At 32.3% G+C, this 72,089-nt stretch overlaps 2 protein-coding genes and 1 pseudogene across 2 annotated transcripts in view; all 3 read right to left on the bottom strand.

Annotated features, from left to right (window-relative positions):
* The window catches only part of LOC139495701 (aplysianin-A-like), a 10,622-nt gene extending 5,104 nt beyond the window's left edge, over window positions 1–5,518 (bottom strand). The window contains exons 1-4 of the mRNA XM_071284033.1: window positions 5,245–5,518; window positions 3,717–3,914; window positions 1,185–1,377; window positions 439–543 (exon numbers count right to left, since the gene is read on the bottom strand). Coding sequence (XP_071140134.1) covers window positions 439–543; window positions 1,185–1,377; window positions 3,717–3,914; window positions 5,245–5,395 — 647 coding nt within the window. The 5' untranslated portion in view covers window positions 5,396–5,518. The remainder of the gene's footprint in view (window positions 1–438; window positions 544–1,184; window positions 1,378–3,716; window positions 3,915–5,244) is intronic.
* Window positions 5,519–35,332: 29,814 nt separating this feature from the next.
* Window positions 35,333–57,351, bottom strand: LOC139495700 (L-amino-acid oxidase-like). The gene is made up of 8 exons (XM_071284032.1): window positions 57,336–57,351; window positions 51,419–51,587; window positions 48,358–48,555; window positions 47,370–47,562; window positions 44,396–44,500; window positions 42,128–42,343; window positions 40,538–40,652; window positions 35,333–36,032 (listed from the first exon to the last, which is right to left on the bottom strand). Exons 2-8 carry the CDS (start codon window positions 51,543–51,545, stop codon window positions 35,349–35,351), a joined length of 1,638 nt encoding a protein of 545 aa, XP_071140133.1. The 5' UTR covers window positions 51,546–51,587; window positions 57,336–57,351; the 3' UTR covers window positions 35,333–35,348.
* A 5,194-nt stretch (window positions 57,352–62,545) lies between these two features.
* LOC139495699 (organic cation transporter protein-like) overlaps window positions 62,546–72,089 on the bottom strand; it is a 10,472-nt pseudogene continuing 928 nt past the window's right edge.

Here is a 72,089-nt window from a genome sequence, read left to right as displayed (position 1 = left end):
CACAGGGGGTTTAAAATGGGACGAAATAAGACCAGCCTTGACGACAGAATTTGAGACATGATTATCTTTGACAAACCGTATAAGTAAGGAAAGGATAAATATTATAAATGTGAATCTTTATCTATTTTAAATTTTCAATAAATAAATGAGTACGACAGTTAGCATTTGTTGAAATAATGGTAAACTATTTAATGACTACCACTTTGAGTTTGGGATATATAATGCATTTTGTTATATATAGAAGAAAACATATTACATCCTGACTCTTTATAAATGTTGATAAACAAGTAAAGTCGGTACATCTTCTTATATACCAAGTACACAGTCATCGTCCTTTGATTTTCGCAACGAATATAGTTCCTAATGTGGACAGTGTGTAATTTGCCAATTGTTTTAAGTACTACTTCAAAATGTATTTTTCATGTTTTAAACACATACCTTTGTTTATACATGAGTACACCACTTCTATCTCTGGCGAAATACTTTTTATCAGCTTCTGGAACATTGGTTGTAAGCACATCAGTGTAATTCCTAAATACCTCCCTTATTTGAACGATAAAAATAAGAACATTACTTTCATTTGCATGAAATAAGGAGTTGATTGTAGCGAGAAACCAGTGCAATTTTCTTTTAAGTATAACCCTATGCTCGTAAATGTCTATACAAACACTATTGCATATAAATACACTCACCAGGATTAAAATTCCGCACGCTCCTACATAGCAATCACCAGTGACGCTCGAAAGGAAAACAAATGCCAAACACTCAACACCCAAAGTCTTGTCTTCTGATCTCCCCTTTAACCTTTCATTGAGATCGTACCCAAATACTTCTACATTTTCAACTTGGATTTTCCCTAGACCTTGATATCTGTTTTACTTAAGCTCTTCCTTTTTGTTCTTATATTAAGTGATCAATAATATTTTTTTTTATACTTCAATTTATGATACGATCACCTTTATCCATGCTACACTGTAGATCAAATCATACCTGTCTGGGTTATCGGCAAAATAAATATATTGTTTTGTTTTATTCAAGCTTATGATTATTACAACTAATAATAATAATTTATAGAACTTCATCTCTTCAAAACCTTTAAAATGTGTGCCTATATGTCCATAAATATTATTTTCTATCAGTTTTCCCAATCATTATCTTTATATCTATTTGCTTACTATATATACCATGTGAGTTGATCAGTCGGTTTTCTCTCGTTAGGTTGTAGTCTGTAGGGTGTTTTATAACCACCCAATTCGTCATAACGCAAGTGGACTCCCCGTACATAGACAGTCGTGTCAGGTGATGGTCCAGAACCTAACTCGAATCTTATGATCGGAAGCCCTAACTGTTGTATGGTGTCATGTAGTAATGCATGTTCTAAAAGTATAAATTAAAAGATAAGGAAAGTATAAATCAAATAGTTATAAAAAACTGAAAAGCCTGATCGCATAGTCAAAATAATATGTATATGGGAATTAATAACTGCAGAGGGCAATGTCTCAAAGAGACATTTTAAGAGACATTAATTAAACCAAAGAGACATTAATTAAACCAAAGAGACATTAATTAAACCAAAGAGACATCAATTTTAAAAACCAAAGAGACATTAATTAAACCAAAGAGACATTAATTAAACCAAAGAGACATTAATTAAACCAAAGAGACATCAATTTTAAAAACCAAAGAGACATTAATTAAACCAAAGAGACATTAATTAAACCAAAGAGACATAAATTTTAAAAACCAAAGAGACATTAATTAAACCAAAGAGACATTAATTAAACCAAAGAGACATCAATTTTAAAAACCAAAAAGACATTAATTAAACCAAAGAGACATTAATTAAACCAAAGAGACATTAATTAAATCAAAGAGACATTAATTAAACCAAAGAGACATTAATTAAACCAAAGAGACATTAATTAAACCAAAGAGACATTAATTAAATCAAAGAGACATTAATTAAACCAAAGAGACATTAATTAAACCAAAGAGACAATAATAAATTACACAGCTCAGTTCCGCTGATTCGTCTCCAACACAGCGAGAAATCCAGCTTTTAAGAGGAGCTGCAGCTGGCCCCAAGATATTAATGTAACAAGTTAAGAGAAAAGGACGCCAAACAAAATAAGAAAATGTAAATAAAAAATCTTCATAAATCAAAGCACACACAATACTAGCAAAGGTTAGAGGTGTGTCTCTTACACCTGTTTTACTTTTCACATGAGACTTCAATAGCTCATTAAAGGTTATTTACAATTTGAATAGACTCTAGATTAGTTTGATTTCAATTTGAGAACAAAATAGTATCTATGGAAGTATAAAATCAAGTCCAGTCTTTTACCGCCATTTTCTGTTTCAATCTATTATCTCCGAATGATCCTCCATTATCTATAAATACATTTAGCCTATTTTGTTCTTTTACTTATGCTCTTCCGACTTAAATAATTTTCAGCTCTAGACTTTTATTAAAAGTCACCTTAGTTCATTTCTTACATGTTTTGTGTCATGTTTTATTGTTAATTATTCATTTTTAGATGGTGATGTTCCCTTGTCACCATTTTATGGTGTTTATATATCACAACTTGTACGATTCACTCGTGTATGAAACAACATATTAGATTTTAGTGAGAGAAATTTATGTATTACTGAAAAATTATTACACCAGGGTTTTTGATATCACAAACTAGTCAAAACATTTACTAAATTTTATCATCGGTATAAGGAAATAATTCGTAAATATAACTCAACATGAAGACATCCTATACGTTCAGGTATTTCACATCCAATCTTCCTCAAAAGCTTACAAAACCTTTAAACAGACTTATTAAGAAGGGATATAGTTACGATACTGTCCATTAAAGGTCATTTAAGATTGCATATTTTGGCTTTAATATTGATTCACTTATAGGGTCTTTGCATCGGAACTAAACACATTTATTTAAAAACCAGTTGTTGGCATGACACGGGTTATGTTATTCTCATATATTTTATGATAGTATGATACTAAACCCCTAACGGGAGGGATTGTGCCTGATATTCATATGATGAAGACATAATCTTTCAATCAGTTTAATTGTTGTCTGGAGTTGGCATGTCAGTTAACTGCTAGTAGTCTGTTGTTATTAATGTATTATTGTCATTTTATTTATTTTCTTTTGTTACATCTTCTGACATCGGACTCGGACTTCTCTTGAACTGAATTTAAATGTGCGTATTGTTATGCGTTTACTTTTCTACATTGGCTAGAGGTATAGGGGGAGGGTTGAGATCTCATAAACATGTTTAACCCCGCCGCAATGTTGCGCCTGTACCAAGTCAGGAGCCTCTGGCCTTTGTTAGTCGTATGATTTTAAAATTTAGTTTCTTGTGTATAATTCGGAGTTTAGTATGACTTTCATGAACACTGTACTAGTATACATATGTTTTAAGGGGCCAGCCGAAGGACGCCTACGGGTGCAGGATTTTCTCGCTACATTGAAGACCAATTGGTGGCCTTCGACTGTTGTCTGCTCTATGGTCGGGTTGTTGTCGCTTTAACACATTCCCCATTTCCTTTCTCAATTTTACATAACATTCGATTATACTAGGTAAAAATGACAAAAAATAAGGGTACAGCATTCAACATTGTGTTATAATCTGAATCACTATAAAAACAATGCTATTTTTTTCATATAAAAACTTCTTTCTTCACAAATTAATAGTTTTTAACATACCTTCACGGTAGTATCTCATTCCACCCAACTCCACATTTACATCCGGGATATCTTGGAACTGTACTGTGAACAGCCTTCCTCCAACTCTGTCTGAGAACTCGTATATAGATATTCGTTTATTTTGATGTCTCAGTCGCCATGCAGCGTAGGTACCGGCTATTCCAGCTCCAATTATGGCTATGTCGTCACATTGGGCTACTGCAACGCATATGGTTTGTTAGTAAAACTAATACTTTATATGAAATGTGATTGAACCGTAAGGACACTATGCGAAATGTTAAAGAGGAGGATATACAATTTGTTTTTATCAAAAGGCTATTTATTTAACAGCTTGGTAAATAAAGGAAACAATGGTATACCTGTGTTCAAAAGTAAAAACAAACAAAAAAATAGTGTGAAAAAACAAATCCGGTTTAAACTTAAACCGAGAAAACAACATCAGCTATAAGAGTACAACAGAGAATCAACAGGAACACTGCAAAAGCAAAATCACAAAAATACTGAACTCCGTGGAAAATTCAATCGTAAAGTCCCTAATCAAATGACAAAATCAAATGACAAAACATATCAAACGAAAGACAGCAACTGTCATATTCTTGACTTGATACAGGCATTTTCAAATGGTACTTTGAACCTGATTTATAGAGCTAAACCTCTCACTTATATGACAGTCGCATCAAATTCCGTTATATGTACAACAATGCGTAAACAAAACAGACATAATAAACAAAAGTCAGAATATGGTTATAGCAGTAATCACTCTGTAACAATCTAAAAAAAAAAACACACAATCATTTACAAAAAGTCACAAAAGCATCGATTTATCAAATCAAAAAACACATATATTGCTTCGCGTGTCTGACGTCAGAAAATGTAAACGTCACATAGGAAAAAAATTGTCGTTCAATGTTCATTCAAAACAATTATAATTCCATGTTAGAATTAATTTTAGAAATAGACCGAGATTTAAAATTGAAGTGACCATAAAAAAACGCCAACACACATAGAAGCAAACTGTTTGATAACAACTACCATATTCCTGACTTGGTACAATGGTACGTTTTGAAATCGACTTAATTTTGCATGCCAAAAAAGATTTAAATTTTCCTTTTATAAGTCATTTATCTATTATCGTAACCTGTATTATCTGTTATCAAGGTGTTGTTGTATGACCTTTGTATTACAAAACTGGTGGACGATACCAAAATAACATACACAACTGAAATAAACAGACAGTGCCATAGCAAAAAACGATATCGTATGCATTTATTATTACAAAAAAGGGCAAAAAATACCAGAGGGTCATTCAAACGCAAAAATCATAAATTAACTGAAAACTGCATACCTAAAAAAGAAATAAAAAACAATGGTACACTAAACAAAACATAGAAAACTTAAGACTAAGCAACACGAAACATATCGAAGACTCATATGATACAAAAACGAAAGCAAATCCTGCACCACCTGTAAATATATTCAATGGAAAGAAGTTACTCGAATTTAAAAGGAATATGCATATAGTACTCACAATCAATCGATTCGTCGATAATAAGGTTTTTTCTACCCCTCACAGATTCATTCTTTAAATTACGTTTTGTGTATCCTAACGCAATTGGTTGAAATATCAGAATAATTATAACTAACTGCAAGAATACTGTTCGCAGAGACAGTGTTTTCATTGTCTCGGAGGCAATGCCGTCCTGATCATGAGCTCTGAGCAATATTATTGTTCCAATAAAAATGATGAGATGACGTAAGATTGCTAATACGAAAATGATTCACCTAAGTTTTAACAAAAACAATTACAAGTCATAGTATATGTTATGCATACTTTGATTAAAACAAATCCCATCAATAAGAAAACCACGTGCCCAAAAAAACAAATCAACAAAAGCAATACATCACTGTTACTTTGAAATTACTTCAAAAAGCTAATCTACTGTATGTCAAAACTTATTCTAGATATTATTCAATTACATTTTACAAAATATCTATAGATAGGGAAATATTTTTTTTAAAATCACAAAAATAAAAAATGGAATATCTCTTTTGGGTTTCAATTTTTATGACATGTACCCGCTGATATATAAGAAAACATACTGTCTATTGTTCACCTTGCATCGAGCAATAGTTTTCGTGGTCAACGCCATTTATAATAAAACTTCAGTTTCAGTCAGCTGCTAAATTAAAAATTAGCAGATAGAGATAACACCTGATATGATTCAAATGAAAATAATGAGTGTAGAACCCCATAACCTTATCTTACAATTATGTTTTGCAGCCACAACCGTATTGTGAGTATGTCTTCTTTTCAATTGTGTCATTTGTATGGCTTTTATGCTTGTATTGTAGTAGACGCCTACACTGTAAACCCAAAAGGCTCTGCTTTTTTTTGGGTTCGTGTCATTTTCTCAGGTTTTACTTGTATCCATGTTGCATTTTCCTTATTGGCTTAACGAGATTTGAACATCAGTAAGCAACTGTCTCTTAAATTCACGTATAAAAATGGACAAGTAAAATACAGAAAATCACTCATTACTATGGCCATGTTGCAACTATCAAAGTTTTCCATAATAAACCCTGGTAACTTAAAACAGGAAAAACAGTAACAGTTTGTTACGGCCAGTCATTTTATTTTGGTCATGTAACAGATTCACAACATACGACACAAGAAAAAATTTCCCTGTCGTCACATCTGTTGTGCACTTTTTGCACTAAATGCGATTCCCTTTTTTTTGTTGTGCCTTGATGTGTCCGTCTGTATGGATTTACAAGATCTGAACCTCTGTTAATTTCAGTAGCATACATTTATGAAAACATAAAAGGCTCCTTTATGTTCTTTGAATGACAACATAGTTCCGTAATTTTAAGGCAAACGAGAATTACAACAAGTTTTTTTCTGTCCGGTAATTAGTTCATCTTTCACTTACCGGCAAATAACTACGTTTAATATATGTGTTAGACTCAGATCGACGTCCGGCCTCTAATCGACGTCCGTTCCTCAAATCGACGTCCGTTTCTCAAATCGACGTCTAAATCTGACGTCACATTTCCAAATCGACGTCCAATATTTTTATACTCTAATCGGACGTAATGTATTGCCAAAACGACGTCCGATTGATGTTGATTGTAGTCTTCTTTAATCCATGTTCAATATCAATAAATAATACATTAATGGACTTAATTTACACTTATGCATAAACATGTTTTTGTATGGTTCTTATGACAACTAAATTTTCAAACATTATACATACTTTTCATATACTTTTGATCACTTTTCTTCAACCAGAAAACATGCATATTAATGTTTATCTTGATAAAAAGTTAATCAATTGATCCACATAATAGTGTGTCATTCCTATTCATAATAATAAATTACATGCATCTAAATGTATGGCAATTAGTAAGCAACCAAACGACAAAGAAAACCAAACGAAATCTAGGATATTCAGTCTTCAACAATAGACAAAATAAAGAAGCACAACCAATTGTTTTGAGCAAATTATAATTCGGACTCTGTATGTTTTTTTACAACAAATTTCTTGAGTTTTACACCTGATAGAAACGTAAACGCAAGACATTGGCATTATGTTTTATGTTGTGCTGTTACACCACTGTTTTAGGTTAAATGCGGTGCTCACTCACATGTTTGACTCCGACATATTCTGTATGGACCTGCAGTGCATTGGTTGTCGATGGTTTATGTCTGTCATATTTGTTTTTCGGGATTTCTGAACAGATATACTATAATGTTAAAGAGGGGTATTTGCAAAAAATACCAGTCGAGAGAATGGTAAATTTCCCGAGTTGCAAGGCGAGGGAAATTCATTCAAAAGACTTTTTTCTCTCGCAAATACCCCTCCTTAACATGATATAATCTGTTTAATTACACCGAATGTTAACGTATAAAAACGCATTGATGATCGTTTTCCCAACCTTCGGATACCGAAATCTCAATTAGTAGATATAGAAAGAATCTGCAAAGACTGGGTATTTGCACTACACACCAAGAGAGCAGAATTATTGTGAAATAAACATAACAATTACACTCTGCATATTAACTGTAAGAGTTCAGGAATTCAGTGAAGGATGATGAACAATTGTACTTGACTCTCTACTGATGTACATCCCATCGTCTAAAATTAGCTAGTGTCGGTCATGAGAACGGGTATAAATTTTAACTTATCATCATGGTTTATTAATGACATATATATTTGTTCCATTCCAACCATATAAATTTAATAAATAGAGAATTAAACCTGTTGCTAGATGATAATATTAAATCTAAAATGTGCCTCAATGTTATAAGTGTAACAAATTATAATACATGTTAAAATAAAATTATAACATGAATTAATAGTTCTTTTTTTAGATCTAATGAGGAACCCCGATTGATCTTAACTCTTTATCATCACTGCCATAGATGAACCTGAAACATATTTTTATCTTTTAACAAATGGACTCTTATAAACTTATTAACTTTAGGTTTTATCCATTTTTAAATTTTAAATCTAAACAGTGTTTTAATCTTGTGACAGTATGCTCTGTACAGTGTAAATACAAGTTTTTTTACTTTTTATCCTTTTTATTTTGTTTTACTAAAACTAAGTTACATATTTAAACCTAACAATTTTAATGCTTTATAAATAACTACGCATTTTTAAAAAATTTACCTAAAACTAGGATATTTTTAATGCGGTGACCCTGCAAATAGGGTGGACTTCCGAAGAAGCAGAAGAAGAAGAAGATCGTGACGTTATACAAGCGTCTAGTCGAATATATTTTGGCAAATACCACGGCAGAGAGGGTAAAACTGGCATATATCCTTTTCCATATACCCCGGCGCCGTTAAAAAATGAACGATATTTATAAGATAAAAGTAAATTGGTAAAAAATACACTGGCTATCAACCAATCAAAATCCAGCATTCTTAGATAAGGTGTAATTATTTTATAAAGAAGACCGTTAATTTTCTTATTTGAATTGTTTACATTATTTCTGTCGTGGCCCTTTATAGCCTATGTGGTATGGGTTTTTATCATTGTTGAAAGCCGTATAATTTATAATTGCTCACATCTTATTTGAACTCTGTGTATAGTTGCCTCTCTGAAAATCATACCAATCTCTAAAATTTAAAAATTAATATCACAACCTGTTTACATACTTAACTAGAATGTAATAATTTAAAAAAAACCACACACATTTCTTTTTAAGGGACTTATCATTATTAATCGGGGGGGGGGGGGGGGGGGGGTCTGGTCAAAATATAGGGGGATCAAGTTTTTTTTATGTATGTGGAAAAGGTGGGTTCAAATTTTATATAAATTCAAAGTGGGGAGATCAATATTTTTTGCACATGAAACTGAGAAGTTAAAATACTTCAACAGACAAAATGCCAAAAAGAATATTACAACAGTTGAATGGAAATATATTTTTACCACCATTCATACAAATTTATTAAGTAAGACATCACAAGACTTTGTGGTGATGTAGTAAGCTGTCATTTTGTGTCATTTTGTCCCATTTAGAATGCATAGGTGCTTCATCATGTTCATAACCCGGTTAATCCAGTCGTTATATTACACCCACTTCGATCACTACATTAACAAGCCTTAGTGCCAACTTATGTTATAATAAGCTAAAAGTTTGAGAGAAATTAAGTATAAATTAAAATGAAATCTACAGCGATTTATGCAAAACTTTGTCAAACAAATAAAATCACGCTGCATCATGAAAGAATATAGTTAAGAGCAATAAGTTCTCCAATAAATGGTCAAATATTCTGCATAAAACCAGTTGAATATTGATACAAAAGATGATTCTGAGATAACAAAACCACTAATTAATGCACCTTTTTGCTTTCATTATCAGATCCCTTTGGGTCCATTTATACCTCTCATTGCAAAGTTTGTACTTTTAAGGCTAATGAATCAAAATTTTGGGGTTACTATCACACATTTATAAATGAAATATGACAACAAATAAGTAATTGAATTGTTCTGAAAGCTGAAAGCATAAACTATCAATACAGGTATCAAAATTCACGTTAAACTTAAGTTTAGGCAGCAAATAAGAGAGGGACAATTTAATAGCACCTGAGATCACCCCTAGTTTTTGGTGGGGTTCGTGTTGCTTATTCTTTAGTTTTCTATGTTGTGTCATGTGTACTATTGTGTGTCTGTTTGTCTTTTTTATTTTTAGACATTGCGTTGTCAGTTTATTTTCGATTTATGAGTTTGATTGTCCCTTTGATATCTTTCGTCCCTCTTTTTTAATAGATCCTTCTTAAAAAATAATGTGCAGTTACTGTCTCAACAAGTTTCTTTAATAGCCCAATAAAGGAAATTAGAAACAAAAATAGCTCCCCAAAGCACTGGCTTGCTCTACCCATTTAATATTCATGAAAGAGTCCTATGTCAAGGCAATGTTCCTTCAAATATGGTTTTGGACTCAATTCACTGAAAATATTTCATGTTTGCAATATTTCTGTGAAATAACATGATAAGTGTATTGCATGTTAACATTTTGGCATGTTTAATACAGGGGGGGGGGGGGGTCACATTTAAAAAAAATTTTTTACAAGGGGGATCAAATCAAAACTGATAAATTTTATGGGGGGGGGGGGGGGGGTCAAGAAAATTTTCTACTTTTGATTTCAAAATGACCAGCCCCCCTCCCAGGTAAATAATGATAAGTCCCTAAATAGATTTTATTTGTCTCACATAATATGTTTAAAGGTTTAAATGTTTCAGCTACTATCGGTTCACTTCAGTTTTGTATTCTGTGTCAAAAACGGACGTTGATTAGAGAAGCTCAAAATTGGACGTCGATTAGAGAATGCCAAAAAAATGGACGTCGATTAGAAAGGCATAAAATTGGCCGTCGATTTGTAATGATATTTTATTGTGACGTCAGATTTGGACGTCGATTTGAGGAACGGACGTCGATTAGAGACCGGACGTCGATCTGAGTCTTACATATGTATCATGTCATTTGTCCATAATAGTTTTCTCCGGTTTTTTTTCTTTCTGAAAATTTCCTCTTCCAAGTCAGTTATATGGTAGTTTCTATCAAATAGTTCGTGTCTATGTATGTTGGCGTTTGTGTTTGTTGCACTTCAGTGTTTCTGTTGTTCATTTGTTTTCTTCTTATAGTTGATGTGTGTCCCTCGGGTTTCGTAGTTTGTATATGGGATTAGTTTTCTCTCGATCGATTTATGACGTTTGAACAGCGGTACAAGGTATACTATTGTTGTATTACCTACTTGACATTTTCTTACTTATACATGTATGTTTCTATTCTAAACGTGTCAAGACGTGCTTTTGTTTTTCAGCATGTTTGAATAATTTCTTACCTTAATTGTGATTGGCTTATATCTTATCATATCATTTCGAGTCTAACATGAATAGGAGGAGTTTCCATACAATCAATGCAGTCTGTAAAAGTGTTTGATTTTTTAGTTTGCTTTAAATGCTGTTGCTTTGAAAAGTTTTTCAAAACTTTTAACCTACTTTTGTTTAAAAAAAATTAGGAGTAACAAGAAGGCTTCAAATATACATGTTTTCATTGGTTAAATAACTGAATAATAGCAAACGATAAATATTACAGGGCGATGGATTACATAAATATGGTGCAGTACACTACAAAATATAATATATAACATGTCTTAAAGGGAACTTCATAAAAAAACAAGCAGTAAAAGAAAAGCATGTTAACGATTTCAGAAAACAGATATCCTTCATCAGTATGACCTAGATTTAAAATGAAAATGAATCATTAAAATCAACTCTGTTTATAAGACTATAATATCGTGAAATTTATACAACAAAACAGTTTTACCAGAACACCATAAAGACGCTAGTACAATTCTACACTTTTAAAACTTGACGTAGCTATTTACAACAGAGAGTGCAAAGATTCTTTTTCCTTTTAAAGAATACAATTGTTACTGGTTATAAATACATGTTAATTTAAACGAAAAACACAAAAAACGTTTTGTAGTTATAGATGATTGATTGGTAACAGTATTATGCAAATGCTATGTAACAGTACATATTCTATGTAGCCTTGAACTAAGATATTTATTTAAAAAAGAAAAAAATGTGTGACAAATCGTTTTGGCTTACATCTGTTCAGTGGTTCTTCCTCCGCATATACTGAGGACAGTGAGAGCAAATTATATTATTCATGTGCATTATTGTATGTTGAGATGAACTCCGAATATCTGTATAACGGTTGCGTTTAATAGCTGTTGGATTGCTGTCTTTTTACTCTTGCGTACATACAAATAAACTAATTTGAATCTTTGTCTGCAGAACAACATCTGCTAATCGTGCAGATGTGATAGACATTTCACAGATTATATGTCTCTGAATTCGGAATTTAGTCGATCATTCATTTATATGTTGTTTTAGATTTGACGTTTTATCAGATACCCGACTGCTTCAACCTGTTCTGACATAAGAGGTCAACTTCTTTTTGTTTAGCCAATGTTCTGGAGTAGTCCTCAATTCATAATTATTTTTAAAGGTATGGTTCCATTATATGTCTTGGGGTTCTCTGAATTTAGGACCATGATATATAACCTTTCGGAGTTGTTCATACTGAATTATGTTTAGATACCGGTTATAACATGACTAAAGGGGCTGTATATATAAGATGAGTTAACAGTTACATGGTTATGTTTCTTTTAGTGTGTTCTTCTAAATCAAGGTCCTGCAATGCTTGTTTCATAAATGTTCTTTGGTTTTTTTTTTTTATATATATTAGATCGTTGTTTTTCCTGTTTGGATGGTTTCACACTAGAATTTTTGGGACCCTTTTTAGCTTGTTGTTCGGTATGAACCAAGGTTCAATGTTGAAGACCCTTCTTTGACCTTTAATTGTTTCATTTTATGAATTGTGACATGGATGTCTCATTGGCACTCGTACCACGTCTGCTTATATCTATTATAGTTAAAACAAAATATGTACAATGTTTTTGTGGGAAACTGTATGATACAATATGCACTTGTATTGAATAAGAAAAGTAATCTTACAATACACATATAACTCTTCGATAGTGCAGTTTTAAACAGCTTTTAGTTCATATTTACGGGTCTGATGGGGGTTCTTTATGTATGCGTTATTTAATGTTTTGGATTATATTTATCTATCCTTTATTATTATATATCGTATATCGTAAATTTTATGACCCCATTATTCTATATTATTGTTTTTTCTTACTTTTCTTTCTTCTAATTTTCTGTACATATTTTGTAGATTTTGTCCATTAATTTCTATTCTGTGAGGCACATACAGATCCTAATATATTATTGTGTTAATTTAATTGATTGATATATGTAAATGTAAGTTAAGAAATTACATGAAGTGATTGGTAGCTAACAGATGACTGCAGTTGTATTGTATCATTGCAGTGCATTCATGTATCATATCTTCAGTCAAAGACGATTTAGATTTCTTTTTTAATTAGTATTTTTTTTGACATAAACCTCATTATAAATTGTTTAATTATGAACGTCTGTAAAATATCTGGTAAGTTGTTCGCAATATTCCCTCAATATGCATTTTCAAAATCTATAAGAGTTTCATTGTTAAAACGCCGGAATGGAAACACCTGCACGTCATTGGTTGAATTTTCATCGTTTTGGACGTTTAAAACCAATGACAATGTTTTTGTAAAAGCTTGTAAAAATATTACCTTAAATTCAGTAGATAACGAAATAGCGAATAGAAATCCGATGCTTTGGCGATACATACAATGTTCCCTCAGTCTTCCTGTTCATATCTAAAAATTCTTTTCGGGAATTCTTTTTTTTGTATAAAAGATTGGACAAATAAAGGTCTGTATTTTAATTTTTTATTACATTTAACTATTTGTTTTATTCACCTGCCCTTATGCTCTTTATATCACAGAAGCATCACGTTAGCTTTTTTTTTTTTATCTCTTGCCCTATCTTTTCTATTCTTTTTGGGGCCTTTATTCTGTATTTTGTGTCTATTATGATTCAAGATCCTCTTACTATACTAATTTTCAATTTTTATTTATAAATATAAAAAGTACAACATATTACACAATTTGGCATGTAGTTGCTCATGTTGCTAAATAATCAAAACACCTGGCATAAACGATTACTAGGTTAAAAGGAATTCACAATGAACAAAACGTATTATTTAACATGATAAAATATGAATAAGAATTATTCTTTTTGTTTTGATCGAGACAATATGTCAATTTTTATTTTAATTTTAATCTTAATTTTATGAAATAAAGTTTAAAAAATAAAAAAACAAAACCAAAGTGAAAATGCTGCAATATGTAAAGTAAGACTATATCTGTGGTATTGCAGGGAATATCTTTTAACTGTAATATTACAGTAGATGAATACGTGTACTATTTGTATAGTGTAAATATTAAGTATGATTGAAGATAAAACAATACAAAAAAAAAAGATTTGTTTTACATCGTTTACAATTAGGACAAGCAATATTTATGTTAAAATTTCTTTTTACCTATGACTTCCATCTATAAAAGTGTATAACCCGTCTTCTATACCCTACGCAACTGAATCGTGGCCTGTATCTCTTACACAGAAATAAAATGCCGGTTTAGATCATTGCCATATGCCACACAATTGTTACTAATAACATAGCAGTTATCTCGACTTTTATAGAAATTTAAAACTTTCAAGTTTATAGATTCACATTTTGAAATGACATACATATTCTATATAAAGTCATATCAGGAGAATTGACTTTATTGATATTAATATCAGAGCACACATTGAAATTGGCACAAAAATGTTGTTCCACCGCATTCTCTATAGGTATTAGTTGGTTTCTGTCTTTCACTATTTTTCATGTATTTCGGTATTTATTATATTATACATCATGCCGTTTGCTCTCACATTTAAGTTGTTTAACATTTAGTCCTACCGGTTCCCATTATAGCTGACTCTAAAGTATGGGTTGGTTTATCGATGTTTCAAATCTGCGTTATAAGCCTCAGCGGATCATACCACATCTTACTGTATTTATATTCACGGCAATCGCCATAGATCTATGTGAAGGTTTATCTTACAATATTTATCATTTTGGTATAAAATAAAGAAACACATTTCTGATTTTGTCCAGCACGGTGACCATGTCCATTTCATTAAACATTTATTTGTACAATCTTAATCATCATTAGTTTTCATTGTCCACCAAAATATAGGATTCACTGAATGAAAATACGTAACGACCACTAAATAAAAAAGGAGTAGAACAGGTGAGGACCGACTTTGGCCTCAAATTGCAGGTTCATCTGACGAAAGATTGTTACCACTTTTTAAACACTTAAGTGTGTATTTCATTTGATTCAATTAATTTATGTGAAAGATTTAAACTAATTTAGTCATTACAAATGATCCGATTCAGGCTCAAATATGAAAAATCTACCAAATATGCCGAAAAATGTCACTTTTCAGATGGTTTTGGTCAAAAATGAAAGTGGCCGCATCCGTGTTCATCCTCAACCTTTATATATGTTATGTATTATCATCAAATACAACTTTCATTTCAATATTTAGGATGAACACGAATGCGGCAACTTTCGTTTTACACGGAAACCGTCTAAAATTTAACTAAAATGCTAGAATTGTGAAAATGTCAGTAATTTAGCATGACTTAATGGTGCTAGTACCCGATATATGTGCATTGTATTGTCAAAAACAGCCCATATTTATGTAGCAGAAGCATTGTACTGTCCAATAAATAACTTAAAGTTAACTTTAACAATTTTGTAAAATTGCTATATTTTGAGGCTAAAAAGGGTCTTACTGGACCTACTCCTTTCATGGTACACTGGCCTTACAGAATATCTAAAAATAAACAAATATCATAATTAGTACACATCTAATTGATCTCTGAACTACATAACAATTCTACACTACTGTAAATGTGTCTACACTGTAGTAGTAATCAACTGCAAAAACGTGCTTCTTATCATATACTACCAGCGAAATCACGCATGCACAGTAAACGCAAATCGTTAAGTCATCTCGACTTCTTGTTATAAAAATTAAAAAAGTTTTTTCATAATATCTGGATCTACTGGTGTCTTTTTCTGAATTGGTCTAGAGAACATACGTTAAGGTGCATCAAGTATATTTCTTATATTGCTTAACTGAAATAAAGCTTTGCTACGAGAATATCTTTCACTGCTGTGGTTAAATATTCTCTAATACGAGGTTGATAAAGGCCCTACCAGTCAAGTTGTTCTAATACAAATCTATTGGTTGCAAGGATGACTTTCTTTGCAAACTTTTTAATTTTGAATTTTGACTGAACTAAAAACAGAAACTGTTCTGTATGAAAAGAACAAAATGAAATTGTTAACGTTTATAATATATTATTCAATATGTCGAGAATATAACCATGCACCAATAACTACTAGTATCTATACATAGTGCTTCGATATTGGTATAGCATAGATTTTTTTAAATGAAAAGTGGCCTGTTATAATGCATCCATAATAAAAAACTTAAACTATTAACAACTTTCATACAATTTTGATGTTCATCTAGCGCTAAAACCAGTTTTCAATTGAATATTTTTGACATAAATACGTTTACCAAGTATGTTGGTTGTTATAGTGGAGCTTTGAGACGTTGTACTTCGTCAGCAGCGACAATTAGCTAGATGTGAAAAATAGCAAAGTTTTTTTAAACCTATAAGCCGCATCCTTAATGTACTGTCCTGCTTTTTAAATATGGCCGTTATCTGATTTTTCTCACATTTTTCATATCGGTATATTTTGTAACCGACTAAACGGTGTTTGTTTTTCCCGTTATTGTAGGCTGAACAGTGACTTATATTTGCTTATATCACTTGATTTGAAATCTGGTAGATAATTGACAATCATACTAAATCTATTTTATTTTTACAAAAACACAAACAACAGTACATAAAACACACAACAGAATACGCTTTAAGAGCATACGATGCAATACAGAGTAGATAATGACGTTGCTAACGTAAAATTTTACGACGTCGAACAGTGACATATCGCGACTAATTTTCATTATTCAGCCTGATTCAACTTGAAAACCAATACATGAACCACTCTTTCTTAAAATGACATTTGGTCCGGAAACGAATGAAGATTATTTCGTGAAAAAGTCAACAATGCATTTTTCAAAAATGACAATTATTTCTAAATTAATGAACATTTGATAAATATGAGTTGTTTCTAAAAGAAAGAAAAATGATAGAGTAGTTATATATAAATAGATATTACATATATTTAACAAACAAAAAAAACAGCTTATGTTTATGTTTTAAACCAACAAATTTATATATTTATGTCAAAAGGAAAAATACGTCCACAAATCAAAATTTTGAGCAAATATCTGAAATTTCGACCTCATTTTACACGAAAAGGAGCCCATGAAGGTATATTATTTATTACAATTTTGATTTAATCAGGTTAAAAAGAGTCTATATGAAAATGTCCACTAAAATTTTATAATGAAATCAAAACTGTATCATATGCCCTTAAATTATTGTAATGATCAAAATACAGCCATGATATAAATTACCCTTGAGGTCCTGCTATAAGAGAACGTAGCTTCAAAAAATAAGTTGTTATATCTGTCACGTCTTTTTCTGATGGCCTTGAGGTCATGATTATACTTGATATAATTTATGCAATAAACTACACTATTTGATTGAAAATATACACCGATTAATGGCATTTTTGTTTTTGATACTGACTTTATCAGCCAAAAAATCAAACGAGACTGCTAGGGCAATTATTTTTTTTATCGGATATTTGTTTGTATTTCAGTCGAGAATATGAAATAAAATGAATTTGTTAGTAAAAGTACTTTTACGTGTACAAAACGGTGTGATTGATGTTCGGTTGTATGAATGAACACGCGACGGTATGGCTCTAATGCATGACGTCCTTAACTGATTTTGATATATAATCAAGTCCTGTCCATAATGTAAAAAAGGTATAAAGCAGTCAGATCAAAGAAAAAATAGTCGAGTTGCACATAAATAGAATATTAACATATTGACATATTGCCGTTTAAATCAGCGTATTTCATGCAGTACAACCTATTGTGTTTTGTGTTTTCAAATGATAAAATTAATAAAATATTTTAAAGAGATTAAACGTATTGCTTTGATAACAGGTCAAAATGTTTAAACTTGTCACGCTAGTGTTAATAATAAAACCAATGGTCAATGTCAATTTGAAACATTGTGTATTTGTTCTGTTTTGAATATATCTGAATATTTGTTATATGAAATTATAAGGTCATTATTTTGATGACACGCCCGTTTCAATTTAGAAAACTTTGTGTTGAAACGAATAAGCTCCGATTTTTTAAAAATTTATCAATAAAACACCAATACCGCTTCGAAAAAAAGTCAAAATCACAAAAATACAGAACTCGGAGGAAAATCAATTCGGAAAGTCCATAATCACATGGCAAAATCAAATAACAAAACACATCAAAATCGAATGAACAAGAACTGTCATATTCCTGACTTGGTACAGGCATTTCAAATGTAAAAAATGGTGGATTAAACCTGGTTTTATAACGCTAACCCTCTCACTTTGATGACAGTCTCATCAAATTCCGTTATATTTACATTGATGCGTTAACTAAACAGACACACTAAATAAAATAGTCAAAATATGGATACAGCAGTCATATCGTGTAACAATTTTAAAAGGAACAATTAAAGAGAACACAAAAACAAAACAACCCATGTAAAGGGAACATATGTAGATATTAAAAGATCCAAGTATGATCTCACCTTTGACCATCATGTAAAAATCTTCGATGGAATTCCTTTGGTATCGAGGAAAATCCTGTTGCCACAGTCAAAACGTCGTCATTTTCTGTAGACGGTGGTTCAGTTTGTACTACAATTGATGCACTGATTTCATTTAATATTGAAGAAAAGCTGCTAGTTTCTCTGATGTAATGTTGTGCCTCAGCACTTACATATTTATGATACAGAGACTTGAAACTGAAATAAACATTAACATCTGAGTGAATAAAGTAAAATCTCATTAAGATACTTTACTATTCTGATTAAAAGTCGCATATATATTTATAGCATTTGCAGTCCTGTTGAATGTATGTATAACCAGACGCTCTACCTTAAATTACTGCGTGATTGTCGTCTCAAAATGAAGATGATGGAAACGTGCTTGGAAACGTGCTGCCATATCTAGTAGAAAATGTAATCATACGTTCATCAATTTTGAAATCATATATCAAAACAAAACATCATGAAATTCAATAATGCCGAATAATTTTTGAACACCAATACGTACGTCTCAATAACTAAGGATTTTTTTTTATCCCAGGCATAGACTACCTTTGCCGTATTTGGCACAACGTTTTGGAATTTTGGATCCTCAATGCTCTTCAACTTTGTACTTGTTTGGCTTTATAAATATTTTGATATGAGCGTCACTGATGAGTCCTATGAAGACGAAACGCGCGTCTGGCGTACTAAATTATAATCCTGGTACCTTTGATAACTATTCAAAAGAAAAAGAAAAAAAAATACTTAAGTCCGAAGAAAATTTAAGACGTTCCGGAACGTCCCTAATTAAATGGTTAAATCAAAATCCGAACACATCAAACGAATGGATAACAACTGTCATTTCTAGACTTGGTAAAGCATTTTATTGTGTATAAAATGTCTTTCTAATTTTATATTCCAGATTTTAATGTCAGCTTTTTAGACAATATGTTGTTTCGAAATCTGTATACAAATATGATCTTTAATTGCCTTCTTTTAAAATAAATTATACGAGAGCATTCAACGTCATAATGAACACATACCTTTGTTTATACATGAGTACTTCACTTCTATCTTTGACGAAATACTTTTTATCAGCCTCTGGAATATTGGTTGTAAGCACATCGGTGTAATTCCTGAATATCTCCCTTATTTGAACAATAAAATATCAGAAAAAAATACTTCCATTTGTATGAAGTAAGGAGCTATTATTAGAAAGAAACCAGTGAAATATTCTTTTAAGTATATCCCTACGCTCGTAAATACCATGAAAACTACTATTGCATATAAATTAACTCAATACAGACAACAGGATTAATAAATTTCGCATGCATGTTTTGTCTACCAAAACATCACAATTGACTCTCGAATGAAGAAAAATCAAAATGCCAAACAAAAGACCTTGTCTGCTGATCTTTCCTTTAACCTCTCATTGAGATCATACACAAATACTCATCCATGTTCTACTTTAATTTTCTTTAAACCTTGATTTCTGTTATATTCTAGCTTTTTGTTCTTATGTAAAGAAGATCATTGTCCTTTTTTTGTACTGTAATATCTATATATTATATAATTTAAGATGATTTATGTTGATTACACCTTTAAACGCTATAGTCAAACTTAGTTTCATGTAAGAGGTTATCTCAGTTTGTTACATATTCTGACTTCGCGTAATGTGTTGCCGAAAATAGTTCTTTAATATAAATAAACAATTTAAGTGTATCAACTCATTTAATGTTGCTCGTTAAATTATATTTTAAAACAAAACACTGAAAAGCGTTATTACACAGTAAAATAATATGTTTATGACAATTAAGAACGGAAAAGATGAATGTGTCAAAGAGACAACTATGTCAAAGAGACAACTATTCATCCAAAGAATGTCAATAGCTGTAAACTTACTTTCACGGTAGTATCTCATTCCACCCAACTCTACATTGATATCCGGGATACCTGGGAACTGTACTGTGTAAAATCTTCCTCAAACCCGATTTGAGTATTCGTATACAGATATTTGTTTATGTTGATGTCTCAGTCGCCATACAGCGTACGTACCGGCTATTCCGGCACCAATTATGGCTATGTCGTAACATTTGGCCACTGCAATTATTATGTTTGTTGGTATTACTATACCGGTCAACAACAAAAAACCGGTATGCAAGCCAATGTATTTTCCATATATAATGAAATTGGATACACTGTACTGAGTTAAATGTTGTCCTATTGGTGTAAATTTTAAAGAGTGTTATTTTCTGATCAAAACCATTGATTTAAGGTTAAAACGCAAACATATTTTGCACCATAAATTCAAAAATCCATTTTAAAAGTTTTTTTTTAACTTAAACATGGTCTGCTTAAATTTTGAATGCATGTGCAGAAACTTGAATAGTTAATTCTCATCTTCGAAATTAATTGCCGCCTTTTGTCATCATTTTCCGCAAAATTGATTTGAATTGTGTTCAATAACTAATTTTTTTCTAATTTTCCAATTTGGTCAGATTCTTTTAATCATATGCATTTAGTTTTTAATGAATGTTTTACATTGGAGAATTTAACCGTTTTTGCTAATTATTAAATATCATGATATATTGTAGTTCAAACTTGTGTACGAAATTTTTATAGTTCGAAACATTTTGGATTCTTTCAATAATTGATAAATTTAATGTAAAGAAGTTACTCGAATTTTAAAGGAATACGCATGTTGTACTCACAATCAATCGATTCATCAATAATTAGGTGTTGTCTACCACTCACAGATCCCTTCTTTAAAACACGTTTTGTGTATCCTAACGAAATTGATTGAAATATCAGATTAATTATAATTAATTGCAATAATACTGTTCGCAGTGTTTTCATTATCTCGGGGTTATTATTGTAACTGTAACAATGATGAAATGACTTATGATTGCAATGAGATAATGACTCACCTTAGTTTAAACAAAAGCAATTATAAGTCAAAGTATATGTTACAAAATGTGTTCTGCATTCTTTGATTAAAACAAATTACACCAATAAGTAAACTACGTGCCCAAAAAACAAATCAAGAAAAGTCCGATAGCAATACACCACTGTTGACTTGAAAATACCTCAATAAGCTGATCAACTGAATGTCTACTCCGAGATTATTTGACGTCCAACGGCTGTTTTGCCAGACAAGCTGGGCCATGGGACGTCAGAGCTTGTCCTATATTAAACAGTGGATATTTGCCCGTCCAAAACGAATGCGCTGCTTCGTTGCTTCTAGGGGGAGGGGGAGGGGCGACTACCGGCCTTGGAATTATATAAATCAGTCATCAATCTGTTTATTTGCCCTTTATCTCTTCATTTATGTAAGTTTCACCTACCTGCCACCCTGTATATTTCCATACTTTAACATTTTTTACAGTGACCCATCGATTCCTGCGTTTTTACTTTCATTTTCAAATGGACGTCATGTTACGAGAGAGTTCGCAGCATTGTGACTGAAATTATGCAAATATTTATGCTAATTTCGGTATTCTGTATATTTCTTTCCCTCCTTTGCAAGAGATCGGTATGGAACATTTAGTAGCCAACCATGATAACAATCGGAAGCACTCAGATGTTAACCTTACTTGCATTGTTAATGAACGAGGTGGTAGATTATGTATTCATATTGACCTAGGGTGATCAACTCCCACACTGTGCCTTACTTTTTCTCGTTGATTACATGTAAATCTTTCAAAATAAAAGTTCAAATTCAAGAATCGATGGGTCACTGTGAAAACTTAAAATATGGAAAAATTAAGGGAGAAAGGTAGTTGAAACTTACATAAATGAAGATATTAAATGAAAAGTGAACAGATTGATGCCCGATTAATATAATTCTCATGCCGTCAGTCGGCCCTAGAAGCAACGAAGCATCGCATTCATTTTGGACGGTCAAATATCTACTTTTTAATATGGGACAAGCTCTGACGTCCCACAACCGCAGCTTGTCTTGCAAAACAGCTGTTGGACGTCAGAGTAATATCGGACTACTGTATGTCCAAAATTATTCTAAATATTTGATTACATGTAAAAAAAAGTATCTATAAATTAAAAAATATATTTAAATTATTAACCGAAATTAATTGAATATCTCTGTTGGCTTTTAATTTTCATGACATATACCCGCTGATATATGAGAAAAATGACTCTTTATTTGTTCACCTTGTTTTTTTACGGGGTAAAAGCAAGTTATCATCAATTGTAATATTTATATCTTATTATATCTGTATGACTTGATTGTTCTTTCAGGTATTACTAAAATTTTTTTATAATGAGTACCTAGTACTGTAGTTTTACATATTTCAACATAAAAAATAAAATAATTACAAAAAAAAAAAATATAAGGGGTCATAAAACTTCAGCTTAAGTCATTGTATTTTCTAGAAGTTTAATTCTATTAATTTAAATTTATTCAAAATTAGCAAATCAAGTTAATACATGATATGTAGATATAAAAAAGGGTGATTGTGGAACCCCTTAAAGCATTATAACCTCATGTAACAGTTATGTTTTACAACTCCACCCGTATTGTGTGATCACAACTATGTCCTTTCTTCATTTTTTGTCATTTGTATGACCGTGATGTATGTATAGCAGTAGATACATACCCTGTCCTGCATCTTTTGGAATTTTATTTCATTTCCGCAGATTTGTGTGTGTCCATGTTTGGCGTCCTTAATTGATTTACGAGATACAAACATCTCCTAATTTGATGTGTGAAACAAGTGAAGTAAAATTTAAAACACTCGATCATGATTAAAACTACAGTATCCATTGTTTGGTGTGTTTGAGGTATTGATTTAGGGTACGGACATTCAATTTATATTTCAAGGAGTTCGGTATTTGTGTTAATTCACTTTGAGGAACTATCTATCTCTTTCATTATAAACTTTGTAATAGAAAACTTTGAACAAGAGCACTTGGTTATAGTAATTTTTGTTACTGTCAATCATTTTATTTTTGTCATAAAACAAGATTCACGAGACACGACACACGAAATGTTTACTCTGTCGTTTGTATTTTTTTTTTAATTTCAATCTCTCAGTTTGAGGATACCTAAACTACATAAGTGTCCTTATAAACAACGGTATATTGCTGGGTCTTCCAAGTGCTCCACAAAAACCTCTTTTTAAATTATTTACATCTATTTTATCAGCTAACAAAGCCGAGATCAAAAGTTATAGTGAAACTGCTTATTCTAGAGGTGGCGTGAATAAGATGTGGATACTAAAAAATTTCAAAGATCTTTTAGAGTTCATACAATCTAAGACTCTTTCATCTTGCAATAGTATAAAAATATTTGTCTTTTCTACACTTTACACAAGTTTTCTCCATTTCAAACTAAAAGACAAATTGAAAGAGTTGGTATTACATTGTTTCATTAAAAAGAATGGCGAACGTAGATACAATAAATTGACAAAGGACATGGGGAATGTGTCAAAGGGACAACAACCGACCATAGAGCAAGTATCTTGTCTAGGGGAGGGATAAATCCTACTTCGTAAAGCATCACTCTGATTAAAACAAAATATTCTCTGAAATTGACATTATCAAGATGCTTGTATTTTTTATTGATAACATATTTGTTACGTTTGGAGGACGTGTTTTTCAACAGACTGTCGGAATTCCAATGGGAACCAATTGTGTCCTCTACTTGCCGACTTGTTTCTTTATCACTATATATGAGGCTGACTTCATACAGGAACTTCTTAGGAAGAAAGATAAGTTAACAATATCCTTAAAATATACGTTCCGTTATATAAATGATGTTCTGTCACTTAATAATACAAAATTTGGTGACTATATGTTAAATTCTAATATGACGTTCTTCTGTAGCTTTGTGTACAAAGCCATGTTTTCATTCGAATAGAACATGGACTTCACAATTGAAATTGAAACGTCAGATGAGTTTTGAACAACGCCAGAGATCAAAATTGACATTTTTTATGGTGTTGCTCTCTAGGAAATTAAATAAAAACATTCTAAAAGTAAGTTTAAATGTTTTTTGTTCTTTTTTTTATTGATAAACTGTTGATTTTTCTATGATTTTTTTGTTCATCAAATTAAAATGCCGACATTTCGAGCGTCTGCTATAGGTCCGCTTCGAAGTATACAAAAGTTCAAAATATTCCTATTAGAATCGAAATAATGCTATCATTCCATGCTCTATGCTCATTTTAATATGGGTAGGCATTATATTTGTAAACATTTGATACCTCGCTAACGCTCGGTATTAAGATGTTAACAAATATAATGCATACTCATGTTAAAGTGAGAATAGAACATGGCATGGACGAATTATTTCTTAACTAATTTATCCCATCGAACTAGAGATAAAGGATACTACAGATACAGTTAAGTCAGTCTCATATATTGATATACATCTAGAAATTGACAATGAGGGTTGGTTGAAAACAAAACTTTAAGACTAAAAAGATGATTTCAGCTTCCCAATTGTGAACTTTCCATTTCTATGTAGCAGCATTCCAACAGCGCCGCATACGGAGTATGTATCTCCAAATTGCTAAGATATCCATGGGATTGTGTTTCCTGTTATGATTTTCTTCATAGAGCATTGCTGATCACAAGGAAGCTATTAAACCAAGAGTTCCAAATGGTAAAGTTGAAATCATCCCTTCGTCACTTTTACGGACGCCAGAGAGTTGGTTGACCGTTATGGAATAACCGTTTCACAGATGATATCGGATATGTTCCTCATTTCTTAACTACAATACCCTTGCCTTTTCACGAATGCGACCTACCTTATTAGACTAATTACCGGATTTGTAATAACACAAGCAACACGATGGGTGCCACATGTGGAGCAAAGTCTGCCTACCCTCCATTAGCACCTGAGATAACCCCCAGTTTTTGGTTTGGTTCGTGTTGCTTAGTCTCTAGTTTTCTATGTTGTGTATTAATATGTGTCTGTTTGTCTTTTTATTTTTAGCCATGGCATTGTCAGTTTATTTTCAATCTATGAGTTTGACTGTCCTTCTGGTATCTTTCGTCCCTCTTTTTTTTAATTATCTTGATGTGTCCTTCTGTGTGGATTTACAAGATCAGAACATCGGTTTACTACTGTAGCATACATTTATGAAAGTAAGAAATGCTCCTTTACACTCTTTTAATGGCAACATTGCTCTTTCATTTTAAGGCAAACATGAATAAAAAACATTTTTTTTCTCTGTTAGGTAATTTCATCTTATCAGCCATCAACTACATTAAATATATATATATCATGTCACTTGTCCATAATAGTTTCCATCGTTTTATTTTTCTAAACATTTTGTTCTAGAGTTGTGCTCAATTCATAATTATTTTTGAAGGTAAGATTTTCATTGATGTCTTGGGGTTCTCTGAACTTGAACCATGAGATATAACCTTCCCCAGATGTTCATACTGAATTATGTTTAGATACCGGCTATAACATGGCTAGAGGGGCTGTATATGTTCCGGACCATATGAGTCTTTGGACCATACGCGTATGGTCATGACCATATGCGTATACTCATATGGTCTGACCATACGCGTATGGTCCGACCGTACGCGTATGGCCGGACCATATGAGTATATACTCGTATGGTTATAAACGGGCCGGATCATATCCGTATTTTGACAATATAGGTATTTTTTATTCAAATATGCATTACAAACGTTTCAATAGTATAATAAACTTTATCTAAAAAAAACAATGATGGTTACATGAAAATGTATTAATTTAAAGCCTACATGTACGTTAAAAAATAAATATTGGTGCCAAAGTAAGTTTTCTTCGCTTATTATTTTCTTGCAGGTAGGCTTATGGTGACATTTACTTCCACGCGGTAACATAACTTTTTTTCGTATTTGCACGCGTCATGGTTGTGTACGATCCTTTTCAGTTACACATTTTGTTTGCAAATGAAAAGATAGCCTTTGCAGTGATGCCAAGGTTTTGGGTAATTCCGATGTGTCTACGGTGTTTATGTAGCTCTAGATTTCAAATATTGTAATATGACTACAGTACACCATATTCACAGAACAACTTAAATATGTTCCTTGTCAGTAACTTCTTGTGTAACAGTTTATTGAGAAATTTTTGAAAGTCATCTTTACAAGTCGACATGTTGCTATTCACTCGTTATAACAAATCGATAATGGACATCGGTATAACATGTGTTTATTATAGTTTTGACTAGGTAGTAAAATTAACTACATGAAATTTCTTATTTTTATTCAGTTAATCTCTTTACTATAATATGATAATAAAATGACCTATATGAAAGCGTATTTTTAAGGAACGGTCATACCATATGAAGAGTTTAGAAGTATTCGAAGTAAACTGTAACAGAGTGTTAACTACCCCGACCATACTCGTATGGTCCAAATACTCATATGGTCTGGATTATATATATAATATGGGTGAAACAGTTACATGGTAGAGTTTTTATTAATGTGTTCTTCTACATTAAGATCCTGCAATACTTGTTTCATAAGTGTTTCTCGTTTTTTTTTATATAGATTAGGTCGTTAGTTTTCCTGTTTGAATGGTTTTACACTAGTAATAATTTTGGGGCCCTTTATAGCTTACTATTCGGTATGAGCTATGGCTCCCTTACCTGAACTTTGATGGTTTACTTTTATGAATTGTGACTTGAATGGAGAGTTGTCTCATTAACACTCATACCACATATTCTTATATCTATTATAGTTAAAATTTATGTACAATGTTTTTTTAAAAAAAAACTGTGTGATACAATATGCACTTGTATTCAATAAGAAAAGTAATTTGACAGTACTTATGTAACTCGGTCAGTAATGCAGCTTTAAGCAATATATAGTAAATGTTTTAGTGTCTGCATGTGTTTTGTTGTTGTTGAGTTCTTCAATGTATTTGATTATTTTTCCCTATCCTTTAAAAAATACCTCCTTATTTCAAAGACCAGTCTGTACCAATAATTTCTTATACCTATACCAAACCTATTGCAACTAAAATTTTCAATTACAAACGCGTTTTGCAGGATCTCGATATTGACGACTTCAAGTCTAAACCTCCTGATTGCACTTGTGCTAGTTCCAAATTCACATATAATCCTGCTGGCCACGTTATTACCGGTGACCTTAACATTTTTAATAACACTTCTCTACGAAATGTGTTATCGAAAGGTCCCAAATATCGTGAGCCTAAATCTATCAATTGGAAATACAACTTTAAAATTTTGATGGATTCAGTCGAGGATTATGCCAGGCAATGGGCTAAGCGCGAGAAGTAAGACGTAGACACTCTTTCCGAATGGATTAAGGCAGTGAGGTCGTTGATACAAATCAGAATTAAGAAACTGAATGGGTCCATCAATGCCCATGCTACGTCAATCTTTAAAGACCCAAATGTTGCAAAACACCTATCCGACCTCCATGACAAATATGTTGTTGTCCCCGCAGATAAAGCCCCAAATAACATCGTTTTTGTGTGTAAAAGTCACTACATCAACTGCTTGATAAACGAATTAGGTATTGACAATTCACTTGGAAACTCAACATATACCCTCACGACACTTACCAAAGAGGAAATCCTGGATAATCATAGGTCTGTTCTATGTTCCTTTGGAATTTCAACCAAAGATGAAGAACTGGATCTTCCATCACTGTATTGGATACCTAAACTACATAAGTGTCCTTACAAACAACGGTATATTGCTGGGTCTTCCAAGTGCTCCACGAAACCTCTTTCTAAATTATTAACATCTATTTTATCAGCAATCAAAGACGGGCTTCAAAGTTATAGTGAAACTGCTTATTCTAGAGGTGGCGTGAATCAGATGTGGATACTTAAAAATTCAAAAGATCTTTTAGAGTACATACAATCTAACTCTCTTTCATCTTGTAACAGTATTAAAACATTTGACTTTTCTACTCTGTACACAAGTATTCCACATTCCAAACTAAAAGACAAATTGAAAGAGTTGGTATTACTTTGCTTCATAAAAAAGAATGGCCAACGTAGATACAAGTATCTTGTCTTAAGGAGGGATAAATCCTACTTTGTAAAGAATCACTCTGATTCAAACAAAAAATTCTCTGAAACTGATATTATCAAGATGCTTGATTTCTTGATTGACAACATATTTGTTACGTTCGGAGGACGTGTTTTTCAACAGACTGTCGGCATTCCAATGGGAACAAACTGTGCCCCTCTACTCGCCGACTTGTTTCTTTATTATTATGAGGCTGACTTCATGCAGGAACTTCTTAGGAAGAAAGACAAGAAGTTAGCAATATCCTTTAACTCTACTTTCCGCTATATAGATGATGTTCTTTCACTAAACAATTCAAAATTTGGTGACTACGTGGAACGCATCTATCCAATCGAACTAGAGATAAAGGATACTACAGATACAATTAAGTCGGCTTCATATCTTCACTTACATCTAGAAATTGACAATGAGGGTCGGTTGAAAACAAAACTTTACGACAAAAGAGATGATTTCAGCTTTCCAATTGTGAACTTTCCATTTCTAAGTAGCAACATTCCAGCAGCACCTGCATACGGGGTATATATCTCCCAATTGATACGATATTCCCGTGCTTGCATTTCCTATCATGATTTTCTTGATAGAGGTTTGCTGCTCACAAGGAAGCTATTAAACCAAGAGTTCCAAATAGTGAAGTTGAAATCATCCCTTCGTAAATTTTACGGACGCCATCACGAGTTGGTTGACCGTTATGGAATAACCGTTTCACAAATGATATCGGATATGTTCCTTACGTCGTAACTACAATCCCCTTCCCTTTCATGAATATGACCTACCGAATTAGACTATTTACCGGATTTGTAATCACATAAGCAACACGACGGGTGCCACATGTGGAGCAGGATCTGCTTACCCTTCCGGAGCACCTGAGATCACCCCTAGTTTTTGGTGGGGTTCGTGTTGTTTATTCTTTGGTTTTCTATGTTGTGTCGTGTGTACTATTGTTTTTCTGTTTGTCTTTTTCATTTTTAGCCATGGAGTTGTCAGTTTGTTTTAGATTTATGAGTTTGACTGTCCCTTTGGTATCTTTCGTCCCTCTTTTAAACTGTTTACCCTCAAATATATGAATATCTTATATTTTGGACCCCATTATTCTATTTGATTTTTTCTTTCTTTTCTTTCTACTTATTTTGTGTACATATTTTTTAGATTTTGCCCATACATTTCAATTATGTGAGCCACATACACACCCTAATAGATTTTTGTTATAATTTTATTGATTGATATATGTACATGTAGGTTAAGAAATTACCACAACGTGATTGATAGCTATCTTAACCAAGATGCACTATCGTTCCAGTGCATTCATGTATCCTATCTTCAGTAAAAGGCGATTAAGGTTTCTTCTGAACTATTTTTTTTAGAACATCAACCTCATTATGAATTATTAAATTATGAACGTCTGTAAAACATCTGTTAAGATGTTCTCAATCCTTTCTCAATTGCCACTTTCAAAATCTACTAGCGTTTCATTGTTGGTTATTAAAAGCCTCGGTCAAACCTTAACGGATAGCTCAAACATGTCCGTTCATGTCCGTAAGGCGTGCGTTCTTATCCGTTAGACGTCTGTCCATATCCGTTTGATGCCCATTTAGCGTACGTTTTATCCGTCGACCTCCGTTCTGTCCGTTTGAAATTTTGAGCATGTTCAAAACTTTGAACGGACGTCCAACGGATAAAGAGTCCGTTGAGCGTCCGGTAGGTGTCCGTTTTGTACGGTACTCGTCCGTTTCGTTTCCGCTTTGTATCCGTTACTTGTCCGTTATACATTCGTTAGAGATCTGGTAGTCAATTTCACCAATGGACTTCTACCGTACGTCTAACGGAAAACGGATTTGAACGAATGTGAAACGGACTTCTACCGGACGTTTAACGGATCTGAAACTGATAAATGCCAATTGAAAATTTCGCATTATAAATGCCAATTATTGGTATGTCAGATTTCTTGAGTGTCATGAATTCTTATTATTTATAATTGATCTTAGAGTAAGGGCACAATAAGCAACTCTTATGCAGGCCATACACTACCATTTGGCGGCATTTTGAAGACAAAACCAAAACCAGTAACTCAAAAACCGTTTGAATATTTATGCGATTTTTATGTATTTTTATTATTGCCTTTGATCTTTCCGTATATCTTGTGCATCCGTTTTATCCGGTACGCTTCCGTTAGGTGTCCGTTTTACTATACTAATTTTCAATACTAATTTATAAATATAAAAAGTGCAACCTATAGCATAATTTTGCATGTAGTTGCATGTAGTTGCTCTTAAAAGGTATGCAAACGATCTATTTAAAACAAGCCTTGTTAGTAAATAAACCAAACGTCTGGTATAAACGATTACTAGGTTAAGAGGACTTAACAATAAATACAAAAGTAATTATTTGTATCCAAAACAAGATAAAACATGAATAAGAATTATTATTTTTGTTTGGATCGAAACAATCTGTCAATTCTAATTTCAATTTTAATTTTATGAAATAAAGCTAAAAAATCAAAAACAAAAACAAAGTGAAAATGCTGCAATATGTTAAGTATAATATTTCGCTGTATGGTATTGTAGGGAATATCTCTCAACTGTAGGATTATAGTAGAATACGTGTAAAGTATGTAAATATTAAGTATGATTGAATAGAGATATAAAGAAAAAGAAAAAAAAAGAAGAGTATTTTGACATCCTTTACCATGTTTACAGTTAGGACAAGCAACATGTATGTTATACTTCTTTTTACTTCTGACTTCCAACTTCAAAATTGTATGAACATTCTTTTATTCCCTACCCAAATAAATCGAAGCTTTTATCACTGTAACTAAGAATAAATGCCTGTTTGCCTGTCATTGCCACATATCACACAGTTGTAACAAATAGCATTGCAGTTATCTCGATTTTTATAGAAAATTAAAACTTTCAAGTTTACAGATTCACATTTTGAAATGACATACATATTCTATAAAAAGTCATATCAGGAGAATATACTTTCTTGATATTAATATCAGAGCACACATTGACATTAACACACATGTTTTCCCAACACATTCTCTATAGGCATGTTCCCTAGACAGAAGCATATAATTCAGTTGTATTTGTTGGTTTCCGTCTTTCATATTTTTCGTATTTTTCGGTAATTTTTATATTATATATAATACCGTTTGCTCTCACGTTTAAGTTGTTTTACATGTTGTCCTACCGGTGCCCCTAATAGCTGACTCTATTTGTACTATTTTGGTAAAGTGCCCAATTGACCATGTCGTCCTTTTTATCATTTCACTTCCTATCCCTCGATATTTGTCAAAACTGAAACACGTTGTTTTTTCTATTTGAAGTTTAATCCATCACTAGAGTAAGTTTACCTTTTATATTTGTGCTCATTCTTTATATCGTTGTGCATATTGTTGCATTATAATTTTTATGCAACTTCATATTTGATTATTGGTGTTCATTTACGCACGATATGAAAAAGTATTACCGCTGTGAATTTACAGTACTGTTTGTATTTCTTATGCATGCATTTGCCCCTTAAATTCCATTCATTATTTGTTAATGCCACATATTAGGATTTATTTTTGTGTTTTATTGATGTAGACAAGGGTCACGCTCGAATTTTCTAGAAATACAGTACCGCACAGTTTTAACGTGGGTAATTTTTTTTTATCGTGCCAGTATGAAAAGTACAGTCAATGACATATGCAACCTGTCATTTGTATTGCATATATAGATAATTGCGTGTAACCTTTTTCTGATATATTGATGTTGTTTTTCGGAGTGTAGTGTACTAGAGTTACTTGTATTGAACTTTATAACCATTTTCTGCGTGAATGTACTACTTTTTGACATTTACTGTATAAGTGTTGACTTAATAGTATGCTTATGATTGTTATTTTGTACTCTCAGTTTTTCACCTTCTCCGGGGGTCTGTATACCAATAAACAGTTGATCTCTCAACGACTTATCAGTACACTATTGTATGATTTGGTTTATAGACGTTTAACATCCGCGTTATTAGACTCAGCGGATCTTACCACATCTCACTGTATTTATATTCAGGGCAATCGCCATAGCTGAATTTGAAGGTTTATCTTATAATATTAATACTTAGGTAGTTTAAGCTTAAGTCATTTTAAAAGACATTTCTACCCCTCCCCACAAGTGACCGCACATTGTGAAGGAATACATGGATATTAATCTGACTTAGACTATATCATCTTTGTAATCAAACACACAATCAACTTATTTAGTTTGCTTTCTTTTTCAATAAAAAAGGGCGAAAGATACCAGAGGGACAGTTAAACTCATGCATCGAAAATACACTGACAACGCCATGGCTAAAAAAATACCAAAAAAAAAACAGACAAATAATAGTACACATGACAAAACATAGAAAACTAAAGACAGTAATTCTTACTGGTCATCAAATTTTGATAACTTGATTTTCTGAATAAGAAAAAAGTTATGAAGTGGATGGATGATTGATTAAAGACGGTTTAACGATAACAGTTCTGAATATGATATGATTACAGTACGTGTTGCTTAGTCCTTATTTTCTATGTTGTGTCTTATAATCTATTATTTGTCTTTTCCTTTTTTAGCCATGGCGTTGTCAGTTTATTTTCGATCTATGAGCTTGACTTTCTGTGTGGTATCGGTCGACTCTCGTTTTAAACGATTACATATATATTTCTTTTGAACATGCAGTATTCCGTTAGAAATCATTTGAATCTAATACATTGATATAGGAAGATGTGGTATGAGTGCCAATGAAACAACTCTCCATCCAAGTTACAATTTATAAAAGTAAACCAATATAGGTCAATGTTCGACCTTCAACACGGAGCTTTGGCACACACCGAACAGCAAGCTATTAAGGGCACACAAAATTATTAGACTAAGTGTAAAGCCATTCAAACGGGAAAACCAACGGTCTAATCTATATAAAAACGAAAAACGAGAAACACTCATGAACCATATAAACAGACGATAACTACTGATAATCAAAATTCTTATTCAGAACAGGTGCACACAATTACAGGGGGATTAAACATTTTAATGGTACAAAACCTTCTCACTTTTCTGAAACAATAGTATAACACCATAACATAGAAAGACACATTGTAAAAGATCATTTGGAATGGCTTAACTCAATCTAAAAACGGAGTTAATGTATTTGTGAGCCCTTCCGATGCACATCGTTTGATTTGCGAATAGAATGTTATTTATTTTTCCACTGAATTTGCACATGAATTTTATGATTTCATGACCATTTGTTAAACCTGCGAGAACGAGAATAAGTCTTTCAGCTACAAATTCAACCTACATTTCTGAAATTGTGTATTGATAAAAGAAAAACTGATACATACATGTCGGGTTTCTGCTGAATGTGAACCCGTGTATTATAACCTTGCAATATCAACAGCTTTTTATTATTCAGTTAATGTACAATTTTTCACTTTGCAATGATGTCCTTAGCTACTTCGGCATGTGTTTGACAATTCATATCGGATAATTGTTAGAGCAGAGCGTAGGACTTTTAGTTTGAATAAATAATTGTGGATTCTTACCATAAGTCACTCTTAAGTGGGTAAATTTCTAATTTTGCAATGTTCCCAGTAGGTGTCTGAATTTCTTATATTCATGAAACACTTACTTAAAGAATTTTATATCATGATCTTGTTCATCGTCGTTTAATCGTAGTTTCAAATATTACAAGAGTCAGACCTCATTTACAAAGCTTTCATGGCAAAATGATCTTTTATTTTAGGATTTATATTCTAAAATTCAGAGCGGTCGTGCTGAATTATGGAAACGCATAGCAAACTTGAAACAAACTGACAGAAGACGATGTTGGCTTTAGATGAATTTGGCTATTTATTTTAGGTATTTTTAACATATAGCTCTTCAACGATTTTCGGTACTTATACATCTTCGGATTTCAAATGTTTGGCTTTGAGCGTTCCTGATGAAGGTAAATCCGGAAAAGCGCTTCGGACGCAATAAATTATTAAACGTGTTGTTTTATATTTTTACATCACTGGGTCGATACCTCTGCTGGTGGACTATCAGTCCCCGAGGGTATCATCAGCTCAGTAGTCAGTGCTTCGGTACTGACATGATTAAACAAACTTCCGTTTATAAATTTTGAAATTATTATGAAACTAAGGTTTCAACTCCCTCAGGCAAAGTTGGCTTTAGATGAATTTGGCTATTTATTTTAGGTATTTTTAACATATAGTTCTTCAACGATTTTCGGTACTTATACATCTTCGGATTTCAAATGTTTGGCTTTGAGCGTTCCTGATGAAGGTAAATCCGGAAAAGCGCTTCGGACGTGTTGTTTTATATTTTTACACAGGTAGCCTTTATATAAAAACTAAATATAAAACAACTAAATGCAACGAAAACTAGAGTGCAAGGACGCAAGGCACTTCTTCAAATGTTTGAATGACAGTTGCTGTTTATTCCTTACAGGGTATTTGTAGATTAAAACTTCACACACACAATCTATATAAGTTAACTTAAACCCCCGAGAAGCAAACACAAAAGGCTAAATACTGTATGCTCTGTCTTTCGTTTTTGTGGTTTCTAGACTGTTGTTAGTCATTTAGTTTTTCTACATTTTGTCTATGATGCCTTTTTTTTAAATTCATGATTTTGAATTGTCTACTAGGTAAAAAAGAATGTATCAACTGTCTTCTTTGTTAATTAATAATCAAAACTCTTTGAAATTCGTTTGTACATTTAGGCTTACAGCGAAGATCTAGGGGTGGAAATAATTACAACATAAACATAGAGTTTTTATTATTTTATTTTGGTTTCAATCCAAAATATGGCATAGCAAGTTCAACTGCTTGTAGCGCTGCATTAGACCAAAATGAGAAGGAACGCGCATTAAAAGCGTTTGAAACCACAAAGACATCATCGTTGGCAGACGGTTTTGTCATTTGCCTTTCAACCGACGGCCATATATATCCCGGCATCCAAATCTGCCATGCACCACCGTACGGATAATTTTCCCATAGATATGCAGCTGCTTTGGTTGGCTGAGGTATGTTTTCAACAGGTATTTTATATATATCAGCCAAATATTTATGTGCAACCTGTTCAAATTCTTTTCCCATTAAGACAAAGTGACCATGAGGTTCATTTACATACCCTCTGGTAAATAATTCGTCCCAGTAAGGTATATCACTATCCGTGTACATAGCTTGTAGTACCGATTTCTGAGGGTTTGATTTTGATGTACCAAAATCGTACGTTTGCCTTAACGGACTGTCTGAAATCATATAGTCAGAATAAACCGGGGATGTTCTCCACCAGGGATAATCATAACTGAAATAAAGCTTTGCTGCGGGAATATCTTTTACTGCTTTTGTTAAATATTCTCTAATACGTGGTTGTTGAAGTCCCTCCCAGTCCAGTTTTTCAAGTGAAAATCTATTAGTTGCCAGTATGACTTTTTTAGCACACTCCATCGTAAACGTTTCAGGCTAAAATAAAATAGAAAAATAACCACTACTTTATTGCATGAATAATACACATGTTGTTTTAATCGTTCTATATGATATGGTATGTGAATATTTATAGTGTTCGGGCAATGTTGAGCCAAGATGAATTTTGCTATACTTTTCATGTACTATTAGACCATATACATTTGTAGCTCTTAACATTTTTTTTTTTTTTAGAAAAGTTGACGTTTTTGTTTTTTTGATGATGTAAAATCAGGAAAAGGCGCTTTAAACGCAACACACGAAACAAGAAAAGTTTCATGTTTGTATATAGACGTTATATTACTATTTGTGCACAGCTTCGCATAGAATACCATATAATTGATTAATCAAAAGGTGTCTTTCGGTAACTGGAGGATTGGTTGATGGCTTTCATAATTTTGGGTATAAACGTTCGTGATGAAGTTAAATAAAACATAAGCGTACTGGAAGCAACATATGTATTAAGTTTTAATGCATTTCAGATTAACTGCTTCACAGCTGCGCAAATTGTATACATGTATCATGGAAAAGAAAAACCATATTGTCTCAGCTCATGCTATTACCCAACTATTCGGCGAGTCTTGTTGGTATAGTATGTAGAATATTTGTAGGTCAAATTTAACACCACCCACAATGTATTCATATGGCATTACAGTGAGTTGACTATATGTGTTACCGTTTACCTGTAGCTATTGTTCAACCAGATTGAAACATTGACAATGCAATAGGGACATTTAAATTGACCAGTTGGTTTGGTAGATTTAAATCTACCTTGATGCTACCTGTACAGTTTTTCATTCACCTAACCAAAACTTTCAGCATGCTTTTTTCCTGCAGTATTTCTTATCCTATCACTTCACCTGTTTAATTGTTACTGTTGTAGTATAACTGAGATAGTTTTTTTTAAACTTATAAAAAAAATTATATGGCATCAAGGCTTCAATTTTTATCTTTGTTGAATAACATAATATGCATTCAGTCTAAATTAGTTTATACATGGTATGAATAATGCTAGAATATGACTACTTATATTTGATAACTAGACACACACTTATTTCATGTTCTTACATTAACTAAACACTGTGAATTTGATGATAAAAAAAAACTTTTCTCATGTTTTTTTTATTAGAGAATCCTAAAACAGGCAAAGAAATTAACATTGTTATAAGTCTTTTTGTTATGGAAATGGATGTTTTCCCTGGAATAATTAATCATTCAAATGCCAAAAAACATAACATGTAGACGGAAAAAGAGATTTTTTTTTACTGTCTTTTAAAATTTTAGAAGAGGGCAACATATATATTTTTATAAGGGAATTTAATTGCATGTCATATAATTCACTACATTTCCTCTTTAATGTTTTCATAGCCAAATACTATGAGAGCTTAGATTTCTTGTATATTGTTGAAAAAAACCTTCTTAATATCTCTTTGGCTTTTTAATGGGAAATAACTCAAAATATATTGTTTTTGACATATTCCTTGTACAAATTGTTAATGTATATTCATATTGAAATATCAAAATCATATTTGAATGAATTATTTTATTTACTCTACATATTTTACATCTGATCATCCAGTATTCCATTTTCTTTATCAGAAATAATTTATAACATTTTTCTAATTTTATGAACATGATGAAAGTTTTCGCATATTTGTTCATGCTTTTGACTATATAACTAGACTTTCTCTCTATATGAGTATTCTGTTATATTTCCCATGATATATATCCTAAAATCAGGAACAGAATTTTGCAATATTTGATTATTTCCATTATCACATTTACAATGAGTATCCTCACTTTACAAATATTTTGGATAAGTTTATTCATATATTTTCACTATATCACTTGATTTTATTATATCCACAGTATTCAGTTTTTTTTTCATTTACATGTATATATTTCAATCAAACAATTTTAGTTTCAGAACTTTATAATGATTACTTCCAATTTCACCTTCATATTATCCCAACATTAGGAATATTTTGAATATTATTAATTTACTTTTTCATTTCACTTTATCACTACATTAGACTATATCCACTTTATGAATTTAACATTTTGTTTCATTGCCATGATAATTCCAATGATATATATTCCATTTAAACAGGTGAATCAATCTTATAATATATCCCAAAATTTATAATGAATGTGTTGCAATTATTTCTCCTTCTTGCATTCACGTTTGATTTTTTATAACCTTTTAGATAACTTATTCCATATTATGCAAATTGAATTTCCATCAATGAACACAGTATTTTTTCCACAAAAATCCTCTTATAATAAATTTCAAAGAAAAACACTGCAAATATCATAATTCAAAATGAAAATCTTGAAAGCACATTATAAAGAAATGCACAACATATAATCCATCTGAAAATTGAAACTGAAATCACCTGGATAGCTTTTTCATGTGTCACTGACAAATGGACAATACTATGTATGAGGGTTACAAATTTAAAGAATCATTTATTATTTAAAACAGTTTTAATTTTCATGCATATTAATATGCAGTTAACAAAATATTTTACTGATTAAGATTTTTTGGTAAATTTTAGAAATATTATCAATACTGGGGATTTAAAACAATGAAAACCTAAAAACATTTCTACCCTTTCAAATTTTTGATAGAATAATCCTAGGTAAAGAAAATTTTTAGGAAAAAAGCATGCTGAAATTTTAGGTTAGGTGAATAAATTTTTTTACAGGTAGCATCAAGGTAGATTTAAATCTTACAAACCAACTGGTCAATTTAAATGTCCCAATTGTATTGTCAATGTTTCAATCTGGTTGAACAATAGCTACAGGTAAACGGTAACACCTATAGTCAACTCACTGTAATATGAATTTACCGTGTAATAATTGGTCGATGCTGTTAAAAATTCAAATTATACATTTGGTTCGTTCAATACGCTTTTCTTTTATTTAACTTCACCAAGAACGTTCAAACCCAAAATAATGAAATCAAAAAAGTAAAATAGAAGAGAATTATCCAAAAAGGATAAACAAAAGGATAATCGAAAGGATGACCAAAAGGATAATCAAAAGGATGAACAAAAGGATAATCGAAAGGATGACCAAAAGGATGAACAAAAGGATAATTAAAAGGATGATCAAAAGGATAATCAAACAAAACAATTTACAAAGTGACAATGTGAAAATAAAAAGAGTTCAAAAGTACAAAACACATCATAGATTAGACTGAGTCACACGAATCACGCCACAATCCGGGTGAACTATCAGTTGCTCCCGAAGGACAAGCAATATTCTTGAATACTTATGGTTTAATTGGGAACGTTATTCCAAGTACACGTAGAACTACGCGAAATTAAACGATAACGCTTTCGCCAGGATACATAATACATTGATTTGATAGCAGAAAGGTCAGAAAGATGAAATTTGAGATTGAGTCACAAAAGCAGGGGCCTGCGTTTATATTTAACCTGTGTTCATAGAATATTCACTTTCAATGCAATGTAAACTAAATGAAATAACTCAACGATGGCAGTAAACACATAGATAAGATGAAATTTAACGTCCATATTTCCAGAGGAAATAATGCTTCTCGCACAACACAAAGAACGCCCACTTTACCATGGGTTTTAATGTCGAGTATAAGAAGACCAGTTAACCATATTTGTATACCGATGTAAAGTCTTTGAGTGCAATCAAAAATAACATCTGGCAAATTCATTCAGGATCTAAAGCGGATAGTGGATAGGATCAGTCTACCCATCCGGGGCAACAGAGAGCAAGCTAGGTTCTGGTAGTGTTAAAGTTGATCACTTAGTTGATGTCTTATTTTTTTAGAACTGTGTTTGTTGTTTTTCTTTTTATGATAGAATTGTCAGTTTATTTCGATTTATCAGTCTGAATATCCCTTCGGTATCTTTTGTTTCTCTTGTATGTGTTATTACAAGTACCTACTTCAAATTCATACATGTAAGTTGAATTGGGATAATCATTTACCATATAAAAAGTCCCATATATACCAATTGATTGGAAATTACAAATATGTGTGTATCATGATTTCTTGTTTACAATGATTTAATATTTTGCCCCGTATCACCGATTTTTCTTTTCATATGTTTCTTATAAGTAGCTCATAAAAAGTTCATTACAATATATCAACAGATATTAGATTTTTTTCTGATGATTTCAGTTCCAAGTCATGCCAATGAAAAATTTAAGCGACAGCCATTTCCCGCCATCTAAAAAAATCAAAGATCTAAAACAAAATTACCGTAATTCTATTTATTAAGCTTGTGTTGTTCCTTAGCTAAATAAAGGCACCAGTAGTATACCGCTTTTCAAAACTCGTAAATCCATGGACAAAAAACTAAATCGGTGTAACAAACTAAAACTGAGGGAAACGCATTAAATATAAATGCTCTTGTGACTATAAGTATCAATTTTGAATTATAGATATTCAATATCCCCTAACTACGAGGTTAGTAGGTTGTGCTCGTACATTCTTAACATGATTAAGATATTATATAAATTACCTTTGGGGCCCAAGTGGTACTGCTTCTAGTGATTGTAGGTTGAAAAAATAGGCTGTAATATCCATCTTGTCTTTTTCTAATAGCTTGAAGGTCGTGATTCAGCTTGAGAGAATGCCTTCAATGAGTATTGTAGTATTATTTTAATGCGAAAAATGACGAATGAAAATGTAGAAATAAATTGAATGGGATTTGGAAACAGGCTTAACCTATGTAAGCCCTCTCCATAAATGAAAATGTAGAAAATTAAGTACTGATCAAATGAATGTTAATTAATTTGTGCATTAGTACAACTATACCCAGAAAAAAAATGGTTATAAATTCTAATTGACAATGAAAATACTGTAACTTAAGAATGTTCTCTGTTGAGTTTTAAAATAACAAGCATTTTAAAGGGGTGTAATAAATTGGTAAAATATGAAGCACGGAGATATAAGCCATTGAAAGTAAAAAAAAAGAATCACTAGATTTTTTATGAATTTAACACCTTTTTTCAGATCTAGTAAAAATGACAAGGATTCTTCAAGATTGTTTTTAACTCTGTGTTATACATATTATGAAAAAGGTCCGAATCCTTGTTTTTGAGAAATAAGCCATTGAAATTTGGTAAATATTGAGTTTCTCAAGATTTGCTTACGTTTAACATTAAACTCTTTTGTTACATTTAAACTAAAAAATACAATGATTATGTAAGATCTAATCAAATTATTTTCTAAATTAAATTATGTGAAGACCAGTTTTGGCTAGGGGGCAAAATTTTTAATATAAAACCTGAGGATTCATAATATCAAAGTACAAATCAGCAAATATCGTCAGTATCGTGCAGCTCAGACTGTGGGTTAAAGAAAATGACAGGTCTGCATCAACATGACACAATTTGAACGTGGAGAGTTGCTTTTCGCCATTTTCGCCACGAATATTTTGAACGTGTTCTAGTGTCAGCAAAAATGATCAAAAGATAAATTTTAAACAACTCGATATATATCTAACAATTCATAAATTTACCGTTTCAAAATGTAGTCATGTTGTATGATTATGTGAATGTATGTGCCCGTTTTTAACACATACCATTTGTATCATCTTATACCGTTTGTTCACACATAAAAATTAATGACAAAAAATACAAACTAGCTATGTCAATCTTACGTTCGAGAAGGAATCTCCATTGGTACCTTTAAACATATATTTATAAAAAAGAAGATGCGGTGTAAATGCCAATGGGACAACTTTTCACTAGCGACTGTTTCACGTGAATCGAATATACATGATCGTATGCTTATTTGTTTGGTAACACGATCAGATCTTGCTTAACGAATCTGTCTCTGAATTGGATCCACATATAAGAAAAAACGTTTTTGTTAAAACTTATATCAGCTTTCAGCCTTTAAAGTTAATTCGCCGTTTCAGAATATAATGCATCCTGGGTAATATTTTCAAAAGTGCACACCAAAACGTCCTGATTGGTTGAAAATGTCATTAACAATGGAAATTTAACCAATGACGTGACGTTATTTTCATTTTTGGGTACGAACAATGAAATTACCCATGATGCTTTAGATTCTAAAACGGCCAATTGGTCAAATTCAATCTCACCTTATACTTGCACGTAGAAATTCCTTAAGTAATTTAATTGGTACTGAGGCCATTCCTGTCGCCACAGTTAAAACTTCGTCACTAGAATTAGATGGCGGAGAGGTTTGAACAGCCATTGATGCACTGACTTCATTTAGTAATGAAGAAAAACCGTCAGTCTCTCTGATGTAATTCTGTGCCTCGGCGCTTAAATATTTATGAAATAAAGACTTGACACTGAAAAATAATACTAAAGAGTTAAGTTAAGATTGTCTACAATATTTTCTGATGACATGACAAATTCAGCATTGATTTGAACAGGTAAAATTGAGAATGGAAATGGGGAATATGTCAAAGAAAGAACAACCCGGCCAAAGAGCAGATAACAACCAAAGTCCATTGATGGGGCTTCAACGCGGCAAGAAAATTCCGCATCCGGAGGTGGTCCGCAGTTGGCTCCCAAATACAATTGTGTACTATTTCAGTGAAAATGAAACGTTATACTAAACTCAAAAACCAAAATTATGTTAGTAGTCCATGTGGGTTTTTAAATGCTCTATTTGCCACTGTGCATTAAGAAAATATCGATGTTTGTTTGACGGATAGGTAAAGGAAAATAATAAGAAATAGAATATGATTCTTTTTACCTCTGATAAACCAAAACTCTATATAAACATTAAACAAAGAACTTCTATGTACACAAAACTTTGCTACACATTTCGCCACAGTTAATTTGATGCGACTGTCATAGAAGTGAGAGGTTTAGCTAGCTTTAAAACCAGGTTCAATCCACCATTTTCTACATTAGAAAATGCCTGTACCAAGTCAGGAATATGACAGTTGTTATCCATTCGTTTGATGTGTTTGGACTTTTGATTTTGGACTTTCCTTTTTGAATTTGTCTTCGGAATTCAGTATTTTGTGTTTTTACTTTTTTCATAACATGTGAAAATCAAGTGGATTAATAAATTTACAACAATTAAAATCTTTGAAAATGCAATCGAACTCAAAACACTACAGACACACGTTTAATATTTGTACCAACATTTATGTCATAAAAATATTATAGTTACAGCACAACAACGCAAAGGAACATATAATTCAATAATGAACAAGATGTGAATCAATATCAAAAGCTGGAGTTGGTATTTCAATGTAAAAGTGCTATTTTGTTTTACAATTTCCAAAATACGATATAATAACCCACAAAATGACAGAAAATAAGCAAATTGGCAATACCTACACAGTTTTTATTTTTCGATTCTTTGAAGTTTATCTTGTTGCCGTTTTTTTTAACATTTTTTTTAGCATCGTAGCACCTGATATCATCTAAGTTTTTGTTGTGTTTTATGTACTCTGGATTGTCGTTTTGTCTATTTCTTTTTTAGCCATGACATTGTCAGTTTATTTTCGACCTTTTGAGTTTGAAAGTCCATGTGACATTTTTCGTCTATCTTTTAGGTTTATTTTGGGTATAGAAGTGAAAACGTTTCTCGCTACATTGAAGATACATTGCTGCCTTTTCGGCTGTTGTTTGCTCTATGGTCGGGTTGATGTCGCTTTGACATATTCCCCATGTCCATTCTCAATTTTATATTTCTTTATTTTTTAGTCAATTGAAGTGAAGGTTTTAAAAAATATAATAGAAAAAAATTACGAACTCAAAGAAAAAATCTCAATACATAATCAATTAGCAAAACTAAGTTAAACTGCTAATATAACAACCTACTAAATGGAGTCATTAGGGAGTAAAATTTGCTACACACTTGTGACCACTATAACGATATAATAGTTGTACTACGGCATCGGTGGCCGAGTTTGTGAGTATTCAAACTACCGTGACACTAGCCTGTTGTTAGAAACTAGGCGCAACAATTGATTGTTGATTGTTGGTGTTTTAACGCCACTGCTTAGCGCCACTTTTAGGATATTTGTGGCGGCCACTTTCTATTGGTGGAAGTATCTGGAGTGCCATGGGTCTTAGATAGAAAAACTGACAATCCTAGTCAATTAAAATTTGAGTCGAGTGCACCTGCACGTGCGGAGTTCGAACTCACAATCTCAGTGTTGACTGGCTATTGATTACAGTAGAAGACCTACTTATACCACTTTGTATGCAAATGATGTTACTGCTTTACCATTACACAAGGTACATCGAATTTTGTATTTACAGTTATATTGTAGGTTTCAAAATTAAAAGCATTTATATATATATTTCGACGATTTGTCACTTGATTATTGTGAAATCGATTTTCGATTAACAGTATTCAATTTCATAGTTAAACATACCTTTGCTTATACATATACACTCCACTTCTATCTTTGACATAAAACTTTTTAGCAGCTTCTGGAACATTTGTTGTTAACACATCGGTGTTATTCCTAAACAACTCCCTTAAAAGAACGATTAAACATTACAAAAAACCATAAGTTTTATTTTCATTCAAATGATGCAGATTGATTGTTAATTAGATAATAGTCTGTTAAAGTAATATTTAAGTAATCGTTAATGTCCCTCGTGGAATTGTACTGACATGTGCAACATTACAAATTCAACAGGATCTGATCACCCTCGGGAGCACCTAATATGATCCACTGTTGAAGATAGATATAGGAAGATATGGTGTGAGTGTCAATGAGACGACTCTCCATCCAAAAACAATTTATAAAAGTATATCATTATAGGTCAATGTACGGCCTTCAACACGGAGCTTTGGCTCACACCGAACAACAAGCTATAAAGGGCCCCAAAACAGCTAGTGTAAAACCATTCAAACGGGAAAACCAACGGTCTAATCTATATAAAAAAACGATACACGAGAAACACGTATACATTAGGTTTGAATTTCTTTTTTTTTCTTTTTTTAATGTTCTTTGTTTCCTTGTTGATTTGAATTGTTTGCCGTGAGTTTGTCAATTTTTCCTTGACACATGAGTTTGAATGTCACGTTGACGTGTAAATACTATTTTGGTTTTGAATTCACAAAGATTTTGCCTTCGAGTATCACTTTTAGTTTTCTAGCGTATCAACAATCGAGTAACTACTTGTTTCGGTTCTTGGATGAAGATTCATTGTTGTTTTGATTGCAATTTACTGTTAAAATTTCGGAAATCTTTTTGAAATAGATAATATATATCCCCCATGCAAAACTCTGATTCCTAGATCTGGTCCGAATATGGTTATACTATTTGTCCTTTTTTTGGTTTGATCTTCATTTCGACGTTTCGGTTTCGAATGTACAAATATTTTGGCTTCGACCATATATCAGTGATGAGGCATCAATGTTTGTAAATGCGCATCTGTTTCATTAAAATTGGTACCGTTTATGTTATTAAAATATCAATTAAATAATTGAATGCAGTACTGCTTTATTTCTTAATTAAAAGTTTACTTTACTATCTAGCCAAACGCACCTTTCCACGAAGAGAGTTTATAGTCAATAACTCATTTATTTGTTTATGCATTTGTTTGTATCATCTTGCTATTGATTAAAGCCTCCGTGACAGTTCTCGCCAATTGAAATTTTCTCTTGATTTTCTTGTGTTTTTCATGAACTTGTGTTCTTATCTTTTCCTCCTTAATTTACTCTGTGGATTTTTTTCAAATTCTATACTGTTTCCAACTATTCCTGCTCGTATCTTGAGTATTGGATTTCCATCATTATCTTGTTCACCGTTTTAATCTCAAATATTTAATCTTGTCTTTATATTTATTTCTCAGGTACCTCAAATCCTTATTGTCTTCTTTGTATTTCAACCTACTTATATATTTGTTTACCTTGATCAATGGTATTGTTTGTATCTATAATATTAGAGGTAATCGCAATATTTGATTATACAAAAACAGACTAGGCGTGACTGAACAACGAATGCATTAGACAAGTGTATAGTTTTCTTTGTGTATTTGCATATGAATATATGTGTATTGCACACAGTTTTTAAACTGACATATCGTCACGTTGAGAAGATTGATGTGCACCTTTGTAATTATGAGGTAGCCTAAAATTATTTTAAATGAACCAGGTCTATGATTAATGGTTATATGTGACACACTAAATTAGTTAAAAGTGACAATTTGAAGGCCAAAATCTTTAGTTGGCCCTATGTAGTGAACGCCCGGTGAGATTATAGGAATTCATCACAACCGGAACTGGACACAGACCACACTTAATTCCTCTTTTAGTTCTTTATAACGTTTTGTCGCATTGAAAACATGCAATTCCCTAATTTTTTTTGTCAAATATTTTGTGTATGTAATGTACAGTACAAGTCTAAAAATATATATCAAACTTTCAAAAACATTGCATGTTTACGTCATGCAAATTTGGCCAATGAACATCCATACCTCTATAGATAAGTCAAGACATACTTCGAAAACTGTAAATATTACCTTTTTGCACCTGGCCTAATCAAGCTTTCCTTATCAAAATCAGTTCGAATAAAACATCCAAAACTTTATTTCAGCTCTCTTCTTTCATTTCAACCCCATTAAAACTAATAAATGTATTCGAAAGGGAAAGAAACAAAATAAAGAAAAAAATACACTTGAATACAAGGGAACTTTATACCCTTTATAACACCTTAGCCGTATTTGGCACAACTGTTTGGAATTTTGGATCCTCAATGCTCTTCAACTTTGTAATTATTTGGCTTTATAAATATTTTGATATGAGCGTCACTGATGAGTCTTATGAAGACGAAACGCGCGTCTGGCGTACTAAATTATAATCCTGGTACCTTTGATAACTATTGATCATTAGTTGTGGTCTAGAGCCAACGATTCCAAAGGTAAAATGTTGAACAAGTCCTTCAAAAGGCGCTGCATATGCACCAACACTATTTGCATATATATATATATACGATTTGATTGAAAGGAATTTACTTTTTGCACTAAGTAAAATTTATTAAAATACACCTATCGTAAATACATGTTTTATAGCTATTAACGTGTACTTACTATTTAAGTGCATTCCATAGATTAACGATACACGTTGAGTTGACAATTTAGAATTGATTAAAAGGAATTTACTTTTTACACTAAGTAAAATTTATTGAAATACACCTATAGTAAATACATGTTTTATAGCTATTAACGTGTACTTACTATTTAAGTGCATTCCATTGATTAACGTTACACGTTGAGTTGACAATTTAAAGTAGGTTTCACTTTGTAAATTGGACAAGGGAAAAAACGACTGAGAAAAGATTTTCTGTCATTGCTTCGACCTCTGTCAACGTTGATCTTATTTGATAATTTAATTACCAGTTCAGTTGACTAACTGTTTTCTGCTCGTTAGGTTGTAGTCTGTATGGTGTTTTATTTCCACCTAATTCGCTGTAACGCAAGTGGACTCCCCGCACATTGACAATGGTGTCTGGTGATGGTCCAGAGCCTAAATCAAATCTTTTAATCGGTAGCCCTAACTGCTGTATGGTTTCATATAGCAATGCGTGTGCTAAAATGAATGGATTAACAATTAAGAAAAAGTGATAATCATTATGTTCTAAACCGTAAATATAAATCCCTTAACTGTCGTGTGGTTCTATGCAGTAATGGATAAGCTAAAATAAATAGATTAACAACTAAGAAAAGTATAAGTCGTAATATTCTAAAATCTAAATTTAGATCATGAACTGAACAGTGAGATCGTATAGTCAAAGTACTATACATTTGCTGTCTTTTGATAAGGCAAATCGAATGTTTTGATTGGAATATCTAACAGTTGTAAGATTAATGTTGTATAACATGGGTTAAAAAAAGGATAACTTACAAACAAATGAAAATATTAACAACTCATATATATACAAAAATGAAATGACAAGGTACTTTCTGGGAACGAGGTTGCTCTTTTGTGAACCCTTCTTAAGTCAATATATATGTACAATGTGAGTGAAAAAAATACAGCATCTATGAAATATTTTTCCAACTTGATAGAAAAAAAATGAGAGAAGTTTACATACAAGTGAAAATTGTGAATTAACTGCATGATGAAAGACTAAGAATTAGTGTTGTATGGTTATAAAGATAGCAGAAAAAATAAACGGTCAACGTTATAAATATCATAAGTTAATCAGTTAGGTTCTGTGTCATTGTTAGATAGTTGGAAATATTATATTTCTATGACCTAAGAACCGTGCCACATTAATATGGGATTGTATGATGAAAACATGGTGACATCATCCATTTTTTTAAACTTTTTTCTGTTATTTTTTTTTAATAATTTCTCACATATCATATCATATAAACTAACCTTCACGGTAGAATCTCATAGCCCCCAATTCAACATTAATATCTGGAGTATTTGGGAACTGTACTGTGAACATTCTTCCTCCAACTCGGTCTGAGAACTCGTATATAGATATTCGTTTATTTTGATGTCTCAATCGCCATGCAGCATATGTCCCGGCTATTCCTGCACCAATTATGGCTATGTCGTCACATTGGGGTTCTACAATATTAACATTATATAGAAAGATGATTTGTTTGTATACACTTTATTTCTACACATAAGCATGAACTTAGAATGCAGAAAAAAGGTTATAGAATATATTTGACGAGATTCAAAATGTAAAGCACATGAAATTATGTAATAGTAATATGATCACTCTTGTTCTCTTTCAGACGAGCACTTAAACCCTGCCAAAGTGATGCATACATTTAGATGTTCGGGATGTACAAGTATCAAGCAACGACCGATCAGAATGGCAATCCGTTGCCTAGTGAAGAGAGATAACCACGTTCTCTGCATGTTTATAACCGTAACATTAACCCTTTGAATGGTCCGTTGGCGACCTGTTGGCACCTAACTCATTCGATGTTCAGGAACTTTTAGCTGCTATGCAGACTTTACAAAGCGTCACATGTGCCTGGGATGAACTATGCTTATGGCAAAGAACGTCTCGTACTTTTTTGGTTTTTGAATATTTCATCGGACGATACCAAGACCTACTTGATAAATAATCCGTATCAACATGAAAAAATAATACATGATGGTTTTGAAGTAAAGATTCTAGGTACTGACATTGTTTATCATATTAACTTCATGTAATAGTGTACTTATATTATTTGTCTTGGTAAATCGTTACTGTTTAGGCAAAGTGTGGTGGGTATCTCCATTTTGCGTGGCTTGGTACTTATAAAAACGCCAATGTGTTGTTGTACTGTAGTGTTGTTTTGTATTCTTGACCTTACTTTTGTTTATGCTCTTTGTCTAAATGTCATTTTGTTTTTCTTTGTTTTTAACGTGATTAACACAATGTTGACTGCTCTACTCCTATTTTGAACATTTGTCCGTATGATATTTGTTTGTTTTGTTTACATACTAATAGAATTTTATGCAACTACACGTATCATTGAAGAGAGAGGATTAGCTGGCTATAAAAACAGGTTCAATCCACCATTGTCTTCATAAGAAACTGCCTGTAACAAGTCATGAATATGACAAAAGAGATGATTTCAGCTTCCAATTGTGAACTTTCCATTTCTAAAGAGCAACATTCCAGCAGCACCTGCATATAGGGTATATATCTCCCAATTAATACGATATTCACGTGCTTGCATTTACTATCATGATTTTCTTGATAGAGGGTTGCTGCTCACAAGGAAGCTATTAAACCAAGAGTTCCAAATGGTGAAGTTGAAATCATCTCTTCGTAAATTTTACGGACGCCATCACGAGTTGGTTGACCGTTATGGAATAACCGTTTCACAAATGATATAGAATATGTTCCCTACGTCGTAACTACAACCCCGTTCCCTTTCATGAATGTTACCTACTAAATTAGACTATTTACAGGGTGTCACATGTGGAGCAGGATCTGCTTAATCTGCCGGAGCAACTCAGATCACCCCTAGTTTTTGGTGGGGTTCGTGTTGCTTATTATTTAGTTTTCTATGTTGTGTACTATTGTTGGTCTGTTTGTCTTCTTTCATTTTAAGCCAGGCGTTGTCAGTTTATTTTCAATTTATGAGTTTGACTGTCCCTTTGGTGTCTTTCGTCCCTCTTTTGTTAGATATTCGTTTGATGTGTTTGAGCTATTAAATTTCGCCATTTCATAAGGGCGAACAAAACTTTCCGTTTTGAATTTTCCTCCGAGTTTTAGTATTTTGTGATTTAACTTTTTTCAGCTTTATGTTTCAAACTCTTTGATGACGTCAGTGATTTATATAGATTCAGTTTATCCGCATAAGGTTGGTGGTTATCTCCGAGTACTACGACTTTATTTATCAATAAAAACTGGTTTACAAGAAAGAGTCAAGTATGTCAAAATATATCATTACAATCAATCAGAGAACAAATGACATGTACGCAGAACTATAATTATTCGTTTTTATTTAGCACAAATTGGCCAAATCGTCAAGTCAGGCAGTATAATTGTGTGAATAGTTATCAAAGGTACAAGGATTATAATTTAGTACGCCAGACGCGCGTTTCGTCTATATAAGACTCATCAGTGACGCTCATATCAAAATATTTCTAAAACCAAATAAATACAAAGTTGAAGAGCATTGAGGATCCAAAATTCCAAAAAGTTGTGCCAAATACGGCTAGGGTAATCCCTGGGATAATGCCTGGGATAAGAAATTCCATAGTTTTTCGAAAAATTCAAAGTTTTGTAAACAGGAAATTTATAAAAATGACCACAATATTGATATTAATGTCTAAAAAGGATCTAAAACGTGTGTATAATGAGCTCAATAAAGAGTATAATGACTATGCGGTATAGGCTCATTGTTGAAGGCCGTACGGTGACCTATAGTTGTTAATGTCTGTGTCATTTTGGTCTCTTGTGGAGAGTTGTCACATTGGCAATCATACTACATCTTCTTTTTTATATCATCTAAGACGAATGAGAATACTTCATAAAAACTTGTCACGCGTTATAAATCGTTACAGCGGCAGTTAAATCAACAAGAAAAATTAGTTTCATTGTTTCTTAACCGTAAAAAGAATGAATCTCATAATTACTATTCCAAAACCTTTGAAAAAAGAAATTCTCACTAAACCGTAAAAGGAAATACTTCATGATGTTCACAACTCAAAATTAAAAGCTTTATAAAAGACGGTTATGAATTAAAATTATATGAATAAATAAACTAAAAAAGCAGAAAAGAATGAGGGGTCCTTATGCTTGTTTTCGGGATATTAGCCATTGAAAAGTTTCCGGGAAATGTTTCTATCTAGATTTTTCAAATATCTAACTTTGGCACATTTTTTCTTTGAACTAGGGATAAATAACAAGGATTATATTAGATATTTAAAAAATTGCTTTTTAATAGTAGAGTAGCAAACATTCTTAAATTTTACTTACCTGATCTTGTTGGGTTAATTGCATCATCGTCACCTTGCGATGCCGCAGGTTCAAGGGTCAACAGAAAGGCGATTAAATACTCCAATATTACCACAACAGATATTATTTTTCTTCTCTGTTGGCTCATTTTGAAGTTTAGTCCACATTACATTCAACGAGTCTTGGTAGACTGAAAGTATTAATTAGTATTAATTAGTATTCTAGATGCATTTTGCTTGTAACTCGCTTATCATCTGTTAATTAAATATTAATTAATTATATACACTGGAGATTGATTTGTCATAAAATGTTTTTTATATCCTGGTTCATTTATGAATATTAAAAAAAATACATAAAGTAATACATGATGTTTTGAATCAATGGATGTAAAACAAAAGATCACTTCGTTGTCAATTAACAATACTTTATTGACTATCACACCTATAACTTAATTATTACATAAGTTTGTCGCTTGACTCTTTTTTATGAAAAATCTCACACAATGATAAGAACCATTGCATTAAGAGCAGTTGCGAATTTGATCGCATTTTTTCGTTCGCATGTAATTGTCAAAATTTAATAACTGTTTTGTATGAGACTAAAACCAGACTGCAATGAAGCCACGAAACGCGAATTGATCTCTTGAATTATCCGAGGGTTGATTTTCTAAATGTAACGATAATGAAAATTCAAGTAGTGGTGAAAACAATAACTCATGACAAAAGACGATGAACGATTGGCTATTTTTGGGAAATCTAAAAAGCCAACTACTCGTAAGTCTTAGACACCCCAATATTATCTTGAATAGTGTTCTTTTTAGTCTGTTCGTTTCATTATACACAGCAAAAACTTTATTATTTTTCGCTTCGGAAACTACATTTTGTATTTGGTGGTTTTCTATTTCATGTTTTCAAGTTTCATCTGCGGTGAGGATTGACCTGAAATACTAGAAGACTTTGAGCAAGCTTCCAGTTTGAACGTTAGAAAATTATAAAAGCGCAATCGGCAGACAATACAGAGAGGAAAAGAGGGAATTTATAAATTAATATAGAATTAAAACATGTATTAACCAGGTATATTAGTACATCGTTAAACATTCTTCATATGAAATGACAAAAAAGATGCAGAAGACACTAAGTGAAGCGAATATTCAAAACTCAAAAGATGAACAAAAACTGATAACGTAATGGCATAAAAGACGAAATCACAAATGAAACAAAAACATAAAACACCAGAAAGCATAACAATAAATCAGGTTTTCACCAAAACTTTATTGACAAAAACTGCATCCTTAGTTTAAAACTTTGCAAACTCGCAAGTGTTTACGGAAGAAATTAGACTTTTGCAACTAAAACTAATATTATTAACTCATGGACTAGGATAGCACAAATATTCACAGATGGAGACAATATTGGAATATTTGTAAACTATTCTATTTCTATTAATATCTGAAGGTCTGGATAGAGGATTCTTCGTTTCATTATGAAATGTTTAGGGTATTTCTCTCTATTTTTTGCACATTTTTCTTTAATTCTTTTCTATTTTTAAAACCCCATTTTCTCAGTTCTTTAATTGTTTCCTTATTTTTCCATTTATCTGTGTTTCTTTATTCTTTAATACCCCTAGTATTCTTCATTTTGTAAACCTAAGTCAAACCCTGATGAACAATTCCTTGTTGTTGTGGTCTTGTTCGATTATAGAAGATGTCATCCCATCTTTAAGGGGAAATGTATGTTACACTGTCAACATTTTTTTTTAAATTTTTATGTATTGATTTTGACCTCGTCTGTCAATTTTATTTAAAATGTGTCTGTCACTTATGAATGAAAACAAATGGTGATATACGATTGGCATTAAAATCAAATGAAAATGATATTTCATCTAAAATAAACTATATATTTTTTTAACTGATACAAGGTTTTTCTATACATGACAATTTCATTTAGATTCACGTACGCATCTGTGCACCATATACTACACACGTTTGAACATTCTGACATAAGAGGGTCTTAATCGGAAAGGGGTGGATATTTCTGTATTCTTTATTTTGTTTAATCATCTTTCTCTAAATTTGCTCTCTTTTCTCTTTTCTGTATATTTAAGCATCCCAAGATTTTCCATTTTATATTTTTTTTGGGGAGGGGGTTGTCTATTTTGCTTTATTCTTAATATCGTGGACAATTTTGTGTAGATTCGACCATGTTATTTTTTTTTCTGTGAAACCCATACTGACCCTTATTTAATATCTTAACAGCTATTGTTAGTTCACAGTGCATATTAATTAGTAAACATTCCCTCAGGTAATTGTAAGACATTAATAAGTTATAATTACATACAGTTGTAGATTTAAATTTGTATTTAAAATATTTGACCTTTATAAAGCTGAAAATGAAAATATGTCGTCACTTCGGGGCTAATGTAAAGCGAAATATCGTGCTATAAAAATTGATCCTATAAGACAATATTTTTCTATTCTTAATATTGCATATGACAGTTGAGTCAGGAAATATGACAGCTGTTTTCCTTTCGTTTGATGTGTTTGGCTCTATGATTTTGCCATTTGATACGGGACTTTCCGATTTGAATTTTCCTTGTTAATTTACCTTTTTCATGACCTCTGTTTCATGAAATTGTGTCAATATCTACAAAATTTTTCCAGATGAATTCAAATATCCATATGAAGTTTTGTCTATATAAACATTATAAGTTTTAGGTGAAAAGAATGATATTTCTGTCTTGTTGTAGGGAGGTTATCTAAATTTACATTTTGTGTATATTGAGGCAATATTTCATTTGATATTTTGGATAATGATATCATTATTATTTGATTGATAATAACAAACAAACCTTCTTTAGTATTAATGCAGCAAGCTTAAGTAATGGTTATACTCAAAGTTTTAATAATAATAAAAAAAAAATTAAAAAAAAAAAATCAGAAACGCTCTCGTTTTTTTGGTAGATGTGAATATTTATTTGATTAAAACATATTTTCGTGCACAGTATTTCACAAAAAAACAATGTGATAGGAATAATTTCACAGTGAAATATTGTCATGTATAGTATTTTATAGTCCTTTTATAGTTGATGTGTTTCCCTCGGTTTTAGTTTGTGACCCGGATTTGGTTTTTTTAATCGATTTATGACTTTTGAACAGCTGTATACTACTGTTGCCTTTATTTATAGTAACATATTGTCTAGAAGGAGGTGACAAAGTGTCATTTCATAATGAAAAATCGCCCTGGACTGTGTAACACCGACAATACAAATCGTTGTATATATTGTACAGTTTCCACGAAATTCACTTTGACATGTACTTGTAGTACTAACAAAAAGAAAATATACTGTTTACAGCGGATTCCATTGAGTGTGTAGCAAAAGGTAATATATTTGGTTAGCTTGCTTGTTAGCTGAACCGTGAAGTCATTGTAAGGTAATGTAAACAACCCTACTTTAAGAATAGACGCATCTGACAGAAAATCAATCGATTTATCTGTTGGACTATGCTACTTCGAAAGGAGGGTAGTATACCTGACGTTATAACGACTTCACGGTTCAGCTAACAAGCAAGCTAACCAACGATATTACCTATCGCTACACACTCAGTGGAATCTGCTGTAATAGATGTTGATGTAATATAAATAATTAGATGACATGTCTGTTTGTGGTTTGGCGTGCGTGTGAACTATATGTTTACTTTAACTTGTATATAATTTATAAAACATAATGCATACTGATCAGATGTCCGTGTTTATATATTTTCCTAGGTCAGTGCAAATAGGTAATATTAGAAGAAGAGTTTACGATAGACTTTCGTCACACCTAAACAATTGGCCCCTTTTCTTTGTGTTTAGATTTTTTACAAGATAAGCCCCGGATTCTACCTCACTGCTCGATAATAACGCGACTTACCGGTTAAGCAGCAAGGATCACAGACTATTATAAATACCAACCCGGTGTATTGGGGTTTTTTCAGTCACCATTTGACGATTTTTTGGCGATCAATGTATAAGACATATAGAAGTGCTTGATCTCGAGAGAATTGGATGTAAAGTTGTTTTAGCTCGAAAAAGAATTTGATTAACACATCTTCTGCATCTTCAAGATTTACCACTAGACTTGCTCAATTGCCGTGAATTGGTCACTATAGAATATAACTTTACCATATAAAACCTTTGTGACAATACAGGAAAAGTATAACTATAATTAGGAATATGTTTTTTTTTTCTGTCGTGGCATGTTTGTTACATGTATTAATTGACATATTTTCCATTATAGACCAATATTGCAATCGTTTCCTGAAAACATTTAAGATGGAGGAGACATTTTGTCAATAAAAAAAACAATGGATCTATACATAACTTGTGAGTCATCTTTACAAAAATCATTGAGGTACCAATATAGATGCTTCATAATGCTAGTATTAATGTTCATGAACAAAATGTATGTGTCAATTTCTGACACTAAATGATGTTATTAAAGTCACACAAGCTTCTTGTCATTTTAATGTTATTGAAATTATCAAATGTATGACAGTTGTTATTCATTCGTTTGATGTGTTTGAGATTTTTATTTTGCTATTGATTAGGGAGCTACCATTTGATTTTTTATGGGGGGGGGGGGGGGGGGGGGGGGCTAGGATGAAAATTTTGTCCTGCATGTTTTTTTAGCTGTAATCTCTGTCCTGCCTTTTTATTTTTCACTCTGTCCGGTCCTGCCTTTTTTTTTTTTTAGTTTATCCAGACTTTTTTTTACCTCCATTGTCGTCCTGACTTTTTTTTTTTGGAAGTGTCTCATCCTGCCTTTTTTTTTACTCAAAACTCCTGTCCTGCCTATTTTTTTCAAATTTCATCCTAGCCCCCCCCCCCCCCCCCCCATAAAAATCAAATGGTAGCTCCCTTAGGGACTTCCGTTTTGAATTTTCATCGGAGTTCAGTATTTTTGTGATTTTACTTTTTATACTGAACTATGTCCACTGTGCAAGTTTTATTAGATATTTCTATGAATTTTGAACGTTTTATCGACCATTATATTTAATTTAGTTAATGTTAATTGCTAGCTTATCAAATTTCGAGTCTGTTATTGGAGTTGGAATGTAACTTTGAAAAATAATCAAAGAGCACCTTGAGCTCGTGGTAAGTGAGTGCATTATCAGCCATGATATTTGATGTTTGTATCTTTTTATATTTTACATCCGTTCCCATTAGTAAATTAAAATTTCCCTGAACAGTTGTTAAATAATTTGTTTTATCATATACTTAGCATTGCTATGATAGCTTTTGCATATGTGTAATGAGCGGAAGTACACAAGCCATAATTTCCCACCCGTGCTGATAACCCATATCATTTGCATCTCGTGCACAAAACCCATAATAGTACTTCCGGTGTTTCCGGTATCGGTTGTTTACTTTTCCATTGTGACGTCAGATGTTTTTTATGAAGACGTCAAAATTTACGGGAACTTTTATGGGGATAGTTTAGTACTTGCTAACAAATGCCATTGACAATTATGAATCATTTTATAGTACAACAAACATGGATTAGTAATGATCATAAAACTTTTCCAAATTTTCATTGTTTCAAAATGCCTCTATAGGAAATGTTACCATACATATATAAGGAGGTAGTGATGCTGTTGATGGACAATTATAGTATATTTGATTCATAATTTATTTTCTTTATAAAGTTTTTGACTATTTTAATTATTGCATTTGTTTATTTGCCTTACTTATAGATTATCGGTGATCATCTTAACGAGATTGATTTTCTCGCTTGAGCCGGGACGGTATATAAATATATACCAATAACAATGTTATTACTTTTTGTCGACTTCGAATGAAATTGTTCATTTTTTCCTAAGACATGAATCATCAATTTGATTTTATTATCCATCAGTTGACAACACTTTAATTTAATTGTTCAAAATACAATAAAAACTTACCTTTTGAGTGAATATTTATTCCAAGATTAAAACAACCTATTAGGTAGGTCTTTCATAAACAATTTACGGTCAACTCGACTTTTAGGAATCGATGAACCATGTCGTATAAATTCTTGTTAATTTCATGTCTTCATATTAATATTGTTTATAATGTTATTATTATGTATTTCATATTTGTTCGGATATGAATTATTTGTATGTAATGGAGAAGACGTTCTAAGTTGCAAAACTTGTGTCCAATCCTATTGTCAATGTTTTTTGGACAATAAAATATGTTTAATTTAAACTAAACTAATAAAAATTTTGATGGCATAAAAAATTTTCTTTTTTGTTTTTAATGTTTTACACTTGTTTTATCGTAAAATTAAGCCATTCAAGTATATAAACATATTTACTCTTTTTTTTTTTAATTTGAAGTTTCATATCACTTTAAGAGAATGAAGAACTGACTCCTCATCAAGTTCAATTATATATTGTTTAAAACAGTGACTTTTAAACAGGTCGGGACCACTACCTTATATGGAAATGCATAAATTAGCATACTTATGTTTTATCATATGTAATTGTTTATTTACATGTGACGCAATTTATTTTTACCTAGTAGGTTTTTGACCAATCCACTAAATGAGTCACAATGCATGATGGACTACTACGTGTTTACAATCAACCAAGAACACGTGTTATTTACTGAAATACAACACATTTTTTCGTGCAATGCGGGATTCACAATTTCGCTTAGTTTTTTATTTTGTGTATCCTCATTTATAGTTCGTGATATAAAGTATTACTTCCATGCTCAGATTAACGAAGAGTTGTTTCTATGCGAAGAAAAAAGGGTTTGAATTACCCGATATATAGCCATTAACATGTTTGATGATGGCACAGAGATTTCATGTATTTGTCAACCAGAAGCAACGAAACAACAGCGAAAAAAACACAATTACCCATGAGACAATACTGGTGTAAAGTAAGCCGTCGATAAAATGCAGCCGGTGCTGATATTCAAGAGTACAGCAATGTTCGTATAGATAATTAAAGGCAAATGTGGGATCCTTGAATTTTGTGTTCGTAAAAAAGGCGAAGAAATATTTACATAATTACATGGCAGTGTTAACAAAATCTATAAGTATTTTTGTTGGTCACATTTCAGTATATGGGACTTCCAAACTGTTCCCTTTTTTTGAAGGTAGTGAAGTCAGCAACTGTAGTTTCAGTTTGTTCTTTTTTTAACGGGCTCGGACATTTGCCAAACTGAATAAAATCATTACAGCTGATTTCTTAAACCTGAAAAGTAAAACTTTGGTTGGCTTGCTTTCTTTGTTTGTATAGTTGTTTATACAAGCTTTGAAAATAAGATTGACATCTTTAAACAATACATATATATAGGCATAGTTTAACTTGTATATTTTATATTTTGTACAATATACAAACAAAGCAAGCAAGCTAACCAAAGTTTTGCTCCACATGCATTAGGAAAAAAGCTGTAATGATTTTATCCATATGTATGTGCGACAAGGTGGAAAATTTGATATGTTTTGTGAAAATTGCAGCGTTGGATCTATAATAAAAAAGAAGATGTGGTATGATTGCCAATGAGACAGCTGTCCACAAGAAACCAAAATGACACAGAAATTAACATTTATAGATCACTGTACGGCCTTCAACAATGAGCAAAGCCCATACCGCATAGTCAGCTATAAAAGTCCCCGATATGACAATGTAAAACAATTCAAACGAGAAAACTAACGGCCTTAATTATATAAAAAAAAAAATTGAACGAAAAACAAATATGTAACACATAAACAAACGACAACCACTGAAATACAGGCTCCTTTACAATATATTTATTTTTGATGGGACAGATTTCTTGTCCTTTTATATATTTAATTGGGCTTTTTTTTTCTTTTTATTTTGTTTGGATTGTTTTACACAAGTAATTTTTGGGTCATTAATAGCTTACTTTTTTTGAAGGTAGTGAAGTCAGCAACTGTAGTTTCAGTTTGTTCTTTTTTTAACGGGCTCGGACATTTGCCAAACTGAATAAAATCATTACAGCTGATTTCTTAAACCTGCAAAGTAAAACTTTGGTTGGCTTGCTTTCTTTGTTTGTATAGTTGTTTATACAAGCTTTGAAAATAAGATTGACATCTTTGTGCGACAAGGTGGAAAATTTGATATGTTTTGTGAAAATTGCAGCGTTGGATCTATAATAAAAAAGAAGATGTGGTATGATTGCCAATGAGACAGCTGTCCACAAGAAACCAAAATGACACAGAAATTAACATTTATAGATCACTGTACGGCCTTCAACAATGAGCAAAGCCCATACCGCATAGTCAGCTATAAAAGTCCCCGATATGACAATGTAAAACAATTCAAACGAGAAAACTAACGGCCTTAATTATATAAAAAAAAACAATTGAACGAAAAACAAATATGTAACACATAAACAAACGACAACCACTGAAATACAGGCTCCTTTACAATATATTTATTTTTGATGGGATAGATTTCTTGTCCTTTTATATATTTAATTGGGCTTTTTTTTTCTTTTTATTTTGTTTGGATTGTTTTACACAAGTAATTTTTGGGTCATTAATAGCTTACTTTTCAGCATTGGACCTATGACTGCTTACTTTACTAAATTATGTTTTTGTTGGAAAGATGTCTCATTTGGCACTCATACCTCATCTTCTTATTTCTATATACAAAGCACGTTTTAGAAAAAAAAATAATAGGTAATATGGCACCCACTATGATCCAGAGACTTTTAATATTGGAGATATTTTACATATGTCAACAGGACAGCAGCCGAACGATAAAAAAACCTCTGAGGTATATTTTGTGATAAAATTAGCAACACACGGATATTATCGATGGATGAAACTATAAAAAATGTATTGAGCCATATACCGTACCCGCTCAGTGGCGGATCCAGGGGGGGGGGGGGGCGGGGGTTCCGGGGGATGGACTCCCTTTTATTGGACGATCAGTGAATTTGGATGGGGGACATGTAGTTGGAACCCCCTCCCCTTTTGTCCAGGGTTAGGACCCCCCCCCCCCCCCTTTTGAAATGGCTGGACCCGCCCCTGCCGCTTTCATAACACTTCTTTTTAGCATACTGAATATTATGATGTTCTTACTATTAGTTAAGGTCCTGATAAAAAAATACACATTCAGTACAGAAAGAAGTGTTTTAATGAAAGTTTCGTGTTTTTCTAGGCAGAAATGATTTTGCAATGACATTATACAGGTTTAAAAGAGCTCAAATGATTTTCTTACTGGACAGTGGTCACTTCATTGGATATTTCACTGTGTCATGTCGTGAAATTAATGCAGGTTCAATTCATAACAATGCACAAAACCGGTTCAACTACTTTTGTAAGGCGAAAAAGAAAGTCGAATCGTGAGACCAATAAACAATATTTTTTTAATCTGAGCATGCACATTGAAGATTACGTTATATATTTTACATTAAATATATTTGCAGAATAAAAACTTTGGTAATGAGAGTCCCAGACAATATATTAATTGACTGTTTTCCCACTAATTCCACGTGTTTTAAGTAGTAGTTTACTCGTAGTAGCCCACAATGCATTGTAGTTCATTGAGTCGATTGGTCAGTTTTTCAAGGCCATATTGGCCTTGTGTTTTGGAAATTACTATGCAAATAGAATGAAATTCAAAACAGTGTAGCTGTGGCCATTGATTGACACATTAAAATCATCCATTGACTGGGACAATTTACGTGAACGTTTGTCTGTAACGACCACTGTTCACGACGTACCTACGATAGACATTTAAACTGTGGGGTCACCAAAGGTTTCTTAACGCCTTTAATTATAAAATAATTCGAAAAATTAATCAGGAATAAACTTTGTGTTTTGATTTATATAATTGATATAAATCAAAATATCGTGTTATTTCTGATTAATTTTTCGAATTACTTTATTTAGGTGTTGAGAACCTTTGGACCCCATAGTTTAAGTGTCTTTAAAAAGTACATAGTGAGCATTGGTCGTTACATACAAACGTTCACCTAAATTGTCCCAGTTAATGGATGATTTTAATGTGTCAATCAATGGCCACAGCTACACTGTTTTGAATTTCATTCTATATTCTGACGTCAGAAAATCTGGAGTTCTCGACCTGTTAAAAGAAACCACAATTGGATATAAGAAGAATAAGATGACATTATAAATAAATGTTCACAAAAACGGTATTCAAAAGAGTATTTGTCAAGATAAGTGGTTCTCGATAAGTTCGTCTCGGTTCAATAAAATATTTTTTTAACAAAGGTATACCTAAAATATTCCTCAACTTTCTTATGGACATAAATTTTTATTTTCAGATCGATGAACTAAAACAATTTTCAAGTATTAATCGATAACTTTCTTTATGTTTCAATTACAAATATTCACTCTGGTAGCAACCGATCTTCGGTCATTGCAAATGTACCTTTGATTCCTCTAGTTTATACAATACCACTTGTCAATTCTCATTTACCGGATCATTGCTGGAACAGGGAAGTAAAAACGTGTGTTTGTAGCAAGTATGGGTTGAACTGAAATTGTTTGGTGTTCAATAATCTTCAACTTTGTACTTTTGTTGCCTTTTACACTTATTTTTATCGTCGGTGATTAGTCTGTGATAGACGAAAACAAATGTAAGCTGATATTTCAATTGAGTACTAGCCTTATATAAAGATACAGAAGAAAATAAGACGTACCACGCTAGTTCTTTAATGCCTTATTGTAACGTTTTGCATACCTTTGTAGTATCAATGTTTTCCCTTTTATTGGTGCACAATTGTTTATAAAAAAAATATTCAGATATAAAATTACACAAATCGTTCTATTTAGTACAATTTCAGCGCAAGTCTGATCGTATCCTTGGTATTGATAAACACTACATGATCGTGATTGTTATGTGCAACATGACTGGTGTCACTGGTAACTACTAACCTTTGCCATGCAAGGATTCTAATGGGCCTTGATCATAGCGAAAAAATCCCCGTATCCAGAATCGAAATGAACATCACACTTAATTTCGAAACACATGACTAATTCAAACGTATAAAAATGTTCAAGACTAAGAAAGGTCAGAGACTTCTGACTTTGGACAGTCGTATAAACGGCGCGGGAGTTTCACATGTTTTGTGAGATCTAAACCCTCCCATACCTCTAGCCAAAGAAGAATAAACAAACACACAGCATGCTCATTTGTTTAATCATCAATATTTAACTGCTGTGGCGTTTTGAAGCAAATATCCATGTAAGTTCAATTGAATCGAAGAAGAATAAGTTCAATGTATCTTAAAGGTGATTTCTATGGTAGAATATTGTCTTGAAACTATATTATACCAAATGTTTTAAACACTCTTAATTCAGTTGTTACATATATGAACCTCTTAACTTGACGTTAAGACCGACTCCATACACGTTTACTGTGTTATAGTTTCCACTGTTTTCACAATAATTTCTTCTTGTATCCTCTTGTTAGATTCCCTGAAGAAGAAGAAAATCCATAAAAAAAAATCTTCTTTTCATAAAGATGATGCTAAAATTACACTATTAGTGCTATTGAGTTAATGTCCATATTCTGACAGGACGACATGCACAGTATGGCCGATTTAAAAAATATGACTAAATTGAATTGAGAAAACTAACGGCATAATTCATAACAGTTTATGAAAAACCTATATACTAGTAACAGACAAGAATTAACAACAACCACTGAACTAAATGCTCCTGACTTGGGACAGGCACATACAGAATGTGGCAGGATTAAACACGTTTATGAGCTCTCAACCCTCTCCCTATAAAACTTACTTTCCAAAATTCTTCCCATCTTCTATGCTCTCTGGCAGATGTTGGTTTAGCGTCTCCGGAAGTAGTAACGTCATACCTGCTGCTACTAAACATGAACCTCCAAATATAACTAGTGGTATAGCAGTACCAGTGCTGCCACCTATGAGGTCAGCCTGAATAATGTAAAATTGATGATTTCTATAAATAAAGAGTGTTGCGTCGGCTTTGTTATATCGGTCGGGTCAGCATCCAGAGACTTCTCGTTTTACATAAGCTGCCTTTGTGAGTCTCGTCACAACCTTGGGTTGATAACCGGGTCGATATTGAATTAATATTTAATCGTATTCCTGTGATACGCGACTGATATACGATCATAGTAAAACGGTTGATAACACAATATTAACCCGACCATGTTATATCAATCTGAACTTATATAAAATAAACAGCCTTGGAACGTTCGTAAATTTTGGTTGGCGTGTCTAAAGCTATTGATACATTGTATTTACATTGCATATATATAATTGTACAGTTTTTATTGGACGACGTTATGGTCTCAACAGATGGTTTTAAAAGTTTATGCTTACAAAATGAAAAGAAACACCAGTGAAATTTCAATATAATTTGCATTGCCAAGGTATTATGCGGCAAAATATGTTATTGGTGGATAATACATGCAAGTATAATGAGAATATATATATAAAGTACATACTGTATCAGCTATGAAAGGTGAGATCATTCCTCCAACACGTGCCCAACACGAGCTTAATCCCATTCCTGTATTACGTATGGCAGTGGGAAAAACTTCAGCGGAAATGACGTATATAGTTGCAAATGCTGCAGTTGAAAATAATTTTCCTACTAAAGCTAATGCTGTTGTTAAATATTGCAGTTCTGAAATAAAAAGATTGTTCATAATTTGAATTGTTCGTAATGTTCTACAAAAGTTGCATTTTATACACACATGAGTTTATAATATCAACGATTATATTATGTTCAATTGTACTGCACAAGATGCTCATTTTGAAAATTAGTGTATCCTTAGTAATGCTCGAAGTCAAAATATTTGTAAATCATAAGCCTAGTTTAAAAAGGTACGAGAAGTAAAAGCCAAACACAGACAATAAACCATAAATACGACGAAGTAACTGTTTTAATTCAGAATGACATAACATATTTTCTAACAGCAAATTTCAATTAGAAATACATGTATACGTAATACCATGGCCGAACTAAAGTACTGGGTACTTAACTGTATGAAAACATTGTTTAAATATTAAATCTTCTAAACTTGTAGAATAATAACCTTTCTAACAAACTGCGACTTTTTATTCTTTATAGAAAGTTGGTAGAGAGCAAAGGAGTATTTAAATTCATAAGTTGCAAACAAACAGATAACGACTTAGACTAGTAGTACATTTTGTAAGAACGACGAAACTATAAACAACACAGGGGCGGATCCAGCCATTTTAAAATGGGAGGGGGGGGGGGGGGGTTCTTAACCCAGGACAAAAAGGGGGGGGGTTCCAATTACATGTCCCCATTCAAATGCATTGATCGTCCAAAAAAGGGGGGGTTCCAACCCCCGGAAACCCCCCCCCCCCTCTGGATCCGCGCCTGCAACAAAATATCAAAACTAAAACAAACACTCAGATAATCCTCCTTTGCTCATTAGTGGTGAATATGTCTTGTTTCACATTGGTCAGCCATCGTGGTGTCCTTGTTAGTAAAAGTTCGGTTCTACGTTTTATTCGGGGATGACACATTGGTCAACAAGAAGAAGGGAAGGTGCTTTTTTTAGCGGAGTAAAAAATATTTACCGTATACATTTTTGAGTATACAAGTATCAAACCAGTCAGCCTTAATAAGAGCTTACAATAAATGTTTAAATAAACTATACCGTTCGTCACGTAGATTTGATACTGTAATGTATTCCATAATATGTATTTTTCTAAATTAATTGATTGGAAAATTTATAAATAAATAATTAATTTTTCTTTTCTTTCATTTTAACCCTTGTCATGATGAAAACCAAATATAAGAAGAGACAACACCAATAAGTTGATGCTTCCATGCAGGAGAAGCTGTACTTATTCCAACACCGCATCAATTTCTGTCAGACGTTATGCACGTTTAAAAGAATCAATAATTTAAAATTGATACTATAAGCCCGACTATAGTTAAAAAAACAAATTACTTTTTAGGCTAGAAATATTGATAGGTAATGGAGCTCCTTTTCGAGATATTTGATTTTTAAAATATGACTTGGAAGAAAGGTGACTCAGACTTTGACCGTATATTTGCATTGATATTATTTGGGTCTCAAATCAAACGTAAAAAAACAAGAATCTGCCTAAATTTTGGCAAATGACCTTTATGAGCTATTTAGTGTATATAACAGATAAATGGGTGTTATGGGGCAAAATATTTTACCATGTTTTGTATGGAAAAAATCATGGAGTTCGAACATCTGACACAAATTCCAAAACCTCACCTAAGTACATTATTAAAATGACTTTGAACAGAAGCATTTCTAGTCTTACCTTTCCCGCCATAATTAACTGTGAATATTGTACTGAGGCAGGAAAACCCTCCTACAGTCATATAGATAATGTAACTCCTTTTTCTTCCAATTCTGTCTATCATGAAAATAGGCAAAGCACTCCCTGGGAATTCCATAAGAGTGGCCAACAGAAAATTAATGTAGTAGTTTCCATACAATATTCCAGTATTGAGCGACAAACCAAAAAATACCATACTGACTACCATCCTTCAAAGAAAAGTAAGTGTTTCTCGTTTTTCGTTTTTATATAGATTATACCGTTGGTTTTCCCCTTTGAAGGGTTTTGCTCTAGTAATTTTTTGGGGCCCTTTATAGCTTGCTGTTCGGTGTGAACCAAGGCTCCTTGTTAAAGTCCATGCCTTGACCTATAATGGTTTATTTTTATACATTATTACTTGGATCGAGAGTTGTCTCATTGGCACTTATACCACATCTTCCTAGACATTTGCGTACATAATTTCTTATATTTAATTGCTTATAATCTGTTTATGACACATGATGAACACGAAATAGGACTTTTGAAATAAAAAAAGATTAAGGTTGTTTTAAAGTGTATATCATTTCAACTCGATTGCTTTTCTCACTTTTGCCGTACCGACTCAAGCGAGAAAATCAATCACGTTGTAATTAGATGATCAGCGATAATCTATAAATATTGAAAAAATCAAATTTTAGCGAAAAATAAAAATAAAAATTGCTTACCAATTATAAAATATCACAACAGTACGACAACCCAACGTTCTATTTGAAAACAGGAGCCACGGTTTTCCTGCTTCTTTCTTTTCTAATGAAATTTCCTCCATATGTTTTTCTATAAATTCTGTCCTGTTAATGACAGCAGCGTGCTTAAGAAGAGCTGTTGCTTCTTTTTTTCTACCCTTTCCGCACAACCATCTTGGAGACTCGGGTATAAACCTATCAAAGATAAATACTGCCGGATTCATATTATCACACATTAAGGTGGTACCCAACACCTTCACTAAAATTAGTTTGGCTCGTTTAATTTTCATAAAATTTTGACAAAGCATTTACTTTGACCCTTTGACAAAAATATAAAATTAACCAACACTGTGATTAAAACGTTTAGCTGATTTTGCAGAGTTGTCCCCCTGTAGTGTTAGGTACCACCTTAATTAAGCCCTTTGACAAAGTCGATTTGTTTTTTTTTAAAGTTAAATTTTTTTGTACAGTTTTTTCATGGGATGTGCTTTTGACCCATTGTCCCAGATAACAAGCTTGTTGGGAGCCTTCTAATATCCTTGACCCACCGCATTACAAAATTCTGTTTTCGCTTTTCACGATTCAGGAACCTATATTTCAGGGAATGTCGTTTTTTTTTTCTGTTTCCTATCTGTTTTCCTGTTGTTGTCCCTTTGACACTTTCCCCATTTCCATTCTCAATCTATTAGTTCTCTTTATAAAAACAAACCAACATACCAACACAGAGCAAGGAAGACACCAACAGGGGCAGCAAATGAAATAATGATCCAGTTCCATCGTCTAACGTAGTACGAAACGAGTATGAATATCAGAGTTCCTACTGTTCCAAGAAAGCCCATCATTAGTCCAGCAAACGTTCTTTTAGAAGGTCCAACCCATTCCATAGCTGTTCAAGAACAAATTTCCAGTGTTATAATTTTAAAAATTTACACAGTTTTTGATATACATGTATGTATATATGTGCGTGGATCTCTCTGTTATTCCTATCACCTCTCAAGAGATGCGAAGGTACAGTGGAATCCGTGTACAATCATTATCGGGATTAATTGAGATGGATCACTAACGTATTTACAACAATATTAACAAAGACAATCCCCCGCCCAAAAAACTCTTAAAAATTAATGGTACGTTTGTGTCAAGCATTTAAAAAAAAAATATATCCCGAGAGAGTAAGAAATTTCCTTTTCACGAACTAATAAAGTGCAAACGCATAACTGATTTAAAGAGTTAAAGAGTTATTTCCCTGAATCAAGATTTATCATCTTAATGAGTCTTGATAGGGCATAGAAGAAAGTTAAACTAATATACAGAAAAACATATAAAAAATATAGAATAGAGACTAATTGGCTGTTAAAATACAAATAATGGAGTATAAAGGTCAAACTAAATAGGAACAGAAAGTCTTTAAAATTACAGAAATGGACGACCCACATTGTTGTTGGAGTTTAAATTCCGCGAGGGTATCGCCAACCCAGTAGTCAGCACTTCTGGGTTGACTTGCGTTATCATTGATATGTTCATAATTATAAATTAAGTGTTAACCAAACTTTGACTTTTTGAAATATTAATGATTTTCTACCTCAGGAATAGATTACCTTAGCTGTATTTAGCAAAACATTTAGGAATATTTGGTCCTCAATGCTCTTCAACTTCGTACTCTATTTGGCTTTTTTAACATTTTTTATTCGAGCGTCACAAATGAGTCTTTAGAGACGAAACGTACGTCTGGCGTGAATACAAAATATTAATCCTGGTACATTTTGTATCTATGATGAGTTTATTATCAGATCCTCCTTTATTTTTGATAGACTTACCGAGGACGTAAACTGTGATAAAGACTCCAACAGTTGACATACCATTACAAAAGCGTAGAATAACGAACATCAGGTAGTTAATCGACCAGGCTAGAGACATTCCGGATGAAAACATAAGTAACACAGACACCACTAAAGTTTTCTTCCTGCCTAAACTGACAAAAACATGCAAAGTTAGGAAAGGCAGATACAATATAATAGGGAAATATTAGATATGATAACAAAGATTTAACAAAATGAAGGAAGAAAAGCATTTTTTTCTTTTCACCATTTTTCATCTTTTCATTAAAACGCAATGATAATAATGTATTTGTTTGATCTTGGCAAGCTTTGCATTGCTTTTTTTCTAATTTCATTTTTTTTTTAAATTTTTATGGCGATGGTATCGTATCGCTGGTTTTGTTTTAGCTAATTTTACTTGTTTCCAGGACGGACTCTAGCCTGTTTGCAGCTTTACTAATGGTGCGGACTGTATAAAAAAGAAGATGTGGTATGATTGCCAATGAGACAACTATCCACAAAAGACCAAACTGACACAGACATTAACAACTATAGGTCACCGTACGGCCTTCAACAATGAGCAAAGCCCATACCGCATAGTCTGCTATAATAGGCCCTGGTTTGTTGTTAAAACTATGTATTGATCTTTATATATTTCATCTAATTTGTTGTGTTGTTAGGTTGCTGTTACGGTTACGGTTACATATGCCTGAAGTCATAAATTTAACATACTTAGTTTCGGATTTTTAAGTTTCCATTTGTTGACTGAACAAAGGTTGACCTTATGAGGCCTGCCTAAAATATTAGAGCTTTTAAACCTTTTGGTTATGAGTGTTACTGATGGAGGATGTCATGTGTATAGAAACTAATCAACTATGTGTTTATTAGCGTTGTTGGCTCCGAACGTCGCGCCATAGTTTTCATGTAAATTTTATCATGTATTTCGTATGTAGTGAATAAACTCATCATAGATACTAGGACTAAATTTTGTATATACGCCAGACGCGAGTTTCGTCTACAAAAGACTCATCAGTGACGCTCGAATCCAAAAAAGTTTAAAAGGGCCAAATAAAGTACGAAGTTGAAGAGCATTGAGGACCAACATTCCTAAAAGTTTTGCAAAATACATTCAAAATTTTGTAAACAGTTAATTTATAAATATAACCATATCAATGATGAAATGGTTCACATTGTTGTTGATTTAAATATCTGTTAAAAAACTTAATGTTTACGGTTGACTTACGCATCAGAAATAACTCCAAACACTATAGATCCTAACAGGATTCCAGCAAAGAAAATAGTTTTTGACAAGGAAACTTTGTATTTGTTTTCACATACTAAATTTTCCTAAAATAGAAATATTACAAGGTGTCAGAAGTAAAACTTATTATTTATAGATATAAGAAGATGTGGTATAAGTGCCAATGAGACATATATCCATCTAAAGTCAGAATTTATAACAGTAAACCATTATAGGCCAAAGAACGGCATCAACATAGAGCCTTGACTTACACCAAACAGCAAGCGTTAAAGGGTGCCATAACAGACTAAGCATAAGTGTAAAACCATTCAAACAGGCAAACCACCGGCCTGTCTAATCTATCAATTTTGTTATATTGACATATTAGATGGTTAGTCGTAGTATTTCTAGACACTAACAACAATTCATGTATTCTGAAAAATTAAAATCAAAACACAAGTCAGAGAGAACATAAGATGAGAGATGTAGTACGATTGCCATTGAGACAATTACATGTATACAACCAAAGTTGGTTGCTGTTTGATTTCAATTTACATTGTTTAGTTTATAATTTTTGTACTACTTTAGTCGTCAATTTTTTTTATTAATTTTACTTATATATTTCTTCTTTTAATCTGACAATTAATTCGATTCTTGCAATTTTGAAAAATCTGTAGTTTATGGCATTTGAAAACAAACAAAGATGTTGTTAGTTTTATTTTCCAACTTATGCTTTTTGATCGAACGCAAAATTATTTGTGAATGTTGAAGTAATTAAACTTATGATTATAAAATCATTTTACATTCTAGCATAGATCACAATGCTCTCAATGAATTTCATTTACAAGGTCGAGATAAAAAAAATAATGTCAAATATACATTATTTAAAACAAAATTCCCAACATAGAATAAAAAGAGAGACATACTAATTCACAGAAATTTTAGTAGATACAGAACAATCAAAACGTGGTCTCTAAAATATATAACACAAACTTTCAATGACAGTTCCAACTGAATTAAACAAAACAAACAAACAAAGAAAGGTGATCAATTAATATACCATACATAGTAAAATACCACACAGAGTAGACACACAGATTAATCATTTTATTTGTCTCGAGGTTAACCGCACAATAGGTATATCAGCATGTCAAAAGTCATACATTTAACTGTATATTTGTCAGAATTATGCTTGATAACATGCTTAAGGTGGTACCTACATTTGTAACACTACTGGGAGATAACTCTGTAAAAATCAGCTAAACGTTTTAATCACATAGTATTGTTAAGAAAATATTAAGATTCTCAATAATCAAAATGAGGGTTTGTTAAATTGCTATACAACCAATGATTTTTTTTCTGCTAAAATGGTTGATTCAAATTTTTCAGGATAAAAGTAAATATTTTGTCAAAATTTAATGAAAGTTAAACGAGCCAAATTAATATTAGCCAAGGGTACACCTTAAAAAGGATTACCGGACACATAAATTCTTACTTTCATTACGAAGGTGTCATCAAAGACTAGTTTACTGTACACCCATGATCTACATGTTGATATGGTAGCATTGATTGGATGACTACAGTTATCGAAAACTGTATTTGATTGGTTAACTTTGTACACGTGACACTGGTCATACACCTGATTGTCATTTGTTGATGGTGGAATGAATTCATCAACTAATTGTTGATGTTCGGGTCCTTGAATTGCATATGTATCGTTTTCGAAGCCAGGTATTCTACATCTAAAATAAATATAGAAATATAAAATTGAGAATGGAAATGGGGAATGTGTTAAAGAGACAACAACCCGCCCAAATAAAAAACAACAGCAGAGGGTCACCAACAGGTCTTCAATGTAGCGAGAAATTCCCGCACCCGGAGGCGTCCTTCAGCTGGCCCCTAAACAAATATATACTAGTCCAGTGATAATGAACGCCATACTAATTTCCAAATTGTACACAAGAAACTAAAATTAAAATAATACAAGACTAACTAAGGCCAGAGGCTCCTGACTTGGGACAGGCGCAAAAATGCGGCGGGGTTAAACATGTTTGTGAGATCTCAACCCTCCCCCTATACCTCTAACCAATGTAGTTAAGTAAACGCATAACAATACGCACATTAAAATTCAGTTCAAGAGAAATCCGAGTCTGATGTCAGAAGATGTAACCAAAGAAAATAAACAAAATGACAATAATACATAAATAACAACAGACTACTAGCAGTTAACTGACATGCCAGCTCCAGACTTCAACTAAACTGACTGAAAGATTATGATTTCATCATATGAACATCAGGCACAATCCTTCCCGTTAGGGGTTTAGTATCATACCATCATAACATATATGAGAAGAACATAACCCGTGTCATGCCAACAACTGTTTTTAGAATAATGTGTTTAGTTCCGATGCAAAGACCTTATCAGTGACTCAATATTAACGCCAAAATATGCAATCTTTAATGACTTGACAACAGTATCGTAATTATATCCCTTCTTAATAAGTCTATTCAAAGGTTTTGTAAGTTTCTGAGGTGAATACTGACACCTTTGTGCTTTATAAAGAATATTACCATAAAAAATTGGATGTGAAATACCTGAACGTATTAGAA

Source organism: Mytilus edulis, chromosome 11 (assembly GCF_963676685.1).
Source record: "Mytilus edulis chromosome 11, xbMytEdul2.2, whole genome shotgun sequence".
Classification (NCBI taxonomy): domain Eukaryota; kingdom Metazoa; phylum Mollusca; class Bivalvia; order Mytilida; family Mytilidae; genus Mytilus; species Mytilus edulis.
The sequence above is the reverse complement of the archived record's forward strand: the minus strand, read 5'-3'. Positions and strand labels throughout refer to the sequence as shown.

Coding starts and splice junctions, on each gene's coding strand:
- LOC139495700 (XM_071284032.1), bottom strand. CDS start 51,545: ATGAGCCAACAGAGAAGAAAAATAATATCTGTTGTGGTAATATTGGAG. Junction 47,563..48,357: donor TATGAGATTCTACCGTGAAG/GTTAGTTTATAT, acceptor CATTCATTTTAG/CACACGCATTGCTATATGAA. Junction 42,344..44,395: donor GTGTATATGTATAAGCAAAG/GTATGTTTAACT, acceptor ATTATTTTTCAG/TGTCAAGTCTTTATTTCATA.